General features: G+C 39.2%; 1 long non-coding RNA gene across 1 annotated transcript; it reads left to right on the top strand.

The window, feature by feature from the left end:
- Positions 1-37,144: 37,144 nt before the first annotated feature.
- On the top strand, positions 37,145-48,209 carry LOC311431219. The gene is made up of 4 exons (XR_014689312.1): positions 37,145-37,290; positions 44,852-45,029; positions 46,591-46,736; positions 47,785-48,209. It is a non-coding gene; the product is annotated as an uncharacterized lncRNA (long non-coding RNA).
- Positions 48,210-72,089: the final 23,880 nt, after the last annotated feature.

Raw genomic sequence — 72,089 nt, 5'->3', positions numbered from 1 at the left:
ATTTAATTGAATTATCCTTATCTCAACCTGTGAGTTGTTCTTTACCTTACTTCTTCCCCTCCTCATCTAAGAAGGGGGAGTGAGAGAGCGGTTGTGGTGTTTAGCTGCCTAGCACGGTAAAACTACCACATTTATTTAGTTCAAACTGCTACAGCAGAGAATGATATTGCAACAGAACAAAAGTCAAGAGCTAGAAAATTATTCAGTTGCAGGAAGTGATTCAGTGATTCCAAAGAGATTAGTATTAAGTGACAAGTTTACTCGTAAAGACAGTAGCATAGATATTTTGGATAAGTGAACTTCGGGAATAGAAATATTAACTGAGGATGTGGGCACTTGATTTCAATTCCTTCATTCTACCTAGATTGTCTCTCTAATTTCATGAAAATCACTAACGGTGAAATTCAGTATACCTAGTTATAGGGATGCCATTCATTTGTCCAAACATAGGCATATTGTACAATTTGAGACATTCCTGAGGAATTCACAGAGGTCTGGTAGGCAAGTCAGGGGAAATCTGTATTGTTTTTGAGTAGCAACTGAAGGTCAGAGAGGTTACTCAAAGGCCTTTATAACATCTGTATACGTCTTCTACCTACTTCAATCTGTATCAAAGGTTCAATTCAGTTTCTCACACAGTCAGCCATTGTCTCCTGAGATGACCTCAGGATAGTGGCTGCCTCGACAACCACTGCTGAGATGATTGGAGAAGGAGGTTCTCTGGCCATGCATGCAGCCTAAATAACTAAATGAAAATGAGTACTTAACTTCCTGTATGAATAAAGGTGTATGAAATGAGTAACATCATCTTTTCTCATTGTTGGTATTTCAATTTACTATCTTAACTCATAGGGTGATATGAGGATAAGCTCTCTAGGAATTTTAGAGATGTGGTAGGGATGAGATCAACATAAATACTTTTGTGAAGCTTGGGTTCCCAAGTGAAAATGGAAGACAGAAATTTGGATAAGTGGATATATGAAATTTAGTGCTGAAAATTACTGGCTAAGCTTAAAAAAAAGCTTAGCAGCAGTGTGTTCAGGTGGCAAAGAAGGACAACAGCATCCTGGCTTGCATAAGAAGCAGTGAGGCCAGCAGGTCGAGGGAAGTGATCGTCCCCCTGTACTCAGCTCTGGTGAGGCTGCACCTCGAGTACTGTGTTCAGTTTTGGGCCCCTCGCTACAAGAAGGACATCGAGGTTCTCAGGAGAGTCCAGAGAAGGGCGACCAAGCTGATGAAGGGTCTGGATAACAAGTCTTACAAGGAGTGGCTCAGGGAGCTGGGTTTGTTCAGCCTGGAGAAGAGGAGGCTCAGGGGTGACCTTATAGCTCTTTATAAGTACATTAAAGGAGGCTGCAGTGAGGTGGGGATTGGTCTATTCTCCCACGTGCCTGATGACAGGATGAGGGGGAATGGGCTGAAGTTGCACCAGGGGTGTTTTAGGTTGGATATTAGGAAAAACTTATTTACTGAGAGAGTTGTGAGGCATTGGAATGGGCTGCCCAGGGAAGTGGTGGAGTCACCATCCCTGGAGGTCTTTAAAAGACATTTAGATGTTGAACTTAGTGATATGGTTTAGTGGGGGACTTGTTAGTGTTAGGTCAGAGGTTAGACTCGATGATCTTGAGTTCTCTTCCAACCTAGACAATTTTTTGACTCTGTGAAAGGGGGTGGGAGGGGAGGGGGGAAGGGATTTGTTCTGTTATTGTTTTTCACATGTTGATTTTTCACTGGGATATGGCTCAAAGTATCACTTAAACCATTGAAACCACTCACATTGCTCAAAGAACCTAGGTTACTTTTATGATCAAGTGGTACTTAATCATAACATTTGCATGTGCAAATGAGGGTACTGTTGCATTAGAAGTGCATATATGTGTTCTCACTCTCTCTCTCTCTCAAAGTGACTAACTTGTTGCAACACATCCATTAAATTATCCCTAAAGATAAACTTCCATATCAAATATATTTTGCTTGAAATTATAGATTCCCTTCACCTGAAGCTTCTCTTTCTTAACTTTCTTAACTCTTAACTTTCAATTAATGTAGAAACATCTATATGTTTTTTAATAACTTTGGTGACAGAAAAGGTAGGTAATAGCAATATCAAGGCAATAAACATTGCTCCTATACCAATGACAGTTGTTAGCAAAAATGCTAACATTGGGAAGACATGGGAATATATACAGTGTGTATATCAAGTCTCTAATATCAATCATTTGTTGTAAAGATCTGCTGAAGATATGATGACATCATTGTTATATTACAAACATAACCCTGAAGATCTAGGTCATATTATAATGAATAAGACAGTTGATGTTCAGTGCTGTAAGACAGAGAATAAATTTTATGGTTGGCTTATCCACTCAAGGAAATTTTTCTCTTTAGTTTTAATTCTGGAATATTCTTTTCCATTCTATTTTCTTGTTGTAGGAAAATTATTACAGAAAAAAAAAAAAAAAGCTCTGCTCTTATCTACATATTTGAGTAATTTTTGCCGAGGCGATCGGCTCCGGGGCAGACGCGTTCTGCAGTGGAGCGGTGGATCGGGCCAGGCAGGGCTAATTTTGTCCGGCATCGAGCCTACTTGAGGGAGCCGCCAGGACCCGGTAGCCCTCGTGAGGGAGGCTGACGAGGCGAAGGCGGAGCCAGCAGCGCCCCCTCCCCAGCCCTTCAAAAGCAGCCCCTAGGGAGCGCGAGCGACCAGGAGCGCGGCGACCAGGGCTGGCAAACAGGGCGTGGCGCGTCAGAGGGAGTGGCGCGGCAGTTAGCGCGGCAGTTCGCGCAGGCAGGGCGCGCAGGAAGGGCAGAGCGCTCCCCCTACACACAAACAACAACTCCTTAACAACAGCCGTAACTAGGCGATAATGGTCGCCACCAGGCACGGCGCGCTCTCCAGAAAGTCGGTACACACGCAGACCGACTACCCGTTAAAAAATGCCGCAGTTCAGGTCACCGGATGCAAGGAGTGTCTGAGCCTGTTGCTGCCATCGGCGGGAGGCAGAGAAACTGCGTGCGTGAGGTGCGAGCAGGTGGATGACCTGGTCCGCATGGTGGCGGAGCTCAAGGAGGAGGTGGAGAGGTTGAGGGCCATCAGGGAGTGTGAGCGGGAGATAGACTTCTGGAGTAACTCCCTGCAGGGCCTCAAGGGGAGGTGCCGAGGTGAGACTCCCCAAATGGGGGCGGACCCCCTGCCCTGTCCCCGTCGGGCAGAGGGAGGGGATCTGGGAGCTGAGGAGGAATGGAAACAGGTCCCTGCTCGACATCGCAGGCGATGCTCTCCCCTTCCGGCCCCACCTTTCCAGGTGCCCTTACACAACAGGTTTGAGGCCCTAGAGATTGAGAGGCCGGTGTGTGAGGAAGAGGTAGCAAATGTTCCCAGGAGGATGCCTGGAGCGAGGAGGTCGACTCCGCGCCTCAGGACTGCCTCCACCAAAAAAGACAGGAGGGTTATTGTTGTTGGTGACTCGATTCTTAGGGGAACAGAGGGCCCTATTTGTCGGCCGGACCCTACCCGTAGGGAAGTCTGCTGTCTCCCTGGGGCCAGGGTCAGGGACGTTGCCAGGAAGCTTCCTAACCTGGTACGCCCCTCTGACTATTACCCCCTTTTGATAGTCCAGGCGGGCAGTGATAACATCGAAGAGAGAAGCCTCAAGGCTATCAAAAGGGACTTTAGGGGGCTGGGTCGGTTAGTGGATGGAGCGGGAGTGCAGGTGGTGTTTTCGTCCATCCCTATGGTGGCAGGGAGGAGTTCAGAGAGGACACGGAAAGCCCACCTGTTAAACACGTGGCTCCGGGGCTGGTGCCAACGCAGAAATCTTGGGTTTTTTGATCATGGGGCACTTTACTCAGCACCTGGCCTGATGGCCGCAGACGGGTCCCTATCTTTTAGGGGAAAAAGGATCCTGGGCCAGGAACTGGCAGGGCTCATTGAGAGGGCTTTAAACTAGGTAGGAAGGGGGATGGGGCTGAGGCTAGGATTGTTGGGGCTATGCCAGGGGGAACAATGGCAAGGCCGGAGGATAAGGCAATGGCCCAGCTGAAGTGCATCTACACCAATGCACGCAGCATGGGTAACAAACAGGAGGAGCTGGAAGCCATCGTGCGGCAGGCAGGCTATGACTTGGTTGCCATCACGGAGACGTGGTGGGACCAGTCTCATGACTGGAGTGCTGCAATGCCTGGCTATAAGCTCTATAGAAGGGACAGGCAGCATAGAAGGGGTGGTGGTGTGGCTCTCTATATTAGAGAGTCTTTCGAGGTTGTAGAACTCGAGGTTGGGAATGACAAGGTCGAGTCCCTTTGGGTTAGGATCGGCAGGGACAACAAGGCTAGTGTCCTGGTCGGGGTCTGCTATAGACCGCCGAACCAGGATGAGGAGACGGATGAGGAATTCTACAGGCAGCTGACAGAGGTTGCAAAATCATCAGCTCTTGTACTCGTGGGGGACTTCAACTTCCCTGACATATCCTGGAAGCACAACACAGCCCTGAGAAAGCAGTCTAGGAGGTTTCTGGAGAGCGTGGAAGATAGCTTCCTGACGCAGCTGGTTAGTGAGCCTACCAGGGGAGGTGCCCCGCTAGACCTTCTCTTCACAAACAGAGAAGGACTGGTGGAGGACGTGATCGTCGGGAGCTGTCTAGGGCAGAGTGACCACGCAATGGTGGAGTTCACTATTCTTGGCGAGGCCAGGAAGGGGACCAGTAAAACCACTGTATTGGACTTTCGGAGGGCTGACTTTGAGCTGCTCAGGACACTGGTTGGTGGAGTCCCTTGGGAGGCGGTTCTGAAGGGCAGAGGGGTCCAGGAAGGCTGGGCGCTCTTCAAGAGGGAAGTCTTAATGGCGCAGGAACGGTCTGTTCCCACGTGCCCAAAGACGAGCTGGCGGGGAAGAAGACCGGCCTGGCTCAACAGAGAATTGTGGCTTGATCTTAGGAGGAAAAAGAGGGTTTATAAGCTTTGGAAAAGTGGGCAGGCCACTAAGGAGGACTTTAAAGAAGTAGCGAGGCTGTGCAGGGACAAAATTAGGAAGGCCAAAGCTCATCTGGAGCTCAATCTGGCTACTGCCGTTAAAGATAACAAAAAACGTTTCTATAAATACATCAACACAAAAAGGAGGACTAAGGAGAATCTCCATCCTTTACTGGATGCGGGGGGAAACTTAGTTACAAGAGATGAGGAAAAGGCGGAGGTGCTCAATGCCTTCTTTGCCTCAGTCTTTAGCGGCAATACCGGATGTTCTCTGGATACCCAGTACCCTGAGCTGGTGGAAGGGGATGGGGAGCAGGATGTGGCCCTCATTATCCATGAAGAACTGGTTGGTGACCTACTACGGCACTTAGATGTGCACAAGTCGATGGGGCCAGATGGGATCCACCCAAGGGTACTGAGGGAACTGGCAGAGGAGCTGGCCAAGCCACTGTCCATCATTTATCAACAGTCCTGGCTATTGGGGGAGGTCCCAATCGACTGGCGGCTAGCAAACGTGACGCCCATCTACAAGAAGGGCCGGAGGGCAGACCCAGGAAACTACAGGCCTGTCAGTTTGACCTCAGTGCCAGGAAAGCTCATGGAGCAGATCCTCCTGAGAGTCATCATGCAGCACTTGAAGGGGAAGCAGGCGATCAGGCCCAGTCAGCATGGCTTTATGAAAGGCAGGTCATGCCTGACGAACCTGATCTCCTTCTATGACAGAGTGACGCGCTGGGTGGATGAGGGAAAGGCTGTGGATGTGGTCTACCTTGACTTCAGCAAGGCTTTTGACACCGTCTCCCACAGCATTCTCCTCAAGAAACTGGCTGCTCTTGGCTTGGACTGGCGCACGCTTCGTTGGGTTAGAAACTGGCTGGATAGCCGGGCCCAAAGAGTCGTGGTGAATGGAGCCAAGTCCAGTTGGAGGCCAGTCACTAGTGGCGTCCCCCAGGGCTCGGTGCTGGGGCCGGTCCTCTTTAATATCTTCATCGATGATCTGGACGAGGGCATCGAGTGCACCCTCAGTAAGTTCGCAGATGACACCAAGTTAGGTGCGTGTGTCGATCTGCTTGAGGGTAGGAAAGCTCTGCAGGAGGATCTGGATAGGCTGGACCGATGGGCTGAGGTCAACTGCATGAAGTTTAACAAGGCCAAGTGCCGGGTCCTGCACCTGGGGCGCAATAACCCCAAGCAGAGCTACAGGCTGGGAGAGGAATGGTTGGAAAGCTGCCAGGCAGAGAAGGACCTGGGAGTGATGGTGGATAGCCGGCTGAATATGAGCCAGCAGTGTGCTCAGGTGGCCAAGAAGGCCAACGGCATCCTGGCTTGTATTAGGAACAGCGTGACCAGCAGGGCTAGGGAGGTGATCGTCCCCCTGTACTCAGCTCTGGTGAGGCCGCACCTCGAGTACTGTGTTCAGTTTTGGGCCCCTCGCTACAAGAAGGACATCGAGGTGCTTGAGTGGGTGCAGAGAAGGGCGACGAAGCTGGTGAGGGGCCTGGAGAACAAGTCCTACGAGGAGCGGCTGAGGGAGCTGGGCTTGTTCAGCCTGGAGAAGAGGAGGCTCAGGGGCGACCTTATCGCTCTTTTTAGGTACCTCAAGGGAGGCTGTAGCGAGGTGGGGGTTGGCCTGTTCTCCCACGTGCCTGGTGACAGGACGAGGGGGAATGGGTTTAAGTTGAGCCAGGGGAGTTTTAGGCTAGATGTTAGGAAGAACTTCTTCACTGAAAGGGTTGTGAGGCACTGGAACAGGCTGCCCAGGGAAGTGGTGGAGTCACCATCCTTGGAAGTCTTCAAAAGACGTTTAGATGTAGAGCTTAGGGATATGGTTTAGTGGAGGGCTGTTAGCGTTAGGTTGGAGGTTGGACTCGATGACCTTGAGGTCTCTTCCAACCTAGAAAATTCTGTGATTCTGTGATTCTGTGATTCTGTAATTTATATATGGTTCATTTCTGTCTTTTATAATAGAAAACAATATTTTTATTCTCTTTTATAAAAATATGCATTATTGAAAAGAATTCCTCTACAACTAACTGTTTGGAACTCTACCTACCAGAAATTGCTCATCAGCACATTGTTGCATCTTGAAAGTATAATGGGAGGGAAAGAATCTGCACAGGTTTTGTTATGTATGGTTAGAAGCAGATATGTAATATCTTGGAAAAAAATTGAAAATGAAAATAAACCTTTTAAACTGTTTTAGTGAGAAAATTTTCTCCATGTTTCTATTAATTCTAATCTCTGCCTCTATTTTCTACCCAAACCTTTATTCCCAGTCAAGCATCATAGAGCTGAGAGACAGATAAATGCAGTGAGCAACAGCAGCAGAGAGGGTAAATTACGGAAAACTGTCACAAAAGTACTCTTAGATTTTATACAGCAGCTGCTTCAGACAGACTTTTTAAAATGGGATGTAGGAAGTATGTTTGCTGAGATGAAGATCTAATTCTCAGATAAAACACATATAATAAAAAAAAAATCAGACTGCATTTGTTGTAAGCATAGTATTTAAAACCACATGTAAAATAAGCACTTATGGAAATAATCCTCCTCTGCTGTGTCTGGGACATTTGGAATATGTTGATTAGTTTATTACAGTCCCACCCATTTACATTTTTGGTTGTGGCTGGGAGATGGTCCTTCCTTCCTTCCTCCCTTCCTCCCTCCCTCCCTCCCTCCCTCCCTCCCTCCCTCCCTCCCTCCCTCCCTCCCTCCCTCCCTTCCTTCCTTCCTTCCTTCCTTCCTTCCTTCCTTCCTTCCTTCCTTCCCTGAGGAAGTTAAATTCTTTCATTCACCAATGCTGAATTAGATTTCATTAAAGGAAATTTTGCAAAATTAAGATCAAAATTAATCAGGCAATAAAATGAACTAACAAAATTTATGAGATTAGAGACAGATGAAAATATCTTGCTAGGAGTACCTAATGAAGCAAAGATAGAACTATCTAGAATTCCCCCAAAGAGAAATTTGTATTAATTAAGAAAAGGGAAGTCTTGCTCCACAAATAATTGGGGGTAGGTGGATGGGGTAAGAGAGGAAAGGGGAGGGGGAGTTGGGGAGAGAGGAAATGGTGGAGACTTGCATATGTATTGGAAGCCTAAAGGAAACATTGTGTTTATGTCAGCAACAACAACAACAACAAAGGATACAGCTTTTTATGATATCAATGTATAAAAAAGGTAGCAAAAGTGTTAGAAGATATGAACAATTTCAACACAGCATAGTTATTTTTAGAATGTTTAGATACAAAGATCGAAGTCCTACCTATATAAATACTGCAGAGACCTATAGTAGCAGCCTGAAAAACAAAGATCTAAGTGTGCAAGAAAGGCAAACAGAAAGAGGTATTGAGGAAAGTTAAATGAAAAAACAAGGAGTAAGATCCTACATGCCTTGCTCACTAGATTATTCTCCCTCTTTGCAACACTAAAAATTCCAAACTGAAAGAACTGGCTGGAGCACATGGAGCTTGGAATGTGTTTCAAAATGGGCAACACTCAAGCAACTCTAGTGTTCATGGTATATCACAGAATCACAGTATGGTCCAGGTTGGAAGGAATCTCTTGAGATTCCTTCTCAGCCTTCTCTTCAAGCTAAGCATGTCCAGTTCTCTCAACCTTTCCTCATAAGAGAGATTCTCCAACCCCCTAATAATCTTTGTAGCCCTCTGCTGGACTCTGACCAGGACCTCCATGTCTCTGTTGAACTGGGGAGCCCAGAATTGAACACAGAACTCCAGACATGGCTTCACCAGGGCTTAGCAGAGTGGGAGGATAGCCCCTCCTGACCTGCTGGCAACACCCTTCTTAAAGCACCCCAGCATTGGCCTTCTTAGCCAGAAAGGTACATTGATTTAGTAATATATTGATTTAATTATTTCAGAGTACAGTACAAACATTTAATTAACTGTAGAACATTAGTAAACAAGTAAATGAACACTTATTATTTTTAGATTGTCTTGAGGTCCCAAAACTGCATAATAGTGAAGATAAATCCCCTTTCCCACAGCTTGTTTTTATTCTTGATCATTAATCTTGTATATATTCCTTTCTAAACCTGAAGGATTGTTCCCCCCCCCCCCAAAAAAAAATAATATATATATATATATGAAAATGAATAGAACAAGATAGTCAGCTATCATTTATGTTATAAAATATTAGCTTTAAAACACACTAATCAGAAAAAATGATCAGCCAACAACATCAATTATGAATTGTTTTTAAGCATTTCTCTACATCAGGTGTTTGGGCTATGATGATGTATCTTCTGATGTGTTTGTTTTAACACATAAATATCAAAGTACTTTTTTTTTTTGTTTGTTTTAAATATACTGAGGATGCAAAGAACAAATAGAAAATGTACTAATAAACCCATAGTAGTTTGGAACACTGGGCTGCTTATTCATTTTCCTTTCTAAGAAAATATAAATAATTCATCTAGAACTTGGATTTCTTCAATACAGTTTAGCTCAAGATTTTGTTCCTTAAGCTTTAATTTATGACCAATTTATGAACATGTTAATAATTCTACTAAATCATTTACTGGTTTTGTACAGGTATGTTCTTATTGCCTTTGAGTACCCTCTGCTCCCTTTTGAATGTCTGCCAGTATCATGTTTACAATATCTCAAGATCTCACGAGATCAGTCCCAGAGTTTTTAGGATATACAGAGGAAGCTGCTGCCTTCACCTCTGACCTGAACATATCTTATTATAGGGCAAACCATGAGCTCCTAATAAAATAAATATGGATGCAGTGTAAATCAATATATTAACAAAGGCTTGGCTGTTTGAGGTACTTTTCTCCTAGTTATTTCATATTTTTTTCTCTCCTTTTCTTTTAAATGCTTAATCAACTCTTTATTTTACTGGCCCGTGCAGAGCAGGTTATAGCTAGTAGTAACAACTTACCATTCTGAGATTAATATTGTTATTCTTGTCAGATAGGGACATCAAAAGTAGTATAAAAACATTTGGAGTGACAAGTGGCATTTGCTCTGTTACTCTGCTTTTGCACATGCCTGTGACATCTCTTCATGCACACAGTAAGGCTTTGATTCCATGGTGGTTTGTATTCATGTACTTTCACAGTGCTGCTATGGATCTGCAGTATGCTAGGAATTGCAGAAATTCAAAGCATGCATGTAAAGGGATAAATGATAAATTGTCGATGAAAAAAAAAAAAAAAAAAAGCCCTTGGTCAAGTATGGGAAATAATCCATGAGATATTTGTATTCCAGAATAACTATAAACTCTCATGGGAACATAAACGATCATTATTGTTTGTGCGATGAATTTCAGCCATTCCAGAGAGGTTTTCTACTAATACTTATCTTAAAAATAGATGGTAGTTATCAGAGGCCATAAATGTACACTCTCATAGCTGGGTAGTATATTTTAATTTTGTAAGTGTCATTGTGCCACTCTCTGGTTCAATGTTGGTTTCCCAGTTTAGTATTCAGAGAGCTAATTCATTTTGTTGCTGGCAGCAGTGCATTAATGATCAAGCTACGACAATGAACACTGTCTGCATAACAAATGTGTCTTTCTCAGGCTGCAGTAAATACAAAGTGATTAACATGAAATAACTGCTCTAGCAAACTGCTTCTCTGCTTTTAAATAGACACCAGTGTTTTTATTTAACCCTGCGTTTGTCAGATATGTCTTGAATGTACTTGTTTGCATTTATTTTTTGGTTGAATTAAAAGCAAGCGAGGCCTTGCTACCCTTGGAGCTTTACTTTATACAGAATACTCTTGGAGGGCTGCCTTTAGCATATTGGGTGCAAATGATTATTAATACACTGTTCCCTGCTTCTGACATTTACTAAGACAGAAGCATCAAATAGAACTAAATCACGTCATTCTCCTTCCAGCTAGCCTAATCCTGCAATCCTATATAAGCTAACGAAAATAAGGTCTGAGCAGGTTAATGTTGCAGTTGTTAATAACCTTTAAATCTAACAGAGCTCAAGGTGGTGTTGGTTAGCCTCCTGAGTCAAATGAAAAAGTACAAAGTGTGAAGGTGGTGGAAAGGGAAAAATCAAAGTGAGGTTGCTCTCCCCTCACAGCTTCACCGCCATTTTTCTTCATAATCCTGGCATAATGAAAGACCTGATCAATGTCACTGTAATGTGAAAAGATGGGATTATTCTATTCTTAGAATCAGTAAAACAGCAACAGAGATGAAGGCAATTGATTTGACAGTGTCCCTTATCCTCATTCCTCATGCCACTCAAATCCTGTTGGGGGAGCTCCTACCTGAAAAGTAAGACGGAAAGGAAAAGCATTGCACCCTCTACAAAACACTTTGAAATGGTTCTCTTGTCATCCAGACAATCCTTTAAAGCTGTGTTGTTCACATTCTCACTGTCATCTCACTTCATCTCATTATAATGTGCCAGCAGTGTAGGCTTTCTGCTCCAGAATAGTCTGGAAGTATTTATTGTTTTCATGTACTTTTAAAAGTCTCTCTCTCTCTCTCTCTCTCTTTCTCTCTTGTTTAGATCATATATAAGACACTTGAGACACTTTAAAAATGGGGTTTAGAACTTGAATTTATGTCTCGTTGCTGAAATAATGCAGTCTTTTTACTGTTCTATGAATTTAATTTAAAGATATATCACACTGAAAAACAAAAGCAAAACCAAAAAATGGGATCATAACAAGAGGGAATGTATTAAAGAGGAGAGGAAAAAAAGGGTAATAAGGGTAAGTTTGCTCTCAAGGATAATCAAAAAAGTATTAACAATATGTTTTTATTGAAAGACATACCAACCCACTCAGCAAAAATATTGTTTCAAATGTAGAGGGAGAAAACAAAGAAGGATCATCAGGATCTGGTTAAAAAATTGGAACAAGTTCCTTTCTCACTCATCAGGTTAATGGAAACCTTAACTCAAATGAGAAAAATTCTCCCTCTTCCTGATACAAAATGCCTCTGGTCTATTAAAATGAAAGCAAGATTTTGGCAATGTATTTCCTTGGATTGGGATGTAAATGGATTTGTAACTACAATATTAAAAAAAACCAACAACAACAACAACAACAACAAAAAAAAAACACACAAACAAAACAAAACAAAACAAAACAAAAAAACATGAGCAGAGGGGCAGAGAATGGGTGGTGAACAGGCAAAACAAATTTCCCTTGACAAGAAGAGCCTCAAATGCAATCAGATTTAAAAACAATGAAATGAATAGAGCTCTGCTGATTCAGAGGCACAGAGATTCCTATAACTGTACATCTCATCTTCCATTTCAGTAAATCATGGTAGTTCAAAGAAAGTGGGATCCACGTAATGAGAGGATGAGGTGTGCCTGCTGTGCTCAACAGAGGAAGATCTGCAACACATGCAACCCAAAAGACCCACTGACATTTAAATAATCATAACAAATTCAACAGCTTCTATCTCATGCTTTTGCAGCATGTTAGGTGTGCAATGAAAAGGTGTAAAGACTTCCTCCTTGACACTTTCCTTTTTTTTTTTTTTTAACTACTTGTGTTAAACCTAGCGATTTGGAGCTATAGGAAAACTCTTCTTAGTAGCAAAGGTAAGTTCAAGAAGTCTCAGAAGACAAATGTATCTTGTTCATGGGCAAATTTTGCAGGTACTCTTAACCTCTGTCCTAACTCTTTCAAAATTGTGACTGTTGATGTTGTAAAAAGATATTTATGCTGGTCATATCAGATTCACATTAGGGCCATCCAGATAAGATTTCTTTTCATGTTTCTGTTCTTAAAATAGGGATTATATGCCAGGCTTTAAATGAAAGGACACTGATGGAAATTTTGTAAAAAATGAAAAATAAGCTTTTGATGAAATTATGAAAAGTAGCACTGTATCATAGAAGAAAAGCAAGAATGCTGGCTCAAACTCACAACTCTTAGAACAGTTGACCAAATTTCAGTTGATTTCTCAATTAAATAAAATAACTGACTCCATGACAAAATGAATTAATGGACAAATGAAGAATAAAAAAAGCATAAAAGAAGTTATGATTGTCATGCACTGATGGTAAATTGTTTTTATTTTTAATTGTAGTATGTCCAGAACAGCCCAACAAATTAAAGTAAATTTGTTGAACACCATGTACAAAGACATATATTAATAAAATCTCTATTGCTTTAAAAAGTCTAGTCACATTTTACATTGACAAACTAAAGGCTTGTATATAGGTTTCATTCTTTGCCTATACTACTCAGATAATTATATATGTTATGAGAGAATCAGTAGATATATGATATTTTTTGCACCAAGAAACAATTTAAAAAACAGAAATAAACCTGCATGCTATGGATTCTTACGTTGTACCCTACAATATCAATTCATGGTAAGATCATTAAAAAAATGATGATGATATAGATTTATTTATTTATTTATTTATGATAAATGTTTTGTAAGTCTCTGTTTTGAATCTTCTTATCTCTGTTCTGGCTTCTCACTGAATGTTAAATCATAAAAGCTTAGCTTGACATATGCTTTATGGCTACTCAAGCAGGAAACACAGCTGTGTATCAAAACTGACTAAAAACTCTTAAGTGTAATGAATCTAGATCCTGCTATTTTATTATTAGTATTAGTATTAGTATTATTTTCTAACTTGTTTCATTCAAGTAACTCTTTCTTTATTCATTTTTTTAACTTTATTCATTTATTTTTAACTTCTTCACTGGAGGCTTTATGTGCAAAGAGAAAACATCAACTAGGTCAAAGTTTAATAAAAAGTTTTGGCCCTATGTTGGTAGCATTAGCATACTTTTTCCAGCCATTTAATCTTAACTTGTTTAATGTAAACATCTTTCTAATACAGATTCTTCCTTTTGCAAAACCCTTTCTACATTATTTACTTTATCAAATCTGTTTTTTTTTTTTTCCCGCCAATTTCTGTCAAAAAATACATGTTATGTAATTTCTTTGTCATGTTTTTTTTTTTTTTGTCTGTTTTTTATTATTTAATGTAATGCTTGCATTATTTATCACAGTAAAGTATATATATAAAAATAAAGTTTAGATATAATATATTGTATGCTGTATAAAACTGCATTGTTTCATCTTAAGGAATTATTTTGATTAGATGTCAAATTGTGCTTTGCTTATACAGACTCCACTGGTGTTCCATGTAAGATACCTAACATTTGGGGATAACAGATTTTTGAACAGCTTTGACAACCACTCTGAAACATTGATAAGAAGCATTAAGGAAGAGAAGAGAAGTAGAACACCACATGGAGTTTTCATTAGTAGAGTTGTGATAAATTGACAGTTTACTGCTTGCTCTTTTATTCATGCTCTATCACTTGGGAGCATCAGGCTGCTGAAGTAAACATCATGGATAGGAGAAATAAACAGAGCACACTGTGCTGCTACAAGGAAGGAATGATATGGGAATTTATCAGCATGTTTTTAGTAATTTTTGTCTTCCCTGGTGTCAGAAAACTTTTTTTTTTTTTTCTTTCCCAAATAGTGTTGCAGTTTCTTATGTTTCCTTATAGTCACTATACGAAAATAGGGAATTCCACAATAATACTTTTTACTAATTTATTTATATACAATTGTGATATTAAGAGCAGAGATCATTTTGTATGATTTATCAAGCCAGGAATATGGACCTTCATGGAACATCTTGTGCTAAAAGGCTAATTTAAGCTCTAAGTTCATTTAATTTTTCAGGGACAGAAGGTCTGCAGGTGACAAAATATTATGACAATTGTTTTCTAAATGGTCCACATATTTTTCCTTAATGAAACATACCTAGTTATTTCAGTAATCTGAGAAATATTTATATATATTTATATCGAATCCTGAGCAAAAAAACAGTTTATGTTAGATATATAAAAGAGGTCTTTGAGAAGCAAAAATATGCTGAAATTTTTATATAGTTTTCCAGTTTACTTCTGGATAATACACTAATGTGGAGTGTATTACCTGCAGTTGGAATATGAAACAAATAAAATTAAAAAGGTTCATTTTCCCCAGTAGTCTCCACCCTTTATTTTTGTTTTATTTTTTTAGATTTTTATTACCCATACTCATTCACATAGGGTTGGATGAAAACAGGCTCCTGACGACCTGTTTTGATGCTGCTTGATACTGAAATGATGAGAAGCTGTTGAATTCCTACTGGTTAACCTTGTGGATTAATGAAGCATGAGACAGAAATTGCAGAGCTGCCATGCAAAATGACCTTACCTGATAAGACTGTTCTGCCTTCACTGCAGTAGGTGAGAAGGGCAAGCTGTATGCAGCAGGCTGTTTTTTTCTGCACCTTAATGAGAAAAATTGACCTGTTTATCCACCAGCTGTCTTCTTTGTTTTTGATTCAAGCCATTTTTTAGAAAACTTTTTCTCTTATCTGTTGAATTCAAGCAGAATCCAAAATGGCTTATTGTTGGTAAAATATAGTGGCTTGCCACAATTTATGGAAAAATGCTTGTCAATACATGCATTTGTAAGACTATGACATTCACAGATTACTTCAAGACACATAGTATTACTGACTTATATGACATAGGACGTGTATGAGTGAACATAGGCTCCTTTTTCCCACCTACTGTTTTCATCATCTTCTATACACATTTTTTTCTGTAACTTAACTCAGATTTTTATTTCTGTATTGTACCTCTACAATATTTTTAGTGAAATAGCAAATGACAAAAATCTCCAAATGCAAAAAGCTTTCTTCATGCAGAAAATGCTCACTTTGAAAAACAAAAACCAACCAACCAAACAAACAAAAACTAACTAGAAAATGTCTTTTAATTTTACTGAATCAAACTTCCAAAAACTAGGAAAAGAAAAAATAAAGATGGAATGATCAATTAAGTTAAAACTAAGATAGAGTGAGTCTTTTCCACTACTCATTTTCTGTTTTTCACAGTTCTGGAATCCAGTATCTTTCACCTTAGCAGCGAAAACTGACAAAACAGGCACTGTGAAACTGCCTGTTCTATGCCTTATTTCATGAGGTCTACTGTCTCACTGAACAGTGCACACAATTTCTTAAGCCTTCCTTTTGCTGCCACTGCTTTATAAGATGATTTTTTTATTATTATTATTTTTTTTTTTTGCCTGTAATGTTTTTTTCTGTTCTCCAGTACAAATAAGTACAAATAACTTTCCTAACTCCTACCTTTTTTTTTTTTTTGTGGAGATTACTTAATATTACAAGATAACTGATAGCATCATATCAAACTTTTTCCAGTACACTATACTCCCAGACACAAGTGAATTTATGAAGGCCTTAATCTACAGATGACTGATTCATCCCTCAAAATCTACTGATCAACTGCCTTTTACAGTGTATAGTAGTAGAAAGTGGACTGTGGTATTTGGTATGAGGAATTTCCACAACAAACAGTCTCTGTCCTGCTCAAAACATAAAGATTTCAGTTTTTATGAATTGTCTGAGACTTTCATTTTTACACTGAATATTTACACAATTACACAATTACATCCATGGGATGCTTATTAACGGTATGCAGAGGATATTGCTTTTAGTAGCAGAATCATAGAATCACAGAATAGTTTGGAAATAGAATAGTTGGAAAACCATAAAGATCATCTAATTCCAACCTCCTGCCATGGGCTTTGACACCTTCCACTAGACCAGGTTGCCCAAAGTCTCATTCAAGCTGGCCTTAAACACTTGAAGGGGTAGAAAATCTGCAGCTTCTCTGGGCATCCTGTTTCAGTGCCTTCACCCTGTCTTAGTTTAAAAACATTACCCCTTGTCCTATCGCTTCACTCCCTGATAAAGAGTCTCTTCTCATCTTTTCTGTTGCTCCTCTTTAAGTACTGGTAGGCTTTCCTGGAGCCTTGTCTTCTCCAGGTTGAACAACCCCAACTCTCTCAGCGTGTCCTTATAGGATTTACTCTGGACTCACTCTAAACAGGTCCCTGCCTTAATTTATCCTGGAGGTCTCAGAGTTGAGTGCAATGCTCCAGGTGGGGTCAAAATAGTGGAGTGGAGTGGAGTAAAAGGAGTCATCTCCTCTGAGCTGGTAGCTACGTTTCTTTTGTTGTCGCCCATGATACACTTGGCTTTCTGGGCTGCCAACACACATTTCTGGTTCATGTTCGTTTTTTCATTCACCAGTATTCCCAAATCTCTCTCTGCTAGGTTGCTATCAATCCACTCATCACAGAGCCTGTATTCATGTTTGGGATTGCCCTGACCCAGGTGCCTGATCTTGTGCTTGGTTTTGTTGAAATTCAGGAGGTTTTCATGGACCCACCTCTCAGACTTGTCCAGGTGCCTCTGGATGGCTTTCCTTCCCTCCAGTGTTTTGACCACACCACTCAGCTTGTTATTGTCTGTGAACTTGCTGAGGATACACTTAATCCCACTGTCTATGTCACCAACAAAGATGTTAAATATTGGTCCCAGTAAAGACTCCTGACTAGTAACAACATTTGTTAGTAGTCCCCATTTGGACATTGAGCCATTGACCACAACCTTTTGAATGGGAGCATTCAGCTGATCTTTTATACACCAAGAGGTCCATCTGTCAAATTCATGTCTCACTATTTTAGAGACAAGAATGTTGTGTGGAACATAATCAAAAGCTTTTCACAAGTCCAAGTAAACTCCTCTGTCATCTGCTATCAACTGTTCTTTCCTTATCTACCAGTCCTGTAATCTCATCATAGAAGGCCATCAAATTTGTCAGGCCTGATTTGCCTTTAGTGAAGCCATATTGGCTGCCAAACGAAGCACAGAGGTGAGACTGACTGGCCTTTAGTTTCCCAGGTCTTCCTTTTTTTTCCCCCTTTTTAAAAGTTATATTTCCCCTTTTCCAGTTACTGGCAACTTCACTGGACTGCCATGACTTCTCAGATATGATGGATAGTAGTTTAGAAACTTCATTTCCCAGTTCCCTCAGGACACGTAGATGCATCTCATCAGGTTCCATGGATTTGTGCACCTTCAGTTTCCTTAAATGGTCTTGAACTTGATCTTCTTCTACAGTGGGAGGTACCTCATTCTCCCACTCCTTGCCTATGGAATTTGTGAATTGGGCAGTGTGGCTAGAGCACTTGCTATATCCCTCAATGACTAGAGTCACTGAGTACTTCAGCTTTTTCCATGTCATGGATAACCAGGTCTCCTGCTTCCTTCAGAAGAGTAGCTTATGACTTGTTGACTTTCATGTAATTGCACATAATTCCCATGTAGTATGATGTTTTAGATATCCTAGTGCTTGACAGAAATCTGTCTTGACGCTTGTCTAGACTTTGGGACTGTGCATAACATCAGCACTCCCAAGGTCTTTTTGTTCAATTACCATACACCGATATATTACAATATTACCATACATATACCGCTAAAGTAATAAGGACAATCCAAGCCTCAGACAGTCATTCAGTTACCTCTCTGTAATATACACAGTTTACTTTTGCCTTCTATATAGCTGTTGTTATTTCAAGTTGAGCTGCATCTGTGAATACCTCTCACTCCAAGCATTTCCAGAATGGAGTCTACAGGACAAAACAAGTTTTCAACAATAATCTGAAAATAGCACTGCCAAACATTTTTAGCTAGTCTCTACATTTAGCAATACTCCACCAAAAGACAGAAGGGTAAGTGATCAAAGACATCTTTTTGTGGAAGCATTACAGAGTATTAACACAGAGTATACTAAAGTTTGAACAGATAAAGACTGATAGGGTATAATTTGCATCGGGTGCAGGTGTCAAGATGTTGGTAGCAGGAGGACTGCAGGGTGGCCTTTGTGAGAAGAGGCCTGCCACATACTGGACAAAGCTGATTCCAGCTGGCTCCAGCAAACCCACTACAGGGTCTGAAGCCAGCAGCCAATTTTGTGGCACCTATACAAAAACATACTTAAGAAAACTCAAAATGCCACATGGCAGTGAAAAGTAAGGGGAAAAACAAAACAAAACAAAACAAAGAAAAATGGCAAACACCAGGATCATAAAAGAAACAGGGGGTGGATGTCAACTCTGGATGCCAGAGCAGAGATTCTTCTGCATCTCATTAAGATGACCACAGTAGAGCAGGTGAGAACTGCACTGGAACAGATATCCACAGTGCAGCCCTTCAAGGATCTTATGCCAGAGAAAGTGGATATGTTCTGAAGAAACTGTAACCCGTGGGAATGACCCACATTAGTAAAAGCAAAAAATGTGAGGAGGAAAGAGAATCAGAGAAGAGCTACTATGAAGTGACTGCCATTGCCATGCTCCTCAATATCCCTGCACTGCTTTGGGTGGGGGGAAAGTAGAGGCATGGGAATGAAGGAGTGAAATTGAGCCTGGGAAGAAGCAAGGTGGAGGAGGGAAGGTGGTTTAGTTTCTTTCTTTGTTTCTCATCATTCATATCTATTTTAATTACCAATAAATTACATTAATTTTCTCCAAGTTGAGTCTGTTTTTCCTGTGATAGCAACTGGGGTGGGATTTCCCTGTATTTATAACAACCCATGTGCTTTTCATTTTATATTCTTTCTTTTGAAGAGAAGTAAGAGAGCAGATAGGTGAATAGCAGAATACACCTCATATGCCACAATTCAGAAACTCACTTCTTGGAACTTTCTTTAACTTGCCTGATTAACTTTAATACTGTGAGATTTCACCTCCACATGAAGTACAATTGTGAAGTATAAAGTTGTGGTTCAGGATGCTAGCAGGGTTGCTAGGTAAAAGGGAACAGCATCACAACCATCCTGGTAACTAGCCTGTTTGATTATCAGAAAAGCCAACACACTGCCTCTGGTATCCAAGAGAAATTCACCAAATCTTTTTCATTTTTCTTGAAATTTTAAATTTTAAATTTTGCACATATTCTTCCTGGATCTAGGAGGTAATGCACCTAAATCAACACTCACAAGGAAGAGAAGCATTACATTTTCTTCTTCCTCAGGACTTAAACCATGACTATATGAATGTATGACTATATGAAATAACCAACAATGGCTATGTAGGCATTAGAGTCAAGTTCCTGACTTATCAGTAAGAGTGCCTGAGACATTTGAGCAGTGAGAACAGTACACATGCCTATCCTGGTAAATCCTAAAAAGCAAGATGAGCCTCCATATATGATATATACCTCTTGATCTAGATTGCTGAATTGCTGATAAGCACGAGGCACCCTTATCCAATATATATATACATATTTAATAATTACATCTTCATTTGCTTCTTTCCACAAAAGAGCTCATCCTTTCTTTCCAGACCTTGTTCTTCTCCTCTCAGTCATGTCCTGACTCACTCAGAAGCAAATACCAAGGGGTCTTCTCCATTTGAGAACAGGTCATTGTCATCCTGAAAATCAGTATCATTGCTTCCAGCAGTTTGAGCATTTTCACAGCATTTCTGGAGACATTTAACATAATTTTTAGGGAATAGTGTGTTCTGTCAAGGAAAGGACAGAAAGCTGCAGTAGGTTGTTAGGGATAAGTCCCAGTGATGATCCTAACTTCTTGGTTAGGAAGATATGTCTGGTTATGCCAAGACACACTTATGACTGCAGATATATTCTAGGACAGGAACTTCTGCTGGATTGTTAATTCTGAGTGAGCCCTGTAGGGAAACATTATCTTCTGGGCAGCATCACAGAGGCAATATGAACATGTTCTGTTAGAAACAGAAAAAGGCAGAAAATTTGAAGTTTCTCCTTTACATTTTCAGTAACATTTCTCTTCTGAACAGGAAGTCCACTATACAAGCACCTTGATCCGTAGTCTGATGAAACATTGACCAACTGGAATAGTTACTGATGTTTACAACAGCTTGGCACCACCAGTCAAATTAAAGCATCTTGATTCTGCATAGATGTGCTAGCATGAAGTGTGGAGTTAAGCTGAACCATTAATAGCACTGTTGAGAAAATTGCCATGCCCCATCCCCTTTTATTCCTGCAATTTCAACCCTATACAAAACCTGAGAATTTTTCTATGATGTGGAAGCTAGAGTGACTAATATTAGCTAATGACATTGTGGGAAAACCAAGGATCTCTGTTCCAAAGTTACAGACTATTAAGAGAATTCAGGTCAGAAATTATTGGGAGAACATAGAAACAAGCAGAATATTAGATGGGTACTTGGAGCTGTTCCTGAAGAGATCTGTACATTCAGTTAACAAATGTGAGAGACCACAGCCCATCTCCTCATCCACCTCTTCTGTCATCTTCTTTCCCTTCACTCTGGGGTAAGTAGCTCTTAACAAAGAAGCATGCAGTTGTGATCTCTGTCCAACAGGATGAGTGAGGTGATCCTCCCCATCTAGTCAGCCCTGGTGAGGTCACATCTGAAGAACTGTGGACAGTTATGGGTCCCACAGTTCAAATGAGACATGGATATACTGGAGAGAGAGTCTGAAAAAGGGCCAAAGGATTGTGAAGGGACAGGAGTGGCTCTCCCATGAGGAGAGGCTAATAAAGCTGGTTCTATACAGTCTGGAAAAGAGGAGTCTCAGGGGATGTTATCAGTGTCTATAAATACCTGAAGGGAGATGCAAAGAGGATGGAGCTCTTTTCAGTACTGTCTAGTGTCAGAACAAGAGGCATTGGCACAAATTGGAACACAGGCAGTTCCATAGAAACAGTAGGAAACATCCTTACTGTAAGGGTGACAGAGCAGTGGCACATGGTACCTAGAGAGGTTGTGGAGTCTCCCTCCCTGGATATCTTCAAAGCTGTCAGGACGTTATTTGTAATAGTTTTATACACAACCTTTCCCTATCACTTCCCATGTTGCATAGCTGAAAACTCTATCCTTGGTTCTTCTGAAGAAATGCACTTAACTTTTCTTTTTGTATTACAGCTTGTATAAGGTTTTATCTTATTTTATATATGGTATAGTAAAATACTGTTCTTCTCCTTATCTTATCTAGAAAATTGTGAATTCTAGAAAAGTGTTTTTTTTTTTTTTTTTTTTTTTTTTTTTTTTTTTTTTTTTTTAGGAATTAATGTAGATATAATGACTTCTAAATTTTGTGCTATCAATCTGTTTTTAGGTAGAGGTCCTTACTGAATTCAATAAGAATTTTACATAAAAGAAGATGTATAACTACATCCACCTATTATTGAAGTAGAGACTTTTTTTTTTTCTATCATTAATATAAATTACAGTTCCATTTCAAGTGTTTATTGTGTTATTTCAAGATATAACTGGAATAAATTTTATGGAATTCTATATGACAGGTTGTTTTGTTATCTACAGTAATTTATATAATTTATATCTTTCATAGCACATTTTCAGGGTATTGAAATGCTGTCAAAAAGAATACAGTCATGAATTCATTCACTGTAGAGTGAGTGAGACAGAGAATGTAGTGCAACCAACGATTACAATAAAAAGTAGCATCTTCCATAGCTAATTTATTGTCCTGTGGCTTCATTAGGAAGAAGGTATGCATACAAAAGTGTTCTGCTTTTCCAGCTGGCTTTATATGCAACATTTGTATTGCTGCTAATGAAGTAAATAAAAGGAAAACAAATCCCTGCTGGATTCTAGTTTGTTCACTGATATAAAAGGTCTCATTAAGTGAACGGCTATTGCATACAATTGTTCCACAATATTTCAGATATTAACTTTAAAATAAGGAGTGCAGTTGGTAGCATATAATATTTTCTAGCCTTATCCTGCTAAGAGAATTATCTTGCCCTGAAGTAAAATTTGGAAGATTTATTTTTGAAATACAAAATTAACATTTCTGGTTTTCCATAGTAGTTTTGTATTTAATAATTAAATACTTATTTCAAGTAAACAATTCTACCATTGTAATTTAATATCTGATTGGCAATATTTCTGTGGCATTGTTGTGTGAACGGTTTCATTATTTAACTGCAATTAAGTACAATTAAGACATGCCACTTTCATATCTTCTAAAAGCTTCTCAAAACAATTTCTGTATCCTAAAACCAAGGGGAGTATAGATAACAACTTTCCCTATTAAGTGTAAATAAGGGCAAAAGAAGTGTCCAAAGAAGAGCAGCAAAGCTGGAGAAGGGTCTAGAGAACAAGTCTTAAGAGGAGTGTTTGAGAGAGATGGAGTTATTTAGCTTAGAGAAAAGAAGACTCAGAGGAGATCTTGTCATGTTCAATAATTACATTTGAGGAGGCCATAACGAGATGAAGATCAGTTCCTTCACCCAAGCACTAAGTGAGCACCCAAGCACTAAGACAAGGGGAAATGGCCTTTCTATGCCAGGGGAGATTTAAGTTGGATATCAAGAAAAAATTCTTCACTGAAAAGGCTGTGAAGTATTGAAACAAGCTGTCCAGGGAAGTAGTTGAGTCACCATCCATGGTGGTCTTCAAAAAATGTGTAGATATAGTGGTTTGTGACATGGTTTAGTGGTGGACTTAGCAGTGCTAGGTTAAAGGTTAGAGCAGCTGATTGTTGAGGTCTTTTCCAACTTGATTCTATGATTCTATGAATCTATGAAACATACCAAAGAAATTTCCTTTTTATTAGATGACTAAAGATATTTCTAAAATGTTTTTGATGGGTTTTTATCAGAGTAGAAAGGAGGCATTGTAACTTTTTCAGATTGCTTTGCTCAAGAAATTACATATTTAGGAAGCAATTATAATATACTAGTCACTGAACATATTAATTCTTTAATTTAATTTTGAGAGACAGGGAGGAAAAGAGAGTTAATATTTTGTTTTTAGATAATAATAGTCATTGGCATACATGTATAGAAATACAAGAATGATTAATAAATTTAAAAAATGTTAAGGAAGTTGGATAGGGAGAGAAAAATCCATGCAAGTATTTTCTCTCAGAAGTGCTATAGCTGTATACAATTACAATTGTCCCTCATTAAACTAACATTCTCTCTTGCAATGTACTCTATAAGAGATAGAACATTCCAGATAAAGCAGAATCTCAGATAAAGAGTGTATATCTACTCCTATAAATGAAGGAAATTCACTTCTAATGGGAGAGAGGGAATGAAATAAAGAGACTCAATGAAGCTTCAGTTTGTCTTTACTATTAGATTATGGAGCATATATTGCCACAGATCATCATATGGTCATTCTTTTGTACAGACTGGATTTTCTGCCTCCTCTGAAACAACTTTTAATCCAGTGACTGATATTCTATTCAGACCAACTATATCATGACAGTCAGGATAAAGGACTTCAAATTGAGAGTTAAAAATCACCCTTTACATTATACTACTGCTTTGAGAGGCTGACAACACTCGTACTGACAGATTTTCCAGTCTGGTGCTGTGCTAAGTCCTTAAAAAGATCCAGCCTTCCTACTCATAATTTATATACTGGGGAAACAGATCAAGTACTGGATCTGCAGTGATGGATTTGATCTGAGTTTCTTCAAAACATTCCTCCTGCCAAAGTTTCTCAAATCCAGACAACTGGATGAATCTTAAGCTTATTGCTCATGGAGGGGTTGTAGTTTCATCATTGGCATTTGCTGCATAATTGAAATTCTGACTTCTGCCCAGGACCTTGTAGAGACTTGGAAAATTACCTGGAAAAAGAGAGAGAGGATCTTCAGTTTCATATGAACTTAAAAAAAAATCAAGGATTTTTAATCAGCCAGATAGATAGGACATATTCACATTCTCTTGCAAATTGCTTGCATTAGCAGCAAAGTGCAAAATTCTGTGTTATGGAAATGATGTGCAGACACTTGTATTATTGTGTGAAAAAATCAGGCATTTGACCCATAAAAGAACATTAAATGTAGATTAGACTATGCAAGCAATCCTCTTTTTAGGCACAAAACTGCAAATACCTTACTTCTGCTTTGTTATGATTGCTTGCTTGCATAATGCCATGTAGTTTATGGCACTCTTTCTGACTACATATATGTGACATGAGACAAAGAAAAATAGAGGGAGAAAAAATTGTACTCTTCAAACATATTCTGCTAATGACCTGTGTTTGCATAATATTTCCAAAGATATACTAAGTCTTGAATTCATGATAAAATTATTTTATTTAAAATTATTTATTAGCCTAATGGGATTTTTGCCACATGTTCTCTTCTAAATATTTTTTCTATTTTTTTCCCCCTAAAATATTTATTGATAAGCAAGCTATTTTCTTAATAAATTTGTAACTGATGGAAGACAGAACTTGAAGAAATAATTATAAAAACATGACTAAAGACAATTTTTCTCAATCTCCTGCTAAAATCTAAAATTATTTCTTTATCGGAAAATCTTTCAGAGGATTTTTCCAAGTGAGTTACATATAAAGGGAAGTAAAGAGTAAGATCTTAAAAAGCAAGAGGGGATACAAAGAGTTTCTGGTTAACTTTTTATTTATTTATTTAGTTAGTTAGTTTTATGGATAAATGTTGTTATGGTTGTGTTTAGAGCTAAGAAAGGTAGAAGGCTGATTTTCCAAGAAGTGTTCTAAAAAACACCAAACCATACTTAACCATACTTAAGAAGAATGGACTATGCACTTTCAACATGAATTAAAACAAACAAACAAACAAAAAAAAACAACACCAGTACATCTTACATGTATGATGGTATCCATAAAACTGTGAAATCCTCTAACAGTCGAGCATTTAAGCCTCAAGCAGTGCATGAACAGTAAACATTTAACAAAAACAACTCCCATCTCATTTTTTTCTCCTTTTGCTATGTGCAGTTTAGTTCATTTTATTGTTTCATATTGCAGTTGATGTCACACTACTATGTCCATCACCACAATACTAATCAAGAAACTATATGGTAATTAAATAGAATGCCTCTGGCACAAGTTGCTCACTGCAATTGGAGTCAGAAGGAATTTCTTCCAGTGCACAGTTCTGAGCTGCACTATGGGATAATTTAATTGCAGACTCCAATGCCTTGTCTGTGGTGAAAAAATAGAGCATTGGAGAAATATGTAGGAAAGAAGATGAAAAAAAATTTAAAGATTTTTCCTTAAACCAACCAGAAATCAGTATGGTTGAAGGCACAGGTGGCTAAATCAAGCTTCCTCCATCCTTTGCTGTTGGATTTGGAATGAATCTTCTGATTTCATTTCCACTGCATGCAGACTTTTTTATTATTATTATTAATTATTATTATTATTATTTTCTGCCTGTATACATTTTTCTATATGTAGTAATTCCCATTTATTTTTTTTTTTCTTTCTTTCAAGCAAACTCCCACAACTAATCTTCAGAGATTCCTCCCTTTGGAGTTAATATCTAGATTTTCCCCTATGCATTTTTTGAAAAAAAGTGTCAAATGTAGCCCAGGAACCTTTGAGCAGCAGCACTAATAGTTCAGGACAGAGGTTCTTAATGATATTTATCTAAAATATACTTTCTTTTGAAATACTTTTAAATGTCTCCACATAGGAAAATGAAGCAGAAATAAAATAGAAGAAAGGGCAAAGAACAAGGGCTATACAAGACAACTATACAAGGCAATCCCCTTACATAAAGAAAACAAAGTCCTGCACTCCCTTGGGGCCTAAAAGTCCATATATCCAAATATTTCCTTTGGCCTCACAATTTGTTGTTGACTCTTACACATTCAGAACGTACTCTTAGTGCTTGAATTTCTGATATCTCAGAGTCTTTGCTAGAGTAGGTGCTGGAGATGGCCTAAGGAAAAACAATAAACTTCACTTTTTCAGACATGACTATGGTGCATAAATCTATACACCTGAGTGTACAGATATCCATAAACTAAGCTAACTAGAAGGAAAAAAAAATGTTTTGGTGTAGAGGAGAGGCTATCAAGACTGTTATCTGAGAGTTTTGCATATATCTCCTACACAGAAGAAGAGAAGATGAGGCAGGCAGTGGGCACCTGTGTTAATAGCATTATTCTGCCAGAATTTCTCTTAGGGATCCAGCAAAATTTTCCAGCTGGCCCAGCACCTGACTTTCATTAATGATTATACAGTAGCAAAAGAGATATTTTTAGCATTTAGATAATGCCAGATCTGCTCCTGATTTGGCTGTATACCTAAAAAAGGAACACATCCCAGGAACCATAATGAGGATGATAACACCATTTTGAGTCTTCCAGGGTGGTGAATATTGTATATAAGCGAGGCTAAATGTCACTGGGCAGGACTGTGGCAGAGATGGGGGAATTGAGTTGGCACATGTACAGGCCTATTGAATGAATTGACCTATAAGAGTCCTGTGTTATCCACAGCACGTGCATGACTTGTCCAGGTTAGCTTTCTTATGTACGCCCATAAAAAACTTGGCTTGGCTATCTAAAACTTGGCTTGGATATGAGACAGTTCCATGTGTATTGTATCAGTCTGTTCCTAGTTCTTTGCCATGCCCCAAGATCATGAAATAATATTGATTAGAGGGGACATCTCAAAGTCAGCTAGTCCAAGTTTCTATTCAAAGCAGGGATAGAATCAAAGTTATATCGTGTTATCCCTTAGGGACATAATGATTCAGGTTTTAAATACCCTGAGGATAGAAATTCCACAATCTCTCTGTACAGCCTATTCCAGTGGTTAACAATGTTCTTAGTGACATCCCCAATTTATCCCTAATCCCACCTTATCTTCAGTCAGAATTTCCCTTTTTTCAACTTGTCTTTACTGGCTCTTGTTTTTTATTTCTATCTGAAAATAGGTCAGCTCTGTTTTCTCTGTAATCACTTGCTAGATACTCGAAGAGAGCAATTAGATCATACCCTTTCTTTGCTCAAGGCTAACCTCCTCACCATTTCTCGCTGTTTTATCAATATCTCTCTTGCATCAGTGAGTACATAAGTGGCACAATACTGAACATGAGGACTTCAAAGTGATATGTAGGAAAGAAAAAATCACAGAATCACAGAACTGTAGGGGTTGGAAGGGGCCTTGAAAGATCATCAGGTCCAACCCCCCTGCCAAAGCAGATTCCTCAGAGCAGGCTGCCCAGATAGGCATCAAGACAGGCCTTGAATATCTCCAGAGAAGGAGATTCCACCGTCTCCCTGGGCAGCCTGTTCCAATGCTCCGTCACCCTCACAGTGAAGAAGTTCTTTCGCATGTCAGTGCGGAACTTCCTGTGCTCTAACTTGCAGCCATTGCCCCTTGTCCTATCCCCACAAACCACTGAGGTTGGCTACATACTTCTGTCCCCCTCCCCTCAGATATTTATATACACTGAGGAGATCCCCTCTCAGTCTTCTCTTCTCCAGGCTGAACAGACCCAGGTCTCTCAGCCTTTCTTCATAGGGAACATGTTTCAAGCCCCATATCATCTTTGTGGCCCTCCGCTGGACTTTTTCCAGGAGATCCCTGTCTTTCTTGTACCAGGGAGCCCAGAACTGGACACAGTACTCCAGGTGAGACCTGACCAGGGCAGAGTAGAGGGGGAAGATCACCTCCCTTGACCTGCTGGCCACGCTCCTTTTAATGCACGCCAGGATCCCATTAGCCCTCTTAGCCACCAGGGCACAGTGCTGGCTCATGGTCAACCTGTTGTCCACCAGGACCCCCAGGTCCTTCTCCTCAGAGCTCCTCTCCAGCAGGTCATCCCCCAGCCTGTAATCATACTTCGGGTTGTTCCTTCCCAGGTGCAGGACTCTATGCTTGCTCTTATTAAATCTCATTTGCTTTCTTCCTGCCCATCTCTCCAGACGGTCCAGGTCTCGCTGAATGGCAGCACAGCCTTCTGGCATGTCATCCAGTCCTCCCAGCTTTGTGTCATCGGCGTACTTGCTGAGGGCAGACACTATTCCCTCATCAAGGTCGTCCATGAAGATGTTCAACAAGACCACACCCAGCACAAACCCCTGGGGAACACCACTAGCCACAGGCCTCCAGCTGGACTCTGCTCCACCGATCACCACCCTCTGAGCTCAACCAGTCATCCAGTTTTCCACCCACCTTGCCACCCACTCCCCTATCCCACACTTTCTCAGCTTTGCTAGTAGGATGTCATGGGAGACAGTATCGAAAGCCTTGCTCAAGTCAAGGTAGATGACATCCACTGCTCTCCCCCCATCTACCCAGCTGATGATGCCATTGTAGAAGGCAATGAGGTTGGTCAAGCACAACTTCCCCTTGGTGAATCCATTCTGACTACTCCTCATAACCTTCTTCTTTTCCAATTGCTTGGAGATAGCATCCAGAACAAGCTACTCCATCACCTTTCCAGGGACAGAGGTGAGACTGACTGGCCTGTAGTTTCCCGGGTCCTCCTTCCTGCCCTTCTTGAAGACCGGAGTGACATTGGCTATCCTCCAGTCTTCAGGCACCTCTCCTGTTCTCCAGGACCTTTCAAAGATGATAGAGAGAGGTTCAGCAATCACATCTGCCAACTCCCTTAGCACACACAAATGCATCCCATCAGGACCCATGGATCTGTGTACATTGAGCCCACTCAGACACTCCCAAACCACGCTCACATCCACTAGGGGGGAGCCCTCCACTTCCCAGACCCTTTATCTTATTGCCAGGGGCGAGGAGTCCTGGGGGAGTGTCCTTGAAACGAAGACTGAAGCAAAGAAAGCATTCAGTATCTGTGCCTTCTCAGCATCTCACGGAACCAGGACATCACCCTCATTCAGCAAGGGACCCACTATCTCCCTAGTCTTCCTCTTGCTGTTTACATACTTGAAAAAACCCTTCTTATTATCCTTTATCTCTTTTGCAAGCCTCATCTCTAGGTGGGCTTTAGCCTTCCTCATCGTGTCCCTGCAGGCCCTGACAACACATCTATACTCCTCCCAAGAGGACAGGCCCTTTTTCCACATTTCATAGGCCTTCCTCTTTCTATCTTATTGATGAGCTCCTTGCTCATCCATGTGGGTTTCCTGCTCCCCTTCCCCGATTTCCTATTCTTTGGGATGCACCAATCCTGAGCATGGAAGAAGTGCTGCTTAAATATAGCCCAGCTCTCACAAGCACCCTCGCCTTCTAGCAACCTATCCCATGAGATACTCCCAAGCAGGTCCCAGAAGAGGTCGAAGTTGGCTCTTCGAAAGTCCAGGGTAGAAATCCTGCTTTTAGCCTTACTTCCTTTGCCTAGTTGCATCTGGAACTCCACCATCTCATGGTTGCTGCATCCCAAGCTGCCCCCAACCTTCACATCCCTAACAAGGCCATCCCTGTTGGTAAAAACGAGGTCCAGGAGCACCCCCTTCCTTGTCGGCTCCTCCACCACCTGCATCAGAAAATTGTCCTCAATGCATTGTAGGAACTGTTTGGACTGCTTGTGCCTGGCCGAGTTGCTTACCCAGCAGATGTATGGGTAATTGAAGTCCCCCATGAGGACCAGAGCTCGTGATCATGAGGCTACTAGCAGCTGCTTGTAGAAGGCCTCATCGACTTCCTCCTGATCTGGAGACCTGTAGTAGACCCCCAACCCCGTGTCTCCCATACCAGCCCACCCCTTAATTCTTACCCAAAAGCTCTCCACTTGTCCTTCACCCTCCCCCAGCTGGAGCTGGGTACACTCTAATTGCTCCCTCACATAAAGGGCAACCCCATCCCCTCGCTTCCCCAGCCTGTCTTTCCTAAAGAGGACATAGCCCTCAATGACAGCATTCCAGTCATGTGAGCTGTCCCACCACATCTCAGTGATCGCAATGAGATTTTGGCCCCGCGAATGAACACAGATCTCGAGCTCATCCTGTTTATTTCCCATGCTCTGTGCATTGGTGTACAGGCACTTTAGGGAAGCAGCAGGTGCAGTTACCCCTGGGGGGATGCAAGAAGAAGATACTGGATGGGGGATTGGGAACGTTACCTTCTCTGAGGAGCCCTCAGACAATCCTATGGGAGAGCTCAGAAGTTTTTCCCTATCTTCAACAGTGACAGTAGTGACGACTTCCCCCAGCCCTTCTCTGTCACCTTTAGCTCCCCTCCCTTCCCCCATCAAACCTAGTTTAAAGCCCTGGTGTTCAACCCAGAGAGCTTGCTCCCCAACACACTTGTTCCCCACTTGCTCAGTTGGTGTCTGTCCGTAGCCTATATACCCAACCTCTCAAAGGACGGCCCAAGATCAAAATACCCAGATCCCTGGTCCAGACACTACCTCCTCAGCCAGTCATTTACCTGTCCTGTTCTGCTCCTTCTATCTGCATCCCAGTCACCCAGCAGGAGGACAGAGGAGAACACTACCTGCACCCCTGATCCCCTCAGTAACCTCCCTAGGGATGCAAAGTCCTTTTTAATAGTCTTAATTTTTCTAATAGCAGCTTCCCGTGATCCAACCTGAATGACTACGAGAGGATAGTATTTCTCCGGTTTAATGAGTCATGGCAGAACCTTCCTAACATCTCTGACACATGCCCCAGTAACACAGCACACTTCTCTGGCTAGGTTATTTGGGAGGCAGATAGGAGACTCAGTGCCCCTCAGCAAGGAGTCCCCAGTCACCAGGACTCTCCGCTCTTTTTTTGTGGCACAGGTTACAATGTGGTGCTCCATCTGGCCCTGATTCTTATGTTTTGCACTTCCCCCAATCTTGTCTCTCTTCTTGGGGTTGCTTCCCAGGTTTGGGCTGCTGTACAGACCCTCAGCCTCTTCCACAACCTCCCTGAGAGACTCAAATCTATTTCCCAGGGACACCGTGGGGGTAGGTGGCACCATGGGTGTCGGGGACAGATGTCTCTTTCAGCTCCGAGCTGAGACAAGGGTCCAGCCCCTTGTGTCTTGCGTACAGTCTAGCACCCTGTTCTGCATGTGTTCAACGGGGGCAGCCTTTACCCCTTGTCAGGACATAGGAGAGGGCTGCCGAGCAACAGCAGGGGTGGGGAGACCCCTCCTATCTTTCACCCTCAGAGACTCCCTCAGGTTGCTGATTTCTCACTGCAGCCCAGACACCTGCTTGAGGAATCCCTGAAGCAGGGCACACCTACACCCGTGACAGCACTCTCCTCCCTCATGTCTCAGATGGGCCTCCAGATTCTGGAGTTCCCCACAGTCACCTGTCTGGACTGCTACCTCCCCCCTCAGAGGATCCACCTGGGTGCCCACGTGAGCCCAGAGAGGCAGCATCTCCTCCGTTTGGGTTGCCGCCTTGGACCGACCGCTGTGACGGGTGCCCACCATGGCGAGATCTAGGTTCTCCTCACTGCCACACTTGATCTGCCTTGTGCAAACTGCCTGCACTAACTGCCATGCCGGTCCTGTTAGCACATCCTGTTTAAGGTGCCCCTGGGTTGTGGTGCTCCCTAGGGGCTACTTTTATAGCGCTGGGGGTGGGTGGGCTGTTGTCACCCCTGGCTCCACCCTCAGCACGTCAGCGTGGCACAAGCACAGCTCCTGCCTGGGGGGTCTGGGGAGGGGCGGGGCTGCAGCCCTGTTCCGCGTTATTGGGGGGTATGGGGTTGGCTTTGTTCGTCTCCCTGCCAGGAGCCCTTGCTGCAGGTGATCCCTGAGAGGTTCCTGATCGAATGATGGAAATGACGAGCCTGGTGGGCTCATTTTCTCCAACCTGCTGACTGTAATCCTAATAATGCAGTCCAGTATTCAATTATACTTCATCTCTGAAAATGTACTGCAGATTCTCTCAGCATAGTTGTGTTTCCATTTATTTATTTATTTATTTATTTATTTATTTATTTATTTATCAGAGTTCTTTAGCTAGCCAGTCCCCAGCTTGAACAATGTGTGCAGGGTTATTTGTTATTTCAGCTTCTACTGAACTGTCACTTGGCTTTCCCTCAGTGACCATAGACCTAACTCACTATTTTAACTTATCTGATGATCACTGGATTATTGATGGATACTGTTGTTATCATCACTCCTGCTCTGCCCACCCTATACAGACTGTGTCCTGTCACTATCTGTGCCTGTCTCACACTGGGTCTTTCTCAGCTCCTGACTCACCTTCTCTGGGAAGCAACCCCAGAGCTGCTTCCTGAAATGGACCTCAGAAAAGGGCTTCCCATCAATGTCTTGAATAAATCAAGGTCTGTTCTAGTGTCTTCAGTCTGCTACTGGCCTTCAACAATTTCCTCAGGATCTTAAATTTTGACATCTTATTGTTACTTCAGTTAAGGCTGATACCAGCTTATGCTGATCAGTTCTTCCTTTCGTATATGTATAACTGATCCTCTGTTGTTGGCTTGGCAGAACAAACATTTAAAAATTCTACCCAGATATTGTGTTAAACCTTGACATGCAGCTCAGCACCACACAGCTACTTGTTCACTCTCACTATAGTGCGGTGGAGAAGAGAGTCAGAGAGAATAATTGCAAAAATTAGAGGGTTAAGATAAGGACAGTTTACTAAGGAAAGCAAAAGCTGCACATGCAAGCCAAGCAAAACAAGGAAGTCATTCACTAAGTCCCTTCAGCAGGCAGATGTTCAACCATTTCCAGGAAAGCAGGGCTCACCACGTGTAATGGTTCATTGGGAAAACATACACCATGACACTGAATGTCCTTCCCTATCTGCCCTCTTTCCCCTCCTGTTTTATTGCTGAGCATGATGCCATATGGTATGGAATATCCCTTTGGTCAGTTTGAGTTATCTATCCTGGCTGTGTCCCCTCTCAGCTGCCCCAACCACTTTACTGGCAGGGCAACATGAGAAGCAGAAATTTCCTTGGCTCTGTAAGCGCTGCTCAACAACAACTAAAACAATGGTGTGTTATCAATATTACTTTAATAAAAAATCCAAAACAGTATCTTGCAAGCATTTATGAAGAAAATCAACCATATGCCAACCAAAAACAGGGCAATATTTACTCTTTATTCCATACTATTTAAGTCACGTGCAGGTCCTGCACTTTACAATGTATCCTAATTAATTACAACCATCTTTCCTGTCCTTTGATATATACATTCAGATATCATTCTCTTAGTCTATGGGTCATGCCTTTAGAATTTTTCATTGAGTTCATTTAGTCCATGGCTTTGGGCTCTGTCTGTCATAATGCTCCTTCCAGACAGGAGAGATGGTGTATGGAATTGGGTTGCTGCATGCCAAAGATAGCTCTGATGGCATTTTTGCTGCAGTTGCCTGGTTTCATCAAGATCCACTCTTCATTAGTTTGAGTGACTCTTATTATAATACTATTGACATGGCATATATAATTTTAGCATATTAGCATAATTGTGTATGTGACATATATGACATCAATATATTAATATTATTATAAAATCTAATGAACATGCTTGTCAAAATTATTTTTCTAATGTCAATATTATTCTACCAAAATTTTTGGATAGAAGCTTCCTCTGTAATCTCCTCTTCCTTCAAGTACTAGAGAAGAATATACAGTCAAAAACACTTGATTTTATTATCACTGAATAAAGAAACTGGGAAAATATAGTATTAGCTAACAAAATAGTCAGTAGGGATAAGAAAGGTGTATCACAAAAATTATTATGAGAGGTGCAGATTATTGAGATTTAGGCATGCTTAAACTTCAAGATAAAAGTTTGAATTATTTTTCTATACCAGTGGCATAACATTTTTGGTGTATTTTTTAATATTTTTTTTCTCCTTTTTTTTTTTTTTTTTCTTTTTCCTCTTATTCAGATTGAATTCAATGAGTAAAATATCTTCTGTCAAATGTGAAATACATTCCTAAAGAAAAAACACTATCATATACTGAAGGGTCTGATATTATGGTGTAATAAGTAAAATACTCCTGATATGATGTGGTGGTTTTACCCAGCTGGACAGCTGAGCTCAACCACATCTGCACTCTCACTACCCCTCCTCAAAGGGAAAGGGGGAGACAATACGATGAAAAGTGCTCAAGTGTTGAGATAAGGACAGGGAGATCACTCAGCAATTATCATCATGGGAAAAAGACTCAGCACAGGGAGATTAATGAAATTTATTTCCTATTACTAACAAGCTACTGCATTGAGAAGCAAACAAACAAACAAAATAACACAACAAACTACAAACACTGTCTCCCCATCCATCCTCTTCTACCTCCTCCACCTAAGCAGCACATGGGAATGGGAGCTGCGGTCAGTCCCTAATGCTTTGTCTTGGCCACTCTTTCTAGGTCACTCTCTGCCCCTGCTCCACGTGGGGTCCCTCTCATGGGATGCTGTCCTTCCTTAACTGATCCTACGTGGGCTTCCCACAGGCAGCAGCTCTTAAAGAACTGCTCCCAGTTGGATCCCTATCACGGGATCCATCTATTGAGAGCAAACTGCTCCAGCATGGGTTCCCCTACGAGTGGCAGCTTCCCCCAGCTCCCCTGGGGTTCCTCCCCATGGGCTGCAGCTCCAGCCCAGATTCTGTTCAGGGGTGATGGTGTGTGGGTGGATGGTGGTTAGGAGGCTCTCCATGGGCTGCAGCCTCCTTCAGGAGGTTCTCTCATAGAGGTGCAAACAACATTGCTTATTGGTTTGGCTCTGGGAAGCAGCGGGTCCCCTTGGAGCCAGCTGAAACTGGCCCTTATCTAACATAGGGCAGCTTCTGGATTCTTCTCATAACAGTCACACTCACAGACCCTCACTACCAAAACCTTACCACATAAAACCAATACATATGCATAAAATGCTATTGTAATTCAGGTTACATCTTCACTTTAAATAAGTAGTGGTTGTAATTAAAGAGGCAACAAAGGTAAATTGAAATGCAGCACAGTTATTTTAATTCCTTAGATTCGCTGGTTTCTGAAAAGTCCTGCAGATAGCAACATGCTAGAAGAATAATGTTACAGGTTGTTCTTAACACAAAGAAAATAATGGAGTTTGAACTCATATGACTTTATCATAAACAGATAACGTCAAAGGAAACCCTGAACCCTTTCCACTGTATAAATACGCTGTCACCTCCTTTCTGGGTCTTTCTTATTATTGGTTCTGTAACTATTTTTCTTTTCTCTTTTTCCTCCTTAAATATGTTTTAAGCAGTCTGATTTTATATAAATAGCATTTCCTGTCCCTAGACTAAATGATTTCACACCACTACTCAAAATTATTTATTATCTTAATTTTTGGTGTTATATACATACTTGTATTTCTTTTACTATTCCTATTATTATGTTTTGGTATTTTCAGTGCATTCTTGGCATAAGAAAAATGATATCTTCATGTCAGGATTGATTTATAAATCTTTAAGACACGTCTTAGTGTTTTACATTTGAAGCACTTTTTCCTTTTTTTAGTAGATCATATATATCTTTTAACTTCCCCCATATATACTAAGAGCTTAAAAAACAAACGGCAAAAACAAACCTTCCTAAGAGCTATAGTCAGAATGTTACAGATTGTCTTTCTGTTTTGAATGAAGACACTAAGAAAATAAGAACGAATCTATGGGTCACACAAATTCACAGTTCTCTTTGGTATTAGAAGATAGAGTTACATACATGTATATGTATTTCCTAATCAATATATTAGAATCAGAGATATTACAGACAAAATTAACCAGAAATTTTGACTTATTCTGGTGAGATATTGCTTAAGAATTCTGACTCCATATTTATTAATATAATTCATGACATTTTTAATAAGGTTTAATTGAAAAAAACAAAAAACAAAAAACCTTTACTAATGTTATATTCTATGAGTGTATTGCAAAATTCCGGTTATTTCTTTAATACAACATAATTATTAAATATTTAGCTGACAGATGATGTGTTCACAAAAGCTAGCTTGAGCCTAAGAAGTAAAAATTCATATTTTTAAACTCAAAATTCTCAAAATAAACTCCTTAGTTCTCACCATCAAGTCACTTTGAGCTGACAATAATGGTTACATAGTCATACTGTGATATTAGGTCAAGTGTGGTGGTTTTACCGTGCTAGGCAGCTAAACACCACAACCACTCTCTCATTCCCCCTCCTGAGATGAGGAGGGGAAGAAGTAAAATAAAGAACAACTCACGGGTTGAGATAAGGATAATTTAATTAAAGGGAAAAAAAAATTACTAAGGAAAGATTATTATTAACTAAACAATTTAACTAAAAGAGAAAAAAAAAAAAAAGGAAAGGAAAAAGGGAAAAAAATATAAAAAATAATAAAAAAATAAAAAATTAAAAATAAAGGCTGTGTGTAAGTGCAGAGGAAATTACTCTCTACTTCCCACAAATGAGCGATGCTTGACCACGTCCTTCAAGCAGGGCCTCAATGGCCTCAACGCACATAGCTGGTGTTCAGGAGGAGGACCAACGTTTTCACAATGAGAGCTCACCCTGCCCTTCTTCTTCCTGTTTCCATCTTTTATTTCTGAGTGTGACATCATGGTATGGAATATCCCATTGGTTGGTTTAGGTCAGCTGCCCTGGTAATGTTTCTTTTCTCGCTTTTTTGCCCACCCCCTAGGAGGGTTAGACAGAGTCCTGATTCTGTACCAGCACTGCTCAGCAGCAGACACAACACTGGTGTGATACCGCTACTGTTCTAGCTACAAGTGCAGAGCACAGAACTGTATGGGCTGCTGCAGGGAAAGTTAACCTCCCAGCCAGACCCAGTACATCAGGTAAGAATCTTCTATCAGAAATATTTTGTGTAGTCAACATGACAGTCCTAGGTCCCACAGCCCTAAAAAACTAGGTCATTCAAACTCATTGTTACTTTTTTTTTTTTTTTTTTTTTTTTTTAAGCTAACAGTGAGCCACACTTTTTATTCATTTTGTGTATTTGTGTAAAATGCAGCTGACCACTTGTAAAGATGTAGAATATATTTTCAATTAGTAACATAATAAGCTTTAATTTGCCTCACAGTCTTCAGAAGATACTGGTGCAATTTTTTTTTCTATAGTCAAGCTGAACGCCAGCTCATCGCAGCTTCATTTGCTGCCTGTGTGAGAGATGGCTCTGCACGTCTATGGATGGATATTGACATTTCTAACTTGCAGTGACCAGTAAGTTATAGATATTCAGTTTCTGAGGTTTGATTTGAAATGCGTCTCTCTTGTTGTATTTTGCCATATTTTACTAACTGTGGTAATGTTCACCACTCAGAAAGAACCCAAAAGAGTAACACAATGTTTCCATATTAGGCTGCACAGCCTCGTTAGGATATTGGTAAGGCAAATTCCGAATCTGTGGAAAATTCTAGTGATAACAGTCCTATTCATAGAGGGGCATGAGGGATTGGGATACCCAGTTCCCGACAGACTTCACTAAAGAATATTTCTTCAAGAGTATTGAAAGTGTCCCCTTTGTACTGAGAACACAATTAAGTTTTTCTTTTGCCTTATTTGTTTGTTTATTTATTTATTTGTAGAACATAGTTGCCACATAATTTTATGTATACATAAGACCTTAGTAATATGCAAGACTCGTGAAAAATTGTTTGGGAAATGAAATGAAATCAAAATCTTCCTTCCTCTCATCAACTATGTCATCAGGACTTTCAGGAAAAAAAAAATATATATATTTTTTTGTCTCTGAAGCATGGGATGGACATTTTGTATCTTACACTTGTTATCAGAGAATACTGTACTTTGAAAAATTCTTGCCAAGCCCATCATTTTGCAAACCTTAATGAACTGACTTCATATATTTATCCTTCTCTGCATCTCCAGTCATAATGATAGTGTGTTTTTTTTTCTTTTTTTTTCCTTTTCTATCTTTCAAAAAAAATATTTTTATCAATGTTCTTTTAAAGGTTACCAATGTGGGATATTACATACCAGCTATATATTTTTCTTTGTTTGTTTGCTTCCATGATTTTCCTTTATATCTTGATTTCTCCTAATCTTGTTAAATAGTTTTAGCACCATGAACATGAAAACAACAGTGTATAGCATCCTCAATAGAGAAAAAAAAAAAAAAGTTAATTATTTTTTTTCTATGATTTTTTTTTTTTTTGGCCTTTATAATGTGCAACTCCAAAACCTAAATTCTTTGGCTTTCTTCTCTGATTCTGATTTTATCTTATAAAGTAAATGTTCCCCCTCCAGCCCTCCCCCCCCAGTGCTCATTTTCAATGTAAGTAAAAGCTTCTAAATAGTTTTGGAGTTTTCTGCTTTTCTTTAATTACTATGATTCTTGTCATGACTCTGATTTCTTTTTCTACTGTAAAATATTAGAATTTTCCCTGAATTTTCAGAAATAATAGTGGTGCTAATCTTTCTTTAGAACTAATAGAGATCCTAGCAAACAAGTTTCCAGAGAATCATAGAATAGTTACGGCCCCCTGGGGCTTTTGTCCCTCAAGCAGAAACACCTAGACAGTCAGTAATCATGGTCACTTGGCTTTTGAAGACCTCCAAGATCTACTCTTTTTTGGACTATTGGCTGATCACAGTTTTCTACTTTATTTTTATTTTTTTTCTCAATTTAAATCTTTCTTTAATTTTTTTTTCTCAGTTTTTGTTCCCAAATCTTCCGCTGTGGGAAGAAGAAAAAAAAAAAAAAAAAAAAAAAGGATGTCCCCCTCTCAGAACCCACAGTGTAACTGTGTAACTATGTAAGTGTTTTGATGTTTTGTACAGTAAGTAAGAGCTTGATAATATCTGTTACACTACGTAGAAACATACATATATATACATGTATATATTTTTGCAAGTGGTGGAAGGATAAAAACTACTCTGATAGCTGAAAAGTAAATTCCTTCATCTTTGCATCTGTCAGTTTTTGTATTGAATTTAGCTTATTAATTTTATTCTTGATACAAAACTTTAGCCAGTTAAATAGTTAAAGGAAGAGGAGGAGAGACATATTATAAACTCCACTAGAAAGTTACATTTTTCCTGATCCCCACCAGTTACTTCATTGCACCCCAAGACTCATTAAGGTATTATTGCTTAGTGGTAATATTGATGGTTACTACCTTTTGATAGAAATATTCTCTCTGACTGTAATTTCTGGGTAAGCCTAATTATTTACATTGTGTCTTTTTAGCAAAAATATTTTTGGTGACTGCATTTGACTAACAAATTCAGAACAGGGTGTTTCATTCTTCCTAAATTAAAATGGAGATCTGCTGCTGTTGGAGCTAGTACAAAATGCTTGCTTGGCAGAAAGGTTGCACCTTTCTATATCACCATATTTTTTTTGCTTCAGCAGTTAGCATTTGAAGATAGTGTAAAACATACAGATTATGATGAAAAGACATTGGGGAATTGAAAACTTTTCCAGTTCAAAGAATGGTCTCTGTGTTTTGATGATTAAAAAACCCTCAAAAACACCAATTCTGTCATGGTTGCCACATTGTCCAGCAGCTGGAAACTCATCTGGGGACCTTCTAGTTAATAAAAAAGGAGGACCAAAGAAAACATAAGTCCACTACTTGATGGGGAAGGTCACCTCACGGATGAGGACATAGGCAAAACAGAGACATTTAATGCCTTCTTTTCCTCTGTCTTCAATGCTGATGATGGGCTTCGGGACCCAGGGTGCCCTGAGCTGGAAGACCATGATGGTAGGAATGATAAACTCCCAACCGACACTGAATGTGTGTGGGATTAGCTGCTCCGCCTGGATCCATACAAGTCCATAGGTCTGGATGGGATCCATCCCAGGGTGCTTAAAGAGCTGGCTGACGTCATCGCGGGACCTCTCTCAATTATTTTTCAATGATGTTGGGAATCTGGAGAGGTCCCAGTAGACTGGAAGCTGGCAAATGTTGTACCAATTTTCAAGAAGGGTAAGAAAGAAGACCCTGGCAATTACAGGCCTGTCATTCTCACATCAGTTCCTGGTAAAATTATGGAGAAGATAATCCTTGAAGTCACTGAAGTGCACCTGGGGGACAATGCAGTCATTGGTCCTAGACAACACAGGTTCACAAGGAGTAGGTCTTGTTTGACTAACTTGATTTCCTTTTATGATAAGATCACCAATCTAGTAGGTCAAGGGAAACCAGCTGATGTGATCTTCTTGGACTTCATCAAGGCTTTTTACATGTTTTCCCATAGGATCCTACTGGACAAAATGTCCAGCATAGAACTAAACAAAAACATAATCTGATGGGTGAGCAATTGGCTGACGGGCAGGGCTCAAAGGGTTGTGGTAAGCGGGGCCGCATCAGGATGGCGAATGGTCACTAGTGAGGTCTCTCAAGGCTCCATTTTAGGGTCAGTACCCTTCAATGTTTTAAAAATGATTTTCATGTAGGACTAGGTGTTTTGAGCAAATTTGCTGATGATACCGAACTTGGAGGAGATGTAGACTTGGCTGAGGGTAGAAAGGCCTTGCAGACAGATCTGGACAGATTGGAGAGCTGGGTGATCACCAAATGCATGAAGTTTAACAAAGGCAAGTGCTGTGTCCTACACCGGTGACGGGGCAACTCTGGCTATACATACAGACTGGGCAACGAGACAGTGGAGAGCAGCCCTGCAGAGAGGGATCTGGGGGTTGTGGTTGACAGCAAGTTGAATGTGAGCCAGCAGTGTGCCCTGGCATGCAGAAGGGCCAACTGTATCTTGGGGTTCATCAAGCACGGCATCACTAGTCAGTTGAGGGAAGTGATTGTCCTGCTCTAGTCCGCGCTGGTGCAGCCTCACTTTGCGTACTGTGTGCAGTTCTGGGCACCACTACAAAAAAAATTTAAAGCTGTTGGAGAGTGTCCAGAGGAGGTCAATGAAGATGGTGAAGGGCCTAGAGGGGAAGATGTATGAGGAGCGGTTGAGGTCACTTGGCCTGTTCAGCCTGGAGAAGAGGAAGCTGAAGAAAGACCTCATTGCAGTCCACAGCTTCCTCCCGAGGGGGAGTGGAAGGGCAGGTGCCAACCTTTTCTCCTTAATCACCAGTGATAGGACCCGTGGGAATGGTATCAAGCTGAGGAAGGGGAGGTTTAGGCTGGACATCAGGAAGAGGTTCTTCACCGAGAGGGTGGTCGCACACTGGAACAGGCTTCCCAGCAAAGCAGTCACTGCACCAAGCCTCTCTGAATTTAAGAAGTGTTTGGACTGTGAACTTAGTCACATGGTCTAAAATTTTGAGTAGACCTGTGTGGTGCCAGGAGTTGGACTTGATGATCGTTATGGGTCCCTTCCAACTCAGGATATTTTATGTTTCTATGAATATAGACTACCAAAATTTTACCTTCCTTGAGTTCCTCCTCCTAAATGTTTTAGAAGTTGTTTGAGGAGAGATTCCCATAACAATTATGCAATCAACTCTATTAAAGCAAAACAAAACAAAACAAAACAAAAAAAACTACATATTTTTCTCTGTAACTGAATTATTTTCAGATTTATTATTATTATTATTTTCAGTGATCTTCCCAGCAGTGCTCAGCATTTCTGTGGTCTCTAGAAAACCTGATCATTTTTTCCTAAGCAATTAAATCACTGTCAACAGTTACATTCTCAGGGTTAACCAACTTAAAACCACAATCAATTCATGTAATTGAGACTGTGCAGTATACTATTTCTATGGTAGTCAGTCTAGAACACCTACTTTTTCTTTCATAATTTTTTTTTCCTACCTTCTGAGATATAATCCTATATCATCATAAATCTTTTCAATTTATCAAAGGCTATTCTCAAAACTGTCTTTAGCAAAGCCTTAAGCTTTTTCAGTTTTGGATTACAGAATTTACACATGATCCAAATTCCTCGTATCTTTCCAAACAGTTCCATACAAGAGCTTAGCACACCATACAAGAGCTTAGCACACATCCAAACATCTGTAGAGCTGGGTATCTCTCCTTCTCTCTTTTATTTCTGTCTTAAAAGCTGGTATTATGCATGTACAGATTACTACGCTTTTAATATGGTTTGAAAAGGTGGATAAATGTAACATTTTCTGGAACTGTTGTTTTGGAAAGTAGGCATAACAAGTGGCATGAATTTGTATTGATAAGGTTCATCAGATAATTAACACTGGCTTTAATAGGTACTGCCAAACTAATGTTAGAAAAAAAAAATCTTGACAAAAAAGACATCAGTCTTCTCCTCTTGTGTAGAGATAAAACATACACACAGACAACTAGCTCCATTTATATTGTAGTTCCTTTGCTAGACATAGACCAAAAACTACAGGTTGTGTTAAGTTCACACTGTCTCCAGTGTGTCCTCCCCCAAGGCACATTACTTCAATACTGATGTTGAACATACGTCTGTAATCACAACCACATTCTCTCTTCCCATGTTGGTACCATCCCTCTGCTCTAATGCAACACAGTCTCCCCTTTCTCTCCCTTCTCAATCTTCTTCCTGCTTAATGTATTTAAATCAGCTGGCTGTGTGAAAGCTGTAGGTTGCATTTATGATGTGGTGTGTTAACAATCAGACTTCTGAATGGAATTTTCCATATGCATCACTGCTTCCACCTGCAAAGACCCTGCGGTGTTAGAGCTCTGCTTAATTCTGTGAAGGACTCTGAAACATCTGAGTTAGCTGTCCATTATTTACAACATTATGCATTTCTCCAGCACCCTGAGAATTCTCTTGAGACAAATCTATGCCTATAGCTTTTGTTTGTTTATTTGTTTTGCTTTGTTTTATTATGTTACTTTATTTTCCTTTGCCTTAGTCATTATGGACAACATTGGTTATATGTAAAGATTTGTATTAATAAATCTGACAAGAAAAATGAAGAGACTGTATTAAAACCTTTCTAGTAAAAAAGTACATGCAATCCAGAATCTTAATTTTATGTTATTAAAATTTTGACTGAAAGTAAATTTAAAAATTAACTTATTTTTTTCGTGCTGTTAAGTAAGATGAAACTTGATATACATGTATAGCAGATGTAATTCAAAATGAAAGTGATAGGAAATTGCCTTCTCATTTTCATGGCCAGTGAATAAAGCTTTTTTTTTTTTCTCTTTTTTTTTTTTTATTATTATTTATAGTACTTGCCCTTTGTTATTTGTTTCTAGACAAATTTACTCTTCATTTACTATTCTGGCTTTTAATGAGAAGCTGCATCAAGATGTTTTGGCAAGCATGGCACTTCTATTTCCCACACTTTCTTCTGCTGTTCAAGATCTCATTCCAGCTTCCAGTGCTTTCTTCATCTCATTCCCACTCTGGTCATTTGGGTTCTTTAGGGCTACCACTGCCACTATCTACTTATCTCACCAAGTCAGAAGCAATTGTCATTAGAAATACGACATATTTTTCCCTTCTTAGCAAAGCTCGCTGTACTCTCTGATGCTAATTTATGGATTGCATTCAGCTGTAATATTGCATTTTTGTCCATAGTTGCTTATTTTGATCCATTTCTAGGCAGAAAAATGCCTCCCTTCCCTTCCCTTCCCTTCCCTTCCCTTCCCTTCCCTTCCCTTCCCTTCCCTTCCCTTCCCTTCCCTTCCCTTCCCTTCCCTTCCCTTCCCTTCCCTTCCCTTCCCTTCCCTTCCCTTCCCTTCCCTTCCCCTTCCCCTTCCCCTTCCCCTTCCCCTTCCCCTTCCCCTTCCCCTTCCCCTTCCCCTTCCCCTTCCCCTTCCCCTTCCCCTTCCCCTTCCCCTTCCCCTTCCCCTTCCCCTTCCCCTTCCCCTTCCCCTTCCCCTTCCCCTTCCCCTTCCCCTTCCCCTTCCCCTTCCCCTTCCCCTTCCCCTTCCCCTTCCCCTTCCCCTTCCCCTTCCCCTTCCCCTTCCCCTTCCCCTTCCCCTTCCCCTTCCCCTTCCCCTTCCCCTTCCCCTTCCCCTTCCCCTTCCCCTTCCCCTTCCCCTTCCCCTTCCCCTTCCCCTTCCCCTTCCCCTTCCCCTTCCCCTTCCCCTTCCCCTTCCCCTTCCCCTTCCCCTTCCCCTTCCCCTTCCCCTTCCCCTTCCCCTTCCCTCCCCCATCCTACCCTTTGGTCTGAATTACAGGATTCATTTCATATTGCAAGGGTATTATTTGTTTTCAAATAATTCAGTTTCTTATTAATAATTTTCTATACTCTTTGTAAGATAATTAAAGCTATATGTATTTCCTCTAATCTGTGAATACAAACTAAATGTATTTATTTAGCCTATCTATTTATTTAGATATTATCTCTGCCTATCTCTGCTCTTATAATAGCAAGCTTTGGAAGCAAGAACAACTTTTCATTTCAGGCTTTATGAAAGTGTTTTTGTACTATATGTGCCAAGTAAAACACACATTTTTCAACATCAACAATATAACATCTCCTTTAGTAAACATATAATGTTTCAGTGAGTGAAAGAATTCGTAACACAAGCTCAGCAAGTTGAACAGAATTGAATCAGAAATGAAGAGGACAAGACAAGGAAGGAGAGAGTGAGCTAACCATCTAAGGCACAGCCATATCCAGAATTGTCTACCAGCCACCTCATCCTTGGAGAGAAACAAGTAATGGTTACACCTGCTACAGGTAATGTCTTCCTGGAAATCAGCACAGGAGGGGCAATTTAAGCTCCTAAATTGCTTCTTTGCTACTTTCATGCATACTGCACAACAAATATTTGTCAGTCTCACAATGTTTTAACCTGCCCCTCAAAATAGAGAAGGTACAGTAAAATTAAGACTCTTCAGAAATAAATTAAAACAGAAAGACAGACTATTTTTAGAAGACTAGAAAAAAACACAACAACAACAACAACAACAAACATATGAAAAGTTAAATATCTGTCATTGTCCTCAACTGGCCAGAACTCTAATGTTATGAAGTGCTCTTGAAGGATTAACATGAGAAGTATACCCAGTAAAATGATTCAGCTGTTCACCCTCTAAAAATATACTGACACTTTCCTCTAGATTTGCTTGTATCAATGTTCAACTGTAAACAATGTTCAACATAAACAAAGAATTCTAGGTATTGACCAGGTTACTGTTTCCTGTATACATACTGTCTTGTACAAGTGGTCCTTTTCTCTTAAGAAGGACTTCCGTGAACCAAGACAAACAATAATAAAATAAAAACAACTAAGTACTAAGAAGGAGTTACCAGCTGCAGAGAAATAAATACTGGGAGAAAATTTATATTGGTAGCAAAATGCTACCAATAAAAAAACAAAACCTGTCACAACAACAAACTTAGTACATGGGTTTATTCTCTCAGGGCAATTTTTTTTTTTTTTTTTTTTTTTTTTTTTTTTTTGTGTAGTACAGATAGAAACGGTCCTGATTCAAGGTCATGCTATTATACGCAATATAGGATTTTGGTAGAAGCACACTAGACTATTGTGGAAGGTCTGGAACTTGAGAGATTTATTATTTTTTTTTTTCACAGTCCTATGAACACGTCTTCACCTCAGCTGTAAATCTTTAAAAATAAAACAAAATAAAATAAAATAAAATAAAATAAAATACAACAACAAAATAAAACAACAAAAGACGCAAAATTAATATTTCAGTATGACTTGAAACATCTAAAGCTATACCAAAATATTTGGTCATTTTAACTAATTTGCTGTTTTTACATTATCATTTCTGTACTTATATTTAAGTTAGTCATATATAATCTTATGTTACCAAATGTGCAAATTTAAATTTTAGCATTTCCCTCTATGTGAGACAAGTAGGACACAATTAATGAGATCAGCAGACACTCCTCTGGCACTATCCAGTTGATGCATTAAGAACTTCAACATAAGACTAGTTTTCAGAACCAAATATTTTATGTAGCAGAGTACCTAAGAATAAACAGAAAAACAAACAAACAAACAAAAACAGTGCATATATGTCTTTACCTTTCCTTTCTATTTCTGACACTCATTCTTGTAGTTAAAAAAAAAAAAAGTGAAATAGTATATCTCGAAATATGTGTCTGTTTTCTGAGAACATGTTCTCTGACTTGATTTTCTGTCTAATAAGACATGTTATGTTCTTGCTTGGAAGGTTTCTCATGACAGTCTAGGCTGACTTTTTTCTTTATTCATCAATAAGTTGTCAATACTTTAGTGTGCACCTGCTAAATGAGTTACTTTTCATAGAAGTTTGAAGAGGAGCGAAGTTGCCAGATGGCCGTTTAATTTAAAAGATGTTTCTGAGGTCAGAAACAACCGGCAAAACAAAAAGAAGAACTGTCTATATTGAATTCACAAGCAGATGCAGGACAAGCAAAAATGAAACCACACAGGTGAGGTATGAGAAAAGCTGAGAGTAGAACAATTAGTGCATTATAACAACAGGACTTGCGATCAGAATAGGTGAAGTGACTGTTTCTATCCTTTGTCCAGTCTGACTATTGTATTATCTTCCCTTCTTATCTCAGTTATAGCATACAGAAGGCCAAGATTTGATACACATATTTCTTTACCAGTTAGTTGGTAGCTATTAATATTTTTTCATTATATGAAAACAATGGGACTGTAAACCTGGGTTGATAGACCACTTCAGTTGTAGAAGTGTGTATGTTTCTGGGAAAATGAGACTCATTGCAGAATTGTATACTTAGATGTAATTATTCCCCAAATTAGTTAACAGTCCTGGTTAACAGTTCAGTAGGAAAGATTCAGCGAGCAGTGTTCACAGTATCTTTAGTGCCAAAGGCTTCATCAGTTTTTCTTTGTCCAAATAAACACATAAGTTGACCAAAAACACTTGAGATATTTTTAAGGCTGTATTTTGTCTGAGAATGAGCAATCATTTTAAAACAAAGTCTATTCAAGTGTATTATGAGCCATGAGGAACCTAACCTCCTAGCTAATAAAGGAATATTATTTTTATTTCAAAAACATGTATATTTTCTCCCTCTATTTTACGACATTTTCATGACCTTCAAATCTTAAATTCCCACTACGAGAAAGTTTCTTAGTTCATATTCCAAGATCAAAGCCATGCTGTTCCTTCGTTGTTGGTAGCAGTTGTGAAGACAGATTTCTGAAAATTCCAGAAGATGCTACAAGATTTCCGTATAAATAAACTCTGTATAAGTAAAGTAAAAATAACTAACCAGCAAAACCATAAGCTATATGCTTGCTTGATTGTGTAAGGGGATATTTAACAGGTTCCTCTAGTAACCACCTTTCCACAAGATACATTAACTTGCTTCTTGCTTTACAAAAACCTCCTCAGGTCTCTTTTTGTTCATAGTGTAAAAGACGGAGCTACACTCATGAAAACTTTATAACTTCCATAAATAGCATCTTTGCAATAATATAAACAGAGGTCTCTTCCTACCCCAGAGTAATTCATTACTGGGAGGAAGAAAAAAGGGTCACAGACAACAATACTCTTGGATTTCATGTGAAAAATCCATTTATTTGCATTGTCAGAGAAAAATAATTGGAAGATAAAAGAAGAATACTGAAGACTGCTCTGTTTTTCCCTGGTTATTTTATTTTCATTTTTTCAAACTTTTTAAATACAAACAAAAATCATTATATGAAGAAAATGAGATAAATTATTTTAAAATAAGTAGCAAGTATGTTTCTTTCTTTTATTTATTTTTTTAATAAATAGACTACTTAAATTATTATTCATTCTGTGATATACCAGTATTTACTTACAATTTTACATATATTATGTAAAAGTGTCACAGATTAATCAAGAAATAGTGAAAACATAATTATATAAATTAAAATAAATTCAGCTTTCATTCAAATAAAATTTTATTTTATTTATTTATTTATTTATTTTCAGAACAGAAGATATTTTATAACGTTACAAATTTCTTAAATGGATATCTTTTGAAATGAGAGCCACTGAATAATTTTCATATTTTCATAGAATTCTGAATCTTGTCAACCTCTGAACTGAGTTCTGAAAGCTGAATCAAGAAGCATGGCAGTAACCCATATAAGCTGTTGGGAAGTGAAGTAATTCACATTAACATACAAAACAACCCATCTTATTGTGTCATTACTTGCATCTCAATTACAAGTGTCTCATGTTGTACTGGACAAAGAAGTGGGATAGCAGTGGCTGTGGAGGGAGAAAATGAAGGGAATGAGTTCAAAATATGAAGTCATCAATATCACAGAATCACAGAATCATGGAATTTCTAGGTTGGAAGAGACCTCAAGATCATCGAGTCCAACCTCTGACCTAACGCTAGCAGTCCTCACTAAACCATATCCCTAAGCTCTACATCTAAACGTCTTTTGAAGACTTCCAGGGATGGTGACTCCACCACTTCCCTGGGCAGCCTGTTCCAATGCCTCACAACCCTTTCAGTAAAGAAGTTCTTCCTAACATCTAACCTAAAACTTCCATGGTGCAACTTTAGCCCATTCCCCCTCATCCTGTCACCAGGCACATGGGAGAACAGACCAACCCCCACCTCGCTACAGCCTCCCTTGAGGTACCTATAGAGAGCGATAAGGTCGCCCCGAGCCTCCTCCAGGCTGAACAAGCCCAGCTCCCTCAGCCGCTCCTCATAGAACTTGTTCTCCAGGCCCCTCACCAGCTTCATCACCCTTCTCTGTACCCACTCAAGCACCTTGATGTCCTTCTTGTAGCGAGGGGCCCAAAACTGAACACAGTACTCGAGGTGCAGCCTCACCAGAGCCGAGTACAGGGGGACGATCACTTCCCTAGCCCTGCTGGCCACACTGTTTCTGATACAAGCCAGGATGCCGTTGCCCTTCTTGGCCACCTGAGCACACTGCTGGCTCATATTCAGCTGACTATCCACCATCACTCTCAGGTCCTTCTCTGCCTGGCAGCTCTCCAACCATTCCTCTCCCAGCCTGTAGCTCTGCTTGGGGTTATTGCGCCCCAGGTGCAAGACCCGGCACTTGGCCTTATTGAACTTCATGCAGTTGACCTCAGCCCATCGGTGCAGCCTATCCAGATCCTCCTGCAGAGCCTTCCTACCCTCAAGCAGATCGACACACGCACCTAACTTGGTGTCATCTGCAAACTTACTGAGGGTGCACTCGATGCCCTTGTCCAGATCATCGATGAAGATATTAAAGAGGACCGGCCCCAGCACCGAGCCCTGCGGGACGCCACTAATGACTGGCCTCCAACTGGACTTGACTCCATTTACCACGACTCTTTGGGCCTGGCTGTCCAGCCAGTTTCTAACCCAATGAAGCGTGCGCCAGTCCAAGCCAAGAGCAGTCAGTTTCTTGAGGAGAATGCTGTGTGAGACGGTGTCAAAAGCCTTGCTGAAGTCAAGGTAGACCACATCCACAGCCTTTCCCTCATCCACCCAGCGCGTCACTTTGTCATAGAAGGAGATCAGGTTCGTCAAGCAGGACCTGCCTTTCATAAACCCATGCTGACTGGGCCTGATCTCCTGCTTGCCCTGCAAGTGCTGCGTGATGACTCTCAGGAGGATCTGCTCCATGAGCTTCCCTGGCACTGAGGTCAAACTGACAGGCCGATAGTTCCCCGGGTCTGCCCTCCGGCCCTTCTTGTAGATGGGCGTCACATTTGCTAGCCGCCAGTCAACTGGGACATCCCCCGATCGCCAGGACTGCTGATAAATGATGGACAGTGGCTTGGCCAGCTCCTCTGCCAGTTCTCTCAGTACCCTTGGGTGGATCCCATCCGGCCCCATCGACTTGTGCACATCCAAGTGCCGTAGCAGGTCACCAACCAGTTCTTCATGTGAAGCTGTTCAAAATATGCAGTCCTCATAAGTTTCCCAAACTCCTCCCTAAAGACTTAAAAGGGTTTTGTCCTATTTGCTTTCCTCAAAGTCTTGGAAAACTTGGGAAAGCTCTCTTACTAATCGGACAAATATATATATATATATATATATATATATGTATATATAGTGCTGAAAATCACCAAAGTGCCCTGTAAACATTAGCTAATTATCACAAGATCCCTTTTGGATGAGGAGAGGAAATTTTTATTTTTATGTTAATAGAGTAAACAGGGGTTCTGTCTCAGGGTGACAGAAAAAGTCATAGTCATCAATTCGGAGGTTGTCATCTTTAATCTAGTCATAATTTAAAGACCCATAGAGCTTCATCCACATTGTGCACTTAATCTAATTTCAAAATTAAAGTAGCTTGTAGATAAGAGAGAAACAGAAAACCAATTACATTGTTAATAAATAGTATTGTTGCATAAACTTTCAATTATACAATTTAAAAACTTCCAGGTGTTTATAAGAAATATATGCATACGTTTATATATATATATAAAAGACATATATTGATATATATGAAATATAAATTAATAAATAAATACATATGTAGTGAACAGAAAATATTAGGCTCCAGTTCAACTTGCAGAGCAGAAGAGTCTTTCAGCAGCTGAAGAGTTCATATGTACAATTAATGTTTTAGTTCCTTGTCCTCTGGAGGATCCTAGGGAGTTACCATGCAAGAGCCACCACATTAGGGACTTGGCTGTTGGGTATAGTTCAAAGAAGCTCTAAAGTTGCTGTGAAAGAATATGGATGTCACCTCCTTTTATCCATACCTGCTGCCTATGTTAGTTGTCAAAAGAATTTGAATTTTTATGTCAGGTTGCCCTTTTGTTATGGCAATTACTTTACCCTGAAAAAAGTAGAACATGTTCTTGACACAGAGCTATCCTGTCACTTAAGTGACTGCTTTCCACGGAAACCAACCAGAGACAAACTGTACCTTACACAGTAAAAAAGCACCTTCAGACAGAATTTTTCGTAAGCTTAGTTAATCCATAAGTAATTCTGCTGTGATGGTGTCTCATCTTTCCCTGCAGTAGAGACATGTTCTCCTGCAGCTGAGTATAGAACTGCACTTCAAGAGCTCAGGGTGGGGGAGTGGGGTAGGGAGTGGGGTTAAAACAAAATAAAATAAAAAGAGTTTAAAGATGTGTCTACATGGAAGGGAAATCCTAGACTTTCTCTTTGTTTGTCAGCAGCACAACCGATGACTCTGAGAGGTGACAATTGTGCATTTTATATCTACAGGTTATCTTATCTGTGAAGGGTGATTATTACTGCTTTTGTGGTGCTTTTGAATTACTGAAGTCTTTCTTGGAAGTTAAAGAAATAATCATCACCCTTCACTGAAGATATTTTATTTGTTGTGTGAGAAAACATGTCTTCATAAAAGCCCACATTTTAGACTGAATTAGTAAGCACAACGGTTTCAGTCAGACAGCTTTTATTTGTATTTTCTAGCACTTAGGGGGAATGCTAACCTTAACCTCTCCTATGGAAGCAGGCCGAGCTCTCTGGCAGAAGATGTCCTATGGAATGTTAGTAATACACATCAGGGGGAATAGCAGCCCATGAGCTTTGTGAAGCTCTAACTTTTCCATTAGCTGCAAGTATTTGAAATTTTGAGTACTTCAAAGCATATTTTCTTGGAGAAAATTTAAAATACAGTTGCTCATCCCCCATGCCTTGGAGACACTAGTTTCCATTTAGAATTTACATATTAAAATTATATGATTCTTGTAACAGTTTTTTTTTTTTTTTAAAAAAAAAAACCAAACACATACTTTTCTAGACTATGTGTACTTTATGATAACTGACCTAGGAAAAGCCAGTGCACAGCCATAATTTAACTTCTTGAAAACCACTCAAGAGCATACTAATTTTATAGGCTACATTTGTAAACAATATTATGTGCATTGTTAAAAGTGGCTGGATTGCATAATTATATGAAGTTCTGTATGGTGGGATTTTGTACTTATGAAATACTACCAGTACTGAATGTTGTATAAATATATTAACATGCTGAGTATCATATTTTCCTGGACCCAAAAGAAATTGAACTTATATGTTTCTAATTTGAAAATGGATGTAAGCTATAAAATTCAGAGAAGGCTTTCAAGACTTTAATCCTTCAAAGAGGGATGGTAATGCTATGCATCACAGAGTGCTTATAGTATTTGCTTTCAGTATTTTACTCCTTATACATGAAATAGAATTGTATTAGTTTCACTGAATCTAAGATCTATCTTCCCCAACACTGAATTCTATTATCTTCACTCTGTAAGTCTTATTTGGATGGTATCACTTTTTCTATTCTTCTTTTGGGTAGTCATTCTCTGTTCTAAATATTTGTCAGCAGTAAATGCACGTAAGACTACAAAATTATGGTTTCAAGATCTTAAACTTTCGCCATGTTTTCTACATTCAGGAAACTGAAAAAACAGGCACTGATTCATAAATCAGTAATCTAGGCTTTCCACATGTAATCTGGTTATACTTGGTGATTTGTTCTGAAATCTGCATACTGCAAACCAGCATTTTATTGCACAAATTTCCATTTGCAATCATTAGAAAACCATATCAATCTATCATATTCATGGAAAAGCTCCCTCGTATTTTACTTTTTGAAAACAGTGAAAAGTATTGAATATATTCATAGGCAGCTTCACGGATACAGAACTGCTCTTTAGAGCTGCCCAACTGAAATACTGTGGGAGGTACCCCATGCTGGAGCAGAGGCAGAAAGTAATCATGAAGGAGCAGTGGAGACAAAGCATTAGGGACTGACTACAGCCCCCAGCCTCCTTTCCCCTGCACCACTCAGGAGAAGGAGGTAGAAATGCTGGATGAGGAGAAGGTGGTTTTAGTTTTTTAGTTAGTTTGGTTGGGTTTGTTTCTCACTGCTCTAGCTTGTTAGTAATAGGTAATAAATTTTATTAATCTCCATATGCTGAGTCTGTTTGACCATGATGGTAATTGCTGAGTGATCTCCTTGTCCTTTCCTTACCTCAACCCTTAAGCCATTTTCATTGTATTTCCTCCCCCTTTCCCTTTCAGGAGTGAGAGGGCAGTTGTGGTGAAGCTCAACTGCCCAGCTTGGTAAAACAACCACAGATGAGAATAATGTTAATAACACACTGATGTTTTAGCTGTTGCTGAGCAGTGCTTACACAGACCCAAAGAGTTTTCAGCTTCTTGTGCTGCCCTGCCAGTGAGGAAGCTGGGGTTGCACAAGGTGCTGGGAGGGAACACAGCCAGGACAGCTGAGCCAGATGTGCCAAAGAGATATCCCATACCATGTAGTGTCATGTAGAACAGTTAATATAGGGTGTCTGTCTGTTCTGGGGGAGACTGGTTGGTGTCTGCAGGGCTGTTTTTCCTCTCTCTTCCAGCTGCTTCTGTGCAGCAGTTTTTTTTCCATTCCTTAAATCTGCTCTCCCAGAGGCCCAAGCAGCATCACTCAGTTGCTCGTTCTGGCCAGCGGCAGATCCCTTTTGGAGTTGGCTGGAGTTGACTGTGATCTAACATGGGTAGCTGCTGGGCTCTGCTCACAGAAGACACCCCTGCACCACTCTTTCTACCAAAACTTTGCCACATAAACCCAACAGAAGAGGAAGTGAACAATCAGTTTTATTGACTGTGTGGATTAGATGGCTTGGCACATTAGGCCCACAGAAGTATAAGGCTTTGGTAGACACCAGTGCACAATGTACTGTAATGCCATCAAACTATAAAGATTCAGAACCCATATGTCTTTCTGGAGTGACAGGCGGATCCCAACAACCAACTATATTGGAAGCTGAAGTGAGTCTAAGTGGGAATGTGTGGCAAAAGCACACCATTGTGAATGGGCTGAAGTCTCCATGCATCCTTGGCATAAACTACCTCAGGAGAGGGTACTTCAAATATCCAAAAGAGTACCAGTGTGCTTTTGGCATAGCTGCCTTGGAGTTGGAGGATGTTAAGCAGTTGTCTACCTTGCCTGGACTCTCATGAGACCCTTCTGTTGCTGAGGGTTGCTGAGATTTGAAGAGCAGCAGATACCAGTTACTACCACAATGGTGCGCTGGCAAAAATATCATACTGATTCCCATCCATAAGCTGATTTGTTGACTGGATAGCTAAGGAGTGATCAGCAAGACTCACCCTTTAATAGTCCTCTCTCAGAACAGAGCTGTTAAAAAAATAAAAATAAAAATGTAAACATGTTTTGTTTGTAAATTACAAACAAATGGAATCTCTTCCAATTTCAGTTTCATCCTTATTTCCCATTTTGATTGCATGAGGCTAAAAGACAGAGATAGAACAAAACTATATTTTGCTATTATTAATATATTGGTTTAACTAAGTGATAAAAGTTTGACAACTATGAAAGAATTATAAATATTTAAGATACATATCTCAGCTTTTTTTTTTTTTTTTTTTTTATATAATTGCACTAGTCTTCTCTTTAGGTGAAAATTCCAGTGACTTCAGGTTTGACTACTTAAGCAACTAGATGATTTTACAGCTTTCCATTCACCAATTACAAACATGTTTAAACCCTAAATCTGCAAATATGAATGGCCTCATTAACCTGATTTTCCATCTAAGATTAAAATAGATTAGCTAAATTAAATATACATATATATATATATATATATATATATGATAAGTTGTCAGGGTCTTTGACTAATGTTTTTAGAAACCTAAATCTTCCTGCAGAATAAAAGAAAAGCTTCATTACAAGAAAAAAATTCTTTGACCAGTGGTGTGAATTACACAAGATGGACTAGAAAGGAGATAGAAAAAGAGAGATGTCTCAGAATAGACCTATCTCTTCATTTTCAAGATGTCTGATTTATACTCACTAGTAAAACCAATATGGTAGTTGTACACTATTGTCTTCCATTTTATTGTCATTTCACTATTCAGGGTTGGAAGATGAGAAAAGGCGTAGCTTCCTGCTAGACAGTTATAATAATTATTATAACAAATATTATATCTGAAGATACTGGAGGTGTAGCTCGTTATCTATTTAAATTAAGAATGAATTTTCTTTCTTTCTTTCTTTCTTTCTTTCTTTCTTTCTTTCTTTCTTTCTTTCTTTCTTTCTTTCTTTCTCTCTCTCTCTCTCTCTCTCTTTCTCTCTTCCTTCCTTCCTTCCTTTCCCTTGTTAATGTTTAAAAGTAACTTGTAAGAGTGGTGATACTTATTGCATCTATATTGCATTTATATTGCATCTATGTTTATTCATATGCTATAATTGACAAACTTCTTGCAAGTCAGAGTGAAAGTGGAACCAAGAACTAGCCCACATTGCCTAAAAAACAGTCACAACAGGAAAGTAGCCATTCCTGCCTACTTTAACCAGCACAACTTACTCATCTAGAAAGCATTTTGACTATGAGTTCCCTCTCTTTCTTCCTTCTCCCCTTACTGTGACCGTGCACTCTTACTACTATGTTAATACATGGACAGTTCCTGTGATAAACTGAGAAAAAGTGCAGTTCTTTCCCAGAATATCAAGGGTCAGACCTGCCATTCTTACTGGAGCTTAACCACTGGCAGTGACAAAGAATAGTGTCATAGTTTAGTGGAACAGCTTAAAAAACAAACCAAAAAAAAAAAAAAAAAAAGTTTGATTTCTTTGCACAGAGATGTTTCACTGTTCTGGTATTTGTAAAATGTCATTAAATAACTCTGACTCTTTGCATGGAGTGTTCTTTTAAATTTAATAAGCAAAGTGCTATTGTTTATTTTTTAGGGGTTTTGTTTTACATTGCATTTTTATGATTTTGGAACCCTGAGAATGTAAAGAATTTAATTGTTAAATATTATTGTTCAGTTAACCAGATTTACTGTTCTACGAATATAACTCTAAATATATAATACACATTCATATGAGTGTAATACCTCCTCAATATTAAAAACGTTGTTTAAACTTTCATGAATATATTGTTGAATATAATCTTAATTTAACAAGTAGTAATAAAGTAGTACTTTTCAATTTCTTACATTTCTTACATCTCTATCTCTTTATCATAAATATGAAAAGTGTCTACTTTTATTTTATTTTATTTTCCTATTTCACAGCTAGACAATAAAAAAGAAAACAGGAAAAAGCATACATTTTCAACATAAGAAAGTGTTTTTCTTTCAAAATACTAAGAATAGCTACTGATTAAACTCACTTGTATTAGGTATTTATAACACAAGTAAATAAGTAATAAGTTCAAATCAGATGAAATTCTTCTCATATGTGTAAATTACCTAGTCTTCTCCTTCATCCTTTCAGTGAACATTTTAAATTAAAATATTCTCTGATCTTTAACATCTCTGAACACATGATCCAAGCACCTGAACTGTGTTGACAGAGATACAGCCAAAACAGGTGTAATCTACAGAACTGTTATATAACTCTAACCCACTTACTTACTACTCACTTTGACCTCCAAAACATAGGCTTTTATTAATATTTGAAGTGAACTAATGTATCTTGTTTGACCTTGTTTTTTCTGTTCTACCACAGATATTGTGTTACTTTCTGCTGATGCTACACTGACATCTTGGGTACCATATGCATCTCAGTTATCATTAGATATTTCTGCTTCACCATATTTCTGCTTCACCAGTTGAACCAAACTTTATAAATCTGGTAAGATAATCTATCTATATCTATAGACTGAGCCTCATACCATTTAACCTGTGTATATTTAACTTTATTCTTCCTCTTTTCAGCAATGAGGTAGGGAACAAAAGAAGGGATATGCTTCATAAGAATTTGAGTTATTACTTCATGGGAGATATTATGGAGTGCCATCTTACTCTTGGTTTAAAAAAACTATCACCTCTTACGTGTTCTGGAATATTGAAGAGCAATTTACAGAATCTTTGAATTTATGTTTGCTATGTACATTACTAGTTAACAAATTATTGTAGACAGTCATTACTGAAATACTACATTGTACGCTGGTATGCAAAAATATCTCCAATTCATGCCATATATATATATATTTTTTTTTTTTTTCTATTTCTACAAACTATAGTTTTCATATTGCAACAGGCTTATTTAGAAACTGTTACCAGTAGCCACATCGCCTAGATGTTGGATCTTTTCAGCCAACCAAGTTGAAATTTCTGCTAATTAGCTGACTGGGATTGACTATGGCTTTCAGATTTATCTGTTTATAAATAAATAAATGAAACTCATTGTTTTGCTCTTTCTAAACACAAACACAGAAACCGAAGAATGCAATTTATTTTATCTTTTTTTTTTTTTTTTTTTTTTTTTTTAAAAAAAAAAGTATAAGTAAGAGTTACTCCATTCCCTGTTTATCTTAAATTTGCAGTTGAGATACTATTTATTTCTGTAGTACCTGCCACCTACTCTTTACATACCCTTATAGTCTCCAAAGCTTGCATCTAGGCACAGCATAAAAAAACTGTTTAAAAAGAAAACCACAGGAATGGCTTACGGTGTAAGCCACGGAGGAGTTGTTTACTAATTTATTACAGCAGTTAAAAACTTAAGCTATGTAAATAGGATCTTAATCTGAAGGTTCACATAAGAATTATTATTATTATTATTATTATTGACATTGAAGGGAAATTAGGCTTTTACTTTATGAGTACATAGCCAGAATTTAGGTTCAGATGTTGGCATAGAAAAGATGTTCCTTTACTAAAAGATAAGCTAAACTCAGGTGAAAGGAATTGTGTTATAAAAATCGTAGTGATTTTGGATCTAGTGCCTCTTTTTAACAAATTAATTATACTAATAATTTTTGCTAGCTTCATATTTGTTTCCCCAGTATAGAATGTTATTTCTGGTATTTTATATAGGTACATATATATTTTATAGAGGTACAATCATTAAACACATAAAACATGTGGTCTTTATCTTTTCAAGTGGTATAGAAGACCTGAAATTCAGCACTAGGAAATGAAGCATGTAGATTCCAATTCCTGAGTACTTTTCAAATTGCATTGATTATGGAAATAAAAATTTAAACTCATGAAGAGCTAAGAATTTTTACGATGATGTTCAGCAAAGTTTATAAAATCTTTCAAATGACCAGAATGGATGCAGCTTCTTAAAAACAAACAAACAAACCAACAAATAAACAAACAAAAAAACTCAAATACACAATGAAGCTCTAAATCTCCTAACACGTATGATCTGCTCTTTAGGAAGAATGAAAATTTCATTGCTGGAGACCACAGGAGTCATAAGCTTCCCTCCAAAAAAAAATAAAAAAAAAAATGCTCACAGTGGTTCTAGGAACTTATATCTCTATAGACACAAATAGTAGAGAAAGTAAACTATACAGGTTAAACACGTGGTTTAAGAAACTTGAAAGTTTTAGCTACACTTGACTTAATTTAAAACCTCAATAAGATACATTGATATATAATACCTTAAAGCTTTATGGGAAACTCCAGTCTTCAAGGAGCTACAAGTGATGAAACGGAGCTGTAGATTCGTCTTTTCAAGCTCTCAGTGGCAACATTTTGTCATGGTTCCTGATGCTTGGCTTCTCACTCAAACACCGTTGTGTGACATCTCCCAGTGGTGTCAGCACAACTGAAAAGTGGTGATCCTTTACAAAAAAAATAAAGAGCCAAGGGCTGCTGGGAGGATGGGAACTTCTTGCAGTGGAAATGTCAGAGGCATCACTTGTAAGTTCATGGTCTTAGACTGAGACCAAGGCCTTTCTTTTCTGGGACTCAAGCAAATTGACCTGAAAGTAAAACTTCCAGTTCTTTCAAACCACAGACAGATCCATAAATCCTTCTGAAAGTTGTCATTCAGATTTCCTGAGCACTTAAAAATATTTTTTTTTTTCTCAAACACCCAATACTTTTAAAAGTAAACCACAGGGGTAAAATCCAGCCATGAGAACTACCCACGACTAGAATGGCAAAAGTTTTACCTTCACTAGGCACTTACAAATATACTTGGCTTGCTGAGGAGTAAAACAGAGGAAAGTCAGGTTCATGCTCTTCAAGGGCTTCCCTGGAGCTGTCTGTAGCATTCTTTAGTTTGAAGTTTTAGTACCATTGTGTGGGTCTTTTTTTTTTTTTTTTCTCTTGCCTTTATTTTACAAAGACTCTTGTCTTCAGTACCGAGGAAAAGCATTAAATAAACAATACTCATTTGCTATTCTTGGGCAAAATATACAGTGAATAACTAGTTACCTTGCCATTACTCAAGCAAATTACAACCTTCCCAGGACTCCAGCCCCCAATCATGTTACCTATTTATGTTAACCCCAGTTGTTTGCAATTTTGCAATTCTAACTGGAGAAGATGATCAGTAACACAGATTAGATTAGTATTAGATTAATTAGATTATTAATAATAAAACAAACAAACAAACAAACAAACAAAAAACCAGAATGACAACAAAGAAAAACACCGGGAGAATAGTAAAAGCAGTGGTACAATATAAATGCAGAGGAGAGGAACTACAGAGTCAGCCTTAATGTTAGGAAAATATCCAGGGAACCATTGCTGTAACTGACTTTACAGACCTTCGGAAAACATTGAAATCAATATCCTGGAATCCTAATTTTTCTTACCCTAAAGAAACTACTTCTCAGAAAAGTAAACTTGAGGCCAAGACATAACTTTAAGATAGCTTGCATACACTATCCATTGATTTTATCTCTGACTTATTCCTTATGTCCTTTGTGTCTCATGTGTCTAAATTTACAGTAGCTACTAGACTTTGCAGGATGTGAGTATGAGACAGATAACATGATAAACACTGAAGACCAGGCCTGGCAACTTAGACCTGTTGAAAGGCCATAGAAACAAAAATATAAAATAAATAATAATAACAAAAACAAAAACCAATAACAATAATAATAAAAAGACTGTCCAGTAGCACTCTGTTGCTTGTTCAACTCCAGGTATAGTCACCAACCAGGAAAGCATGCCACTGCCACCAGAGACAGGCTGTTCTAAAGCAGTTGACAGGTTGAGAATTGCTTACAGAAAATTCTGAATGAATGATGAAGCCAGTTAACAAATACACATAAAGAATAAAGCAGTAAACAGAAGTCACCATACCAGGCAGATGGGTAGGGTTAATTGCAAGAGGTATTCATCAAAAACTAGGCCTAAGGGAAACCTATTGGTATAGTAATGTTTCAGGAAAACACCTGAATCTCACTTCCAGTCCTAATAAGCTCAAATTCTCAAAACAAATATAATCGAGGAACACATACAAAATAAAGAGATCAATTACAAAATTAAGAGATCAATAGCCATCCAAGGTATACTTCCTTCCTGATAGGGTTATTAGAAGCAATTTGTTGGAATAAATTAGGAAATACCTTAGGAGACATTTGACTAGAAACTGTCAACAAGGATTTAAGAGAAAATAGATGTATTGAATTTCTTTTTCTTACCATGTAGATTTTTTCAATGAAATCATTGTTAGATTCGACACAGAAGATTAACTGTACAGCAAATATTTATTTAATTATTTATTTTAATGATGTAGTCTGTGTGGAAAGAATAAGTGGGTAGTTAACTTGCTCCATAGATAACTGGTGGAAAATAAAATTCTGGCTATATGTAAGCGATCACAGGAATCAAAACTCTTTAGTCAGGAAAAGAAATATGCCTGAGTACCAGGGCAGGATTTATAGCTGTAGTATTCATTCATTTATCTTTATGTATATTTAATTTCCTATATATGTAAAGACAAAAAAAAAGTTAGTGTACATATGTGTGTACATGACAGTATGTGTACATATTGTGTACATGACAAAACTCATGGCCATGACTTTTTTTTCTTTATGTTGTAGTGACAGAAATGTGTAATGTATGTGAAAAGAAATACATGAGAAATACATACATCAGAAAATAATATATATTTAGCTTCATACTCTGCTAATTACAAAACATTATTACACGTTCTCCCTGCTTAACATATCTTCATTTTCAATCTAATTCACTTCAGAAAACAAATTAGAACATCTCAACATTTCAGACTAAACATTTAGGAGATGCATCAGCTAATATTTTCAGAACTTTCATGTTGTTTTTTTTTCCTAAAGATGAATATATTTAGTAGCACAGTAAAGCACAATGCCCTAGCTACTAAAAAAGGTTAAGTACTTGCATAATGTTTCCATCCCTTCATTTTCTGAAAGAACTCTAATAATAATAATTACATTTTATAATAGAATCCAGTGGTTGCCTAACTGTGTTTTGATTTCTTAGGATTAGCAGTTGGTGCTGTAATTGTTATTTCTTCTGATTGCGAGTGGCACAGCACTTAACCAGTCAGTTGGTTCTCATTTAGCACTTCACATGCTGCATCTTTTTTTGAGACTGATATACGGGTAATGAAGTAATCTATATTTAGATATATTTCAGAGGATGATTCTTTTGGTATTTTTAGTTGGAAGTTAAATATGCACTTTCAAGGTACTAAATGAATAATGCTGCTAATGTCCATAGAGTTATGGGATTGTTTTTAAGCTGAGATTTGAAGTATTACCTTCTTTTTATTTTTATTTTTATTTTTATTTTTATTTTTATTTTTATTTTTATTTTTATTTTTATTTTTATTTTTATTTTTATTTTTATTATTTTTATTTTTATTTTTATTTTTACTATACTGTAATTAAGATCAGAAAATAGACTTATATTGCTGTGTTTTACTTAGTTGGAAATTTCATTTTTTTTCCAGTGAACAAGGTGTTTGCAAGACTGGCTGAACCATTAGATTCAAAATACCTAAATATTTCAATAATGATTAGATTCTGAAACGATGTTTACCTTTGTCAAACAAATCTGATATAGTGTTTTATTTCTTAGTTTTTACAGCTCCTGTTTCTGATGTTTACTGAAGCATGAATGAGAAGGGAAAGATGGCCATTTCTAGGGTTTGCAGCTTTATTTTGAGGTTGTCTTTTCCACAACACAAGTTCAATCACTATTCTGTTCTTCCTCTGTAACAAATAGCTTTCAGACCCACAACACCCAGGAACTAAACCCTACTTCACTCCCATTAGGCCAGGATTTTACCATTAATACTTAACACAAAATATAAAATAATAAATTTGATTTTAGTTTATGCAATATTAATAAGTACTGTTTTAAACCACAGAATTGTGGAAATGTTGGCTCGAGGTTGTCTCTGGAGGTCATTAGCCCAATGCTTTGCTTGAAGCAGGACTATTGCCAACAGTAGATTGGATCATTTAACATGGCTTTACCTAATCTAATTTTGAAGGTTTCCAAGGAGGGAAGTTTCATAGCACGTCTGGGCAAGCCGTTCTAGTGCTGCACAGCTTACAGTGAATTTTCTTCCCTCTGAAACTGCAATCTGCAGTTTCCGTTAGTGCCTCTTGCACTAACCAGAGGGGTTTAGATCTGTACTTTTCAAACTACTCTTCAAATAACTACAGCTTGTGCTAGACCAAAGCTTAGCCTACTCCTTGCCAGATAAGGAATTCTGGCTGTCTTGGGCCCTCCTCTCAGGTGATACCAGTGGGATCATGAATACCCTAAGAATCTTCCTTTTTGCCAATCTTCCACTTCTCTCCATCTTTCCTTAAAAGGGGAACCCAAAACTTAACTGTTTGCAGGTGTATCCTCATCAGTGCCCAGTAGAGGGAGATAAAAACTTCTCTTGACATGGTGACCATGGTCTTGGTATAGCAGATATGCAGTTTGCAATTTTATCAGCCAAACTCAGATAATTATAATGTACGTAACTACATTTGAGTTCATGCTTTGTATTTTTTCTATAATCAAAGGAAAAAATGAGTTGCTTAATATCCATCCATCCATATTCCCCACTGTGCTATCTTTCTGTACAATCAGGAATGCCTATTACTATCCTTTGATAATAAATGCATCACGGGGTTGTATCTAGTACTTTTCAAGTCGCCCCAAGGTTTCTAAGTTATCTTCACAGGCTGTCAGAGGATTTAAGGGAGGACCCTTAGTAACCCATAATGGATCAATGGTGGGAAAGCTCTTCTTCAGTGGCTATACAAACAGCTCAGCCCTGTGTAATGATTTCAGGAAAATATTTTCTAATACTAGAGGGTTGTCTAGTGGGCATCTTTATTTTTCATGGACAGTGAATTCATCATTTTCAAAGGACAAGTAAAAGGTCTATGGACATTTAGGTCCCATCTGAGTGCTCAGCGTAGAACCAAATGGGAAGTAAATGGTCTTCTTATGGACTTATTATGGTAAATTCTGCACTGATTAAATAGACCGTAGCACCTCAGTCACTATCAATCACTAGTCACCTCTTTGCTACTTCAGAAATGTAAATTAAGCCTGATGAATTTAGGACCTTGATTATAATCTCCATTATGAAGAATTTTTAGAAATGTAAACTGCTGTCAGGTAAATTGTTGAATTGTTGTTTAAATGCTTTCATCTAATCTCACAGAGCACATATATTTCTCCAAACTTTTACCAAACCTTTCATCTTGTTTATATTTGTGTATGCTGTTTCTTTCTCTGTCATCTATTAATCCACTTGAGAGACTACTTTCTGTGTTGTCTCCCACAGAGCTTGAACTCCTGAGAATTAGCACTAAGCTCTAACTCCTAGCATTCTGACTGAAATTTTGAATTAAAAAGTAAAATATATCTTTTAATTAAAAATAAATAAATAAAATATCCTCCTAAATAAACAAAAATCTATCTTCTGTTGACTTTTATTTTCATCATATTTTTAAGTTCAGAGCACTTCTGTTTCAAAATAACTAAAAGATTTCTATCACTCACATATACAACAAGGTCAGAGCATGTTCATAATTTATCACATGCATTTTCTGGATATTTGAACAGTTGATGAATGAACAGTAGAATTTCTTGTAGATAATCCAAATGCTTCCTCTAAATGACCCATTTAGAAATTATAAATAAATAAATAAATAAATAAATAAACCTTTACTTTTAAATTGATTATAGTGCCTAGCTGAATGTGATGGTCGTTATACAAGATCTTTTATTTTTTTATTTATTTATATATATATATATTTTTTTTTTGGGGGGGGGGCATTTATATAATGAGATTTTTCCCAATGAAAGGGACAAAAATAAATGAAAAGTGTACATCTCTACATTATCTGAAAGCTAAAAGTTGTCAGCTTTTATTTTGGCATCCTTTGTTTAAAGCAATAGGTGTTTTTTGCATATTAAATTACCAGAGTTCTGTGGTCCAGAATTGGTATTATTCTGTGTTTTTCATTTGTTTAAACACTGAGTAAATGAAATCCTTCAGTGTGTACACAGAGAACTAGTGAATAAAAATAGATTCCCATGGAGATTTCCTGGCAAAATTTTGATTTAATTTTATTTAAATTTGATAGGTGGTTTTTAATTCTTGCTGTAGACAGTTGATAGTCTTATTTACTTACTGTAAAATTTCCTGAAAGCAATAGCAATGATGATCTAATGTTCAGAAAATGACTGTCAGAATTATTGGTAAAGGTAGATAGGACATCTTTCCATACATCTGTACACAATATTAGCTAATATTGGTACACTAGATATGAAATTGGAACAGACGTTAAAACCACCTGTCTGAATGTTAATAGCAGTTCGAGTGCTACATTGACAAGAAATGTACAATCCTAGAAAATAATATCTTGTCTCTGCTTAACAACATGTTAGAATAATCTATCATTTATGGACCACTACTCCATCTCCCTTCTATCTGTTCCTATGATCTTTACTCCAGAAAAATATTGAAAGGATCTTTCATATTTCTCTTTCAATGTTGCGTTAAGTCCATCTTTTCTGCTATTATTTTATTGATCTTCTTTTTTAATACTATTGACCAAGCACTCCTTTAGGTCTTTCTACTGATCCTGCATTACTTCCTTCAGAATTACTCATTCCTATACTGTGTTGGTATCCCCCCTTTATACTTGCATTGTATCATCTTCTTATCCTTTCTGCTGGTCAGCAGTGAGAAGCATTTATGGTGGCCTATGTTGTTATTACACCCTCAGTTATGAATTTTGTAAACATCTCTAAGTGTTTTGAATCTTCTTCATGTCTTTGCTCTTCCTTTAAGTTCATGACACCTGTCCCTCTGCCATATTTTCAATTCTCAAATTAAGCAGGTATAAGACAAATTTCTACCATCATCTCCTCACATTTGCAACTTTCTTTTTTCTTTTGCCTACATTAATGTGTCAATTCTATGTCTCATTCATATCTGATGTTCTCCAGACTGTTCTGGAAAATATAAATATCCACAGACATCTGCAGGAATTTATCATTCTCAGTTGGCTATTTGTATGTCTTGGGGACCCTGTCTTTACTTTTTAGTCTGAGGTTTCATGACATGGCTGACAATGATCCAAAAGCATACCACCGTGAGGAAGGTGAGCTTCATTCCTAGCTACAGCATGACATATCTTTCTTGTAGGCAGGCATGGCTGACCCCTTAGTAAACTAGGTCAGATTGGTACGATCACAGGACGACTGAGGCTGGAAGGCATTTCTGGAGATCTTCTAGCCCAGGTCTATGTTTGGAGTGAAGTCAACTACAGCAGGTTGCCTGAAATTGCATTCAGCAGAGTTTTAAGTATCTTCAAGGATGGATATTCCACAAACTTTCTGGGCTCTTGGATTCTATCACCCTGTGTTTCTTCCCTCTCAGAGTAAAAGGAATGCTTTCTTATGCTTAGATAGGTTTTCCTCTTTTTCATTTCACACCTGTCACGTCTTCTACTGTCCCAGGACAAAACTGAGAAGATTCATGTGTGCACATGCAGCCCAGAAGGTCAACTGCAGAAAAGAGAATGTGTACACTTGCAGCCCAGAAGGTGAACTCCATCCCTGGCTGCATCAAAAAGAGGAGTGGCCAGCAGGCTGAGGGAGGAGATTGTCCCCCTTTACTCTGTCCTCATGAGGTACCACCTGGAGTAGTACTGTATCCAGATCTCGGGCTCCTAGCACAAGAAGGATGTTGATTTGTTACAGCAGATCCAGAGGAAGGCCACAAAGTTGATAAGAGGGATGGAACACCTCTTCTATGATGAAAGGCTGAGAGAGCTAGGGCTGTTCAGCCTGAAGAAGAGAAGACTCCAGGGTGCCCTCATTGCATCTTTTCAATACTTAAAGTTGGCTTGTAAAAAAGATGGAGAAGGAATCTTTACTTAAGCAGATAATGACAGGACAAGGAGGTATGGCTTTAAACAAAAAGAGTATAGATTTAGATTAGAGTTTAGGAGGAAATTCTTCTCTATAAGGGTAGTGAGGCACTGGAACAGGTTGCCCAGGGAAGTTATGGATGCCCCATCCCTGGAGGTGTTCAAGACAAGGATGAACGAGGCCCTGGGCAACCTGATCTAGTGGGTGGCATCCCTGCCCATGGTAGGGGAGCTGGAACTAAATGATCTTGAAGGTCCCTTCCAACCCAAGATGTTTTATGTTTCTATGATTCTATGAGTCTGATTGTCTTTTAGCATTCCCCTTTGTATATTTATAGATGTGAATAAGACCGCCTCTGAGCCTTCTCCAGGCTGAACAGTCCCAGCCCTCAGTTGTGGTGATCAGGTCATTGTACCCTCAGGATTTCATAGAAGCTCCAGTCACTCACCTTTTAACCGTTGCTGACACCACACAATCTCCTGACCTCCTCTCAAGGTTTCTTTCTTTGGTGTCTCAGAGGATCCCTCAGTCCACTTCCACTGCAGATGAGGAGCCCCTATGCCTCAGTGAGAGGCAGCATACACCCCACATCCCTGATTTGCAGAGCTGCATACTCCTTCATGAGCTTGCGGTTGGTCGAGGCTCTGCCATGTTGGGGAGAGTTTCTGCAGTGCTGGAGATGGTAATTGTGCCCTGTGATGTGCCAGCACCACTGCAGAGCCTGTGTGCAGTGCCATCAAAGGAGCTCCTGGACCCCTTCTCTGTGCCCTTCTACACAAGCTGCAGCCTCTGTTACCTGTGCTTTTAGCCTAGTACCTCTGCACACTGCCAGAAATGGTGTTTTATCCTCCCTGATCAGTTGGAATAAAAGCTTAAAGCATGCTTTGATCAGAAATAGTTTACAAGGTTTAAAATTATATTGTTTATCTCACTAAACATGCCTCTCAGGAGGACAAGGAAGGAAGGAGCTGCAGGCTTACACTCAGTTCAAGAAAAGGTGAATGTTCTCATTTCTAATACTCTGCAAAAAAGGAATAGGCACCATTGCTTCCTCCAAATATACTTGAGGATGTAATCTCCTCTTGCACATTTTCATTCAGTCCTCAGATTCCAGCAGAAATGATTCATAAGTATAACTTCAGAAGAAGTTTCTAGGACACAAACTCCAAGTGCATATAGGTGTGTCAGTGAAACTGGGCAAGATGCTGAAATCTGGGAATTGACAGTTGCCTGTTTCAAATGAGGCTTGAAGTATTTATTTTTCCCTAAATATCTGACTATCCCACTAGATCCTTCAGAAGTGGCAACTGCAATATATCTGAACCCCCAGATAGTAACATTGAATACAGCAATCTGCTTCCCTATATAGGAGCGTGAAAACTTGCACTGTAAAATTTTATGTAAAATGACTAAGATGCATCAGCCAACTTCAGCTGGCCTATCACTTTTCAGAAAGTTATTTTCTCACAGAATAACCTGATAATTAAGTTAATAACTGTTTATATTAATATTATAATTAAAGTAATATTATTATTGATATTATTAAAATTTGGGATGAAAAAAATAACATTAATGAAAGACTGTCAAAAAAATATTTCATTGATAATGAATAGCATAGCATAGCATAGCATAGCATAGAATCGAATAGCTCAGTTCAAAGAGACCTTCAGAGACCATCTAGTCCAACTGCTTGAACTCTTCAGGGCTAACGAAAAGTTAGAGCATGTTGTTAAAGGCCTCTTGAATACTGACAGGCATGGGCCATCATCCACCTCTCCAGGAAGCTTGTTCTAGTGTTTGACTACTCCCATGGTAAAGAAAGAGTAAATGAAATTTAAGATTTTAATCATGAAAAGTTAGGCAGACAAACAAGTCTGGTCCCTGGAACAACATTAATAATGTCACATTAAGTTATATAATATTATACTAATTATATTATATTAATTTTCCTTATACTGACTGATAAGTTGCCATGTTTTGGATTTAGGAAAAAAAATACAGTATTGATAACACACTGATGTTTTAGTTGTTCCTGAGTAGTGTCTACAAGTTGTTAAGGGCTTTTCAGCTTCTCATAATTCCCTGCTGGGAGGGGACATAGCCAGGACAGCTGACCCAAACTGGCCAAATGAATATTCCATAACACATGACATCATGTTGTGGTGATTTTACTCAGGTGGGCAGCCAAGCTCACAAGGGTTGAGATAAGGACAGGGAGAACACTCAACAATTATTGTGATGGTTAAAACACACTCAGAGAGTAGTTAAATTTATTGCTTATTACTAGAATGCTAGTGAAATGAGAAACAAAGGAAAGAAACTAAAAACACCTTCCCCCATCCACATTTTTACACCTCCTCCCCCCCGAGCGGTGCAGGGGAATGGGGGTTGCAGTCAGTCTATAGCATTTCTCTTCTGCTGCTCCTTCACAGTCACTCTCTTGCCCTTCTCCAGCATGAGGTCCCTCCCATGGGATGCCGTCCTTCCTGAACTGATCCTGCATGGGCTTCCCACAGGCAGCTGCTCTTCAAAAACTGCTCCAACATGTGTCCCCCATGGGAAGTAGCTCCCCCCAGGCTCCCTGTTCCTGTGTGGGCTCCTCTCCATGGGCTGCAGTTCTGGCCTGGGGCCTGCTCCTGTGGGGGCTCTCCATGGGCTGCAGCCTTCTCCAGGCCACATCTACCTGCTCCACTGGGGGCTCCTCCATGGGCTGCAGTGTGGAGATCTGCTCCATGTGGGACCCATGGGCTGCAAGGGAACAGCCTGCTCCACCAGGGAGCTCTCCACAGGCTGCAGGGGAACTTCTGCTGGGTGCCTGGAGCACCTCCTGCCCTCCAGCTGCACTGACCTTGGGGTCTGCAGGGCTGGTTATCAATCCTCACTCTCCCAGCTGCTGTTGAGCAGAAGTTTTTTCCCTTTCTTAAATATGCTCTCACAGAGGCACAAATAACATTGCTTATAACATAACATTATAACCTCCTCTCCAGCAGGTCATCCCCCAGCCTGTAATCATACTTCGGGTTGTTCCTTCCCAGGTGCAGGACTCTATGCTTGCTCTTATTAAATCTCATTTGCTTTCTTCCTGCCCGTCTCTCCATCTGGTCCAGGTCTCGCTGAATGGCAGCACAGCCTTCTGGCATGTCATCCAGTCCTCCCAGCTTTGTGTCATCGGCGTACTTGCTGAGGGCAGACACTATTCCCTCATCAAGGTCATCGATGAAGATGTTGAACAAGACCACACCCAGCACAAACCCCTGGGGAACACCACTAGCCACAGGCCTCCAGCTGGACTCTGCTCCACCGATCACCACCCTCTGAGCTCGACCAGTCAGCCAGTTTTCCACCCACCTTGCCACCCACTCCCCTATCCCACGCTTTTTCAGCTTTGCTAGTAGGATGTCATGGGAGACAGTATCGAAAGCCTTGCTCAAGTCAAGGTAGATGACATCCACCGCTCTCCCCCCATCTACCCAGCTGATGATGCCATTGTAGAAGGCAATGAGGTTGGTCAAGCACAACATCCCCTTGGTGAATCCATGCTGACTACTCCTCATAACCTTCTTCTTTTCCAATTGCTTGGAGATAGCATCCAGACCAAGCTGTTCCAACACCTTTCCAGGGACAGAGGTGAGACTGACTGGCCTGTAGTTTCCCGGATCCTCCATCTTGCCCTTCTTAAAGACCAGAGTGACATTGGCTATCCTCCAGTCTTCAAGCATCTCTCCTGTTCTCTAGGACCTTTCAAAGGTCATAGAGAGTGGTTCAGTCATCACCTCTGCCAATTCCCTTAACACACGTGAATGGATCCCATCGGGACCCATGGATTTGTGTACATTGAGCCCTCTCAGATACTACTGAACCACTCTCTCATCAAGCAGGGGGAGCCCTCCATTTCCCAGACTCCTTCTCCTCCCTCCAGGGTCGAGGAGTCCCAGGGGAGTGTCCTTGAAGCAAAGACTGAAGCAAAGAAAGCATTCAGTATCTCCGCCTTCTCGGCATCCCCCAATACTCTTATCAAATCTCTTTAATGGAATTTAAAAGGTTTTACTTCACTTTCCAAACTTATTGTTCTCTTTCTTGTGACTTTCAGATTTTACAGTATTTAAGCACTTGCTATTTTTTCGTGATCTCTGGTAATATTGTTTATTTGAGAAGTGAACAATGTTATCTCTAGAGTTTTGTTCTTAAACTTAATAGTTCTATTCCTAACTGAGATATTTTACAAAGTAAGGCATGTGTTCTCTCCAAATATCCTTTCACCATCTTTCAGAAAACTCATACAGGTAGAAGAAATGTTTGCAATATACAGATAGGTATATTTTTGTTGTTTGCAATAGTTATAGTTTCTTATGCACAGAAAAGTAAATACTACAGAGTAGGCATTTACAGGCAGAAAGGTTTGGGGACTGTTGCACATATCAAAAAAAGGGGTGCAGCAGATGGAAAAGGTGTACTACTGCTTGAAGGAGTCTGGAATTGGTTCCAGGAGCATCCTTTGAGGGAGTAAGAGAAATCAGTCAGAGACTGGGAAACACATGTTCTTGTCATTAAGGAAAACATGACAAAGCAACACAACAAAAACACAACAAAGACAGGGAAAAAAAAAAAATAGAAGTTGATTTTTTGTTTGTTTTGGTTTGATTGTTTGTTTTAATTCCAGACAGAGCTTTCAACTTGTAATAAGCAACAAATTTAGGATATTTTGGCATTTGGAAAAAGGTTTGATTTTATTCCAATGGAAGATGAAATTAACTATAAGATCATGGGGACTTTATTGTCAGAGAGAAGATTAGAAGTAAAACATAACAGTGAAATTGTATACTTTTGAGAGGGACATATAAAGTGTTTTTGAAAAAATATCACACAAAAAATGTTTACTCAGTAAACATCATAGGTGTCTGATTAAAGTTAATTCAGATGTTTGCTATCAGGGCACACCTGGTAGTAATGCAGTCCCCAGTTCATCTCCATGTGCTGTTAATCTGTTGTCCAGCACAAACTGAGATCTCTCCGAGATAACATTTCCTCTCACAAATTATTTGCCTGCCTAAGGGTATAAATGTTATATCCTTAAGCACATTAAGTGCCTGCAAGCATAATGAACAAATGGCTTCATTTCTGTTACTTTTTACTCACATTGATAGTAGTTTTGTTATGATTTAACGTTTTATAAAAGTGTTTGGGGGATAATTTTTTTTGAAACATTGCTCAGCAATATTCTTGAAAATCTATGATATTATTTACTTATCAGGTTAAAAATCAAATAATACTGTGTCCTTCCTTGAATTTTCACTGAAAACTGTATGAGAGTGAAACTGATGGAAAGATGTTCTGAATCTCTGGTAAGAATATTCCTGTAAACTTCTTTGAAAAGCTTTCTGAAAGATATTGTGTTACATAAAACAACCAAACCAACAAAACTTGCCATTACACTTCTACCAAAAATCACCATTGAATGAAATGATTCCAGCAAAGCTCTTGATTGCATAAACTCTGTTTCCTTACAACTATGGTCCTCAGACCAATAACAAATAAAGCTACAATTTTTAAGAAAGATGTGAGGGCACGAGGTGTTGCTTAAAGCAATTTGGGCCTCCATAATAATAGTGAATATATCTCTTGAATGACTCAGGATAAAACCTGTCAATACACAGCAAGATCTTTGCACACCTTATGGTTCAATTTGCTTCAGTTTATGCCTCAGTTGTTGCCTTGATGCTTTCGTATCCATGCCCTCAGGCCATC

This window comes from Aythya ferina (assembly GCF_964211825.1).
Source record: "Aythya ferina genome assembly, chromosome: 1".
NCBI classification, from domain to species: Eukaryota; Metazoa; Chordata; class Aves; order Anseriformes; family Anatidae; genus Aythya; species Aythya ferina.
This window is presented reverse-complemented; position numbering and strand designations above follow the sequence as displayed.